Source organism: Mauremys reevesii, linkage group 23 (genome assembly GCF_016161935.1).
Source record: "Mauremys reevesii isolate NIE-2019 linkage group 23, ASM1616193v1, whole genome shotgun sequence".
NCBI lineage: Eukaryota > Metazoa > Chordata > Testudines > Geoemydidae > Mauremys > Mauremys reevesii.
Genome location: NC_052645.1, coordinates 1,277,682 through 1,347,192, shown reverse-complemented (window position 1 = coordinate 1,347,192; position 69,511 = coordinate 1,277,682). Strand labels below are relative to the sequence as shown.

Sequence of the window (69,511 nt, the reverse complement as noted above, 5' to 3'; positions counted from 1 at the left end):
CACCTGACTTAAAGCCCAGGTCAGCTGACCCAGGCTTATGGGGCTTGGGCTGCAAGACTAAAATTGCAGTGCAGACATATAGGCACTAGATTTGCCTTTTTCCAATCATCCAAGACCTCCCCCAATCGCCACGAGTTTTCAAAGATAATGATCAATGGCTCTGCAGTCACATCTGCCAACTCCCTCCGGACCCTCAAATGCATTAGATCCAGAACCAAGGACTTGGTCATGTCCAGCTTTTCTAAATAGTCCTTAATTTGTTCTTTCACCACTGAGGGCTGCTCCCCTCCTCCCCGTACTATGCTGCCCGTGTCTGTGAAGACCGAGGCAAAAAAAAGCATTGAGCAGTTCCGCTTTATCCACAGCATCTGTCACTAGGTTGCCTGCCCCATTCAATAAGGGTCCCACACTTTCCCTGACCACCTTCTTTTTGCTAACACACCTACGTAGAAATTGACTTTGAAGCTAATCAAAAGAAGTTCCATTTGAAATACAAATCATTCAAATCGATACTGGGTCAGTTTTCTCCTCTATTCTATTTCTCACACACATTCCCCCACCCCAACCTTTGGAGTGAGGTTTTACAGCCGGACATTTTAGGCCAAGGGGGGTAAATTACATCAAAGAAGCTTTTCAGGATTAGCCCCCATTTCCTACATTACTAACAAAAAGAAAAACAAGACAAGTTTTATTTCTCCAGTATAATTCAGTTGATCACACAATTAAGTCTCTTCTCCGTTAAAGAGTAACTTCATGTGTAATTTCATTTTCATTGGTAATAATAAATCCTCAACAATTAAAGAATTTTCTCATATATGGCAGTTTTCCTTTAATCCCCCTTTCCACCAGTGAACCCTTGAGTACAGTTGTGGTTAGGGATTAGATCGGGGTGGGCAAATTTTTTGGCCCGAGGGACACATCTGGGTATGGAAATTGTATGGGGCCATGAATGCTCACGAAATTGGGGGCTGGGGTATGGGAGGGGGTGAGGGCTCTGCCTGGGGCAGTGGGCTCTGGGGTGGAGCCAGAAATGAGTTCAGGGTGTGGGAGAGGGCTCCAGGCTTGGACAGGGGATTGGGGTGGGGCGAGGGATGAGAGGTTGGGGGTGGAGGAGGGTGCTCCAGGCTGGGACTGAGGGGTTAGGAGAGTGGGAGGCTGGGGCAAGGGAGAGGGTCAGTCTCCGGTTGTCGCTTACCTCAAACAGCTCCTGGAAGCAGCAGCATGTCCCCGCTCTGGCTCCTACACAGAGGCATGGCCAGGCAGCTCCCAGTGGAATGCAGTTCCCGGACAATGGGAACCATGGAGGTGGTGCTTGGGGTGGGGGCAGTGTGTGGAGCCCCCTGGCTGCCCTTATGTGTAGGAGCTGGAGGGGGGACATGCCAGTGCTCCCAGGAGCCGCACGGAGCCACAGCACATGCGGAGCGGGGCAGCCCCCGACCCGCTCCCCGGCTGGAGTGTCGGAATGTGGCAAGCCCTAGCGCCTGCTCCCCAGTGGCTGGATTAAAATGTCTGAAGGGCCAGATGCGGCCCCCTGGCCGGAGGTTGCCCACCCCTGGAGTAGAGACAGTCCTGGATCAGAATCTCTGTAAAATAACAGAGATGAGGTTCCTCTTAAAAATGCAGCCATCTCACATACGACACTGATTTCGTCCTACACACAGTTCCATCACCCACAAATGGTGAGTTCAACAAAAACACCACTTCTGTTTCCTCCGCATCTACATCATTATGGACAGTGTCATGGGGTTGATACATCCTGTCACAGGGTGTGTGGCCATGTACGGAAGAAGGCAGGGATTTGGGGCGGGCGGAGAAATCTGTCCCTGGGTCAAGACAGCTTGTCTTCAGGTGGTGACTCCATCCAGTGGTGGGCGCAGTGTGGGGAAGAGGGACCTGGGACCACCCCACTCCACCAGGTCCTGACCCAGGGCCTTGAGGATCCAATACTCCTGTGTCCAGGGTTGATCTCTCACTGCAACAGTCCCGTTCCCTGAGTCACTTCCCACCCTTACGTCCAGAGTCGGTAATGTCCCGGCATCCAGCGTCGCATCCTTGGCGGTCAACTGGGTGTCTGCAGGGGCCTCAGGGTGGCTGGATGGTGCAGCCTGGGGGTCCAGCAGCTTCTGGCAGGAGCCCACAACATAGGCTGGTTCTCCTCCTCCGTCCACCCTGGCTGAGCTGAGCTGCTCCCTTTTATACTCCGTCTCCAGTCAGCGCATGCCCAGAGAGGGGGAGGGGGTGTGGCCTCTTCAGCCCACAGGGCGCAGTTAACCCTAGCAGTGCCAGTTCAAGGCTGATACACCTCATCACAGACAGCATTTCCCAAATGTTGGGATTAGCTAGGAGATCTCTTCAGGAGTAACCTCCTGCAGGGACTGGGTCACAAATACCTTGGGAACCAAATACCTGGGCATTTTGCCTAGTTCCAAGTCACTTACTGTGGAATTCTATCCCTGGATCATCTGAGACAATATTGACTTAAACAATTGAACTACCCTGTGACCATGTGCACTTACTTCCATCAGTTGCACCATTTGGGGTCTTCTGCTGTTCACCTTTTCAGAGTGGAGATTTAAATACACAACTGTTTCTCTGATAATATGTCCAGCAGCTTGGAGTATTCTGTCCTGTTGACTGAACTGCATTTGAATTTTCTCCATGTCACCACGCAGGGATAGGGGAAAATCCCTTCCACCCCAGGGACCACCTGTTCCAAACCCCCCAGAGTGAACACACCCACCCACAGGAAAAGTACAATGGATATAACAAAGGAAGATATTTATTTACAGAGGGATGAGAGGAGAAAAACAACAAGGTGAAATATAGAGGGAGCAGTAGAACAGGGTTGCATTTAAACCCAGGCCCCACAGGCCCAGTGGGAGCACAGTCTGACAGGGCAGACACTGAGCAATGTGTCTGTGCACAGAGTTCACGAATCCTGAGCAAAGTTCCAGTCCAGTGGTGAGTCTTGGGTGCTCCTGGTCATCTTCGGTGCCAGTGAACTCTCCCCAGCAAACCCCTCCGGTGCCCTCTTCTGCCGCTCTCTGCAAAGCCCCAGAGAGCGACCCCCATCCCCACTTAACTAGCTACAGCCTCCCTCCTTGTTCCCAATGCAGAGTCACCAGCCCCAGTACTCACAGCCCCATGCAGCTCTGGGCAGCCATGATACAGGGTCCGGCTCCGGCCTGTCCTTCTTCAGCAATTCCCCCCCTGGCACAGTGCACCTCCTGGCTCCTGTCCTGGGCTGTCCCCGACTGGGCCTGTCCTTCTCAGGCTTTACGCAGGTTTTTCCCCTTCCTTTTCCAGGGCCTGAAGACTGCCTTTCTCCTCCCTCCTTCTGGGAAAAAGATTTATAGGGGCCATGCTCTCTATACCCCAAAGGGGTTACACAAATAAGATGCAAATATTCAACAGTGAGGATGATTCACCACAGGGACAAGCTACCAAGGAATGTCATTTAATGAAGACTAGCTGCCTTTCTGGAATGTGTTTGCCCCAAAAGTAGCTCTTGTGTCATACAGGAGGCATTTGATATGTAGGGGGTCAGACTAGATGCTCTAATGGTCTCTTCTGGTCATAAAGTCGACTAATTTCTGAAAAAGCTGAGTGTAGCATTGGGAGCAGCATCTGATGTTTTCCTGTCTAGCCAGATTGCCAGGGGCGGCTCTAGAAATTCCGCTGCCCCAAGCAGGGCGGCGCGCTGCACCGCTCGCGCCGCCCTTCCCCGGTCCCGCGGCCGGGGCAGAAGTGCTTGCGGACGGTCTCGTGGTCCCACGGCTCCGGTGGAGCATCGGCAGGCATGACTGCGCAAGGTCCGCCGGAGCCAAATGCCGCCCTGCCAGGACAATGCCGCCCCACACGCCTGCTTGGCGCACTGGGGTCTCAAGCCGGCCCTGCGGCTTGCTGCCTAGAACGAACGCTCCTTGAGTGGGGTGATCCACAGGGAGTAGCTCAAACCTCCAAAGTGCCTGGCCAGGGGCAGGACATTAGCACAGCAAGGGAGGGGTGTGGCAGTGACATCACAAAGGCCTTTTGCAGGACCTCAGACTATTGGTCAAAGGTGGTGGGGAGGTGGTGACCTCACAGAGAGATGCTGACATCAGCCAGGCAGGAGAGGGGCGAGGGGCCAGGGAAACCTCAGAGACCCTGTGGCTTTGCTTCAGCAAGTCTCCTTCTCCAGGTCTCTCTTTGAGGACTGAGAGAGTATTCGGGTTCACGTACATGAGCACCAGGAGGAACCTCTTTCGAGTTTTCTCCTTCCCTTTTCCTGATTTTACTAGAAAACAGCCGTCCCTGTTTAGAAGGTAAGAGCCTCCTCGAGGTTTGAAACCTGTTCAGTCTGATCCATCTGGTGACAGTTGAATTTTAGGCATGGAAAACACGAGCTTAAGGAGGCAGAATTTTATTGCGCATCTGGGATTTTGTCCCTTAGAATCACAGGGGTCATTAGGGTTTGTCCTTTTTTTTCACCTTTTCCTCCATCCATCCCTTCCTCCTTTCTCTTTGTCTCTTGCTTCTTTTGTCCTTTCTCCTGTTCCCCTCCCAACAGCATGAGCGGTGTGTGTGTGTGTGTGTGTGTGTTGCGGGGGAGTGCTCGGCAGCTCGCACTGTGGGAGGTCCACCCGAAAATGTGAGGCTGAAATAGTGCTCGGGCAGTGATCCCCACCAGTGACCTGGGCCATCCTTTGGGATCTCTGGTGAGAACCCTCAGCCTCCCGTCCTCAGTCTCTACCCTGATTGGCTGAGCAGGGGGTTATTGACAGGGAGGAGATTCAGGTCCTTGTTGTTCTCTTTTAAGCCCAAGTAAATAAGTCATAACCAGTCATATGTTTGATGAATTTTGCTACTTCTCTGCATTAATTGTCTCTGAGCAGTTCATGATTCTCTCTAACATTGCAGTTCTCCTCAAATACTTGCTGACTAATTACTGTGCACTGTTGTTGGTCTGGAGTTCATCCGAGAGCACTTTATTCAGGTCATTCAATGTCTGAAATTCAAGATCTGATGGTTAGTTTGAAAATCAGGGCTCTTGGGTCCTATTCCCAACTCTGCCACTGGCTGGCTGTGTGACCTAAGACAAGTCAATTCTCCTTTCTCAGCCTTAGCTTCTCCCTCTTTCAAGTAGGGATAATAATGATCCGCTCCTGCCTGCCTCACGGTGGGTGGAGGATGGGGATCCATTGGAGAGTGTCACTAGGAGTATCAGAGGGGCCGTGTTAGTCTGGATCTGTAAAAGCAGCAAAGAGTCCTGTGGCACCTTATAGACTAACAGACGTATTGGAGCATGAGCTACTGCACATGGCTAAGCAAAGAGCACAAACCCCAAATCCCCCCTATGCTTTGGGATCCAGGTTTGCTGTGGGAATTCTGTAGTTCAGATGACTTCACACCTGGGCATTGGGATTCTTTACCAGTTTCTCTGGCATTGGGACAGTTTTGTGCTGATGGCTGAGTGGTTAAGGTGTTGGAGTCGAAATCCAATAGGGTTCCCCTGCGCAGGGTCAAATTCTGCTCACAGCGAGGCCTGTGTTTTAGCCAGTCCCTCACCCGGGCAATACCTCTGTACAACCCCCTGAGACACTCTCAATTCTCTCCGCACCCCAAGTAAATTCTCTTCTGCTCCTTTCATAGAGATGCCTGGGACAACCCCTCACACTGTGTCCCTGAGGTGTCAGGCAAACTCTCAGTGCCTGAAGCCTCTGCCACTCACCTGGTGCCCCATACATCAGCCATAGCCCTGGTTCTGCTCCTCTCTGTAGCGTGTGAAAGGAGCCGAGTCAGCGACTCCATGGGAGCTACGGGGCTGCAGAACCAACAGAGAAAAAATAGGTGCTCAGCACCCCCGGGCAGCCACCCCCCCCCCCCCCCCCCGCCCACTACAGGCCTTGCTGACAAGCTTCTCCTCTTCCCCTTCAGCGCCTCCCACCTGCCAGTGACCAGCTGTTCAGTGGGATGCAGGAGGCACTGGGTGGGGAGGGGGAGGAGCAGGGACAGGAAGAGGTGGGGGAGGGAGAGGAATGGGGCAGGAAGGTGCAAGCCGGGAAGAGATGGGACAGGGGTGGGGGCTTGGGGGAAGGGGTGGAGTGGGGACAGGGCCTGGGGTTGAAAGGGGCGGAATTGTCCTGGGCCCTGCACCCCTCTAGGGCCGGCCCTGAAGGGAAGCACTGACTATCACAGTGACAGTACAACTGACCAGCCTTGCGGGGGAGGCTGAGGGAGATCTGCACTCACCAGGTCTCTTCTCTTCCCCACGGTGAGCCAGACACTGCTCTCTCCTGGCTCTCACTCTAGCAGCTGGATGCCAAGGAGCCATTTCCCCATAGGAAGTGCATTGAGTGCCCCTGTGGTGCTGGGGGGCTGGCGCTGCTGCTGCCTGTGGGGCTGGCAGGGGGGCTGATGTCTGCACAGACTCTCAGCTGCCAGGCCGGAGGGGGCACTTGGGACCTTACCAGACTGGCTCAGTGAAGACGGGGGGTTGACAGAGCAATACAGACACTCTCCAGAGCATGGAGCAGCAGCCGCCCATGCAGTCAGGCAATGAGCATTTCCCACAGCCTGGAGCCAAGGGGGAGGCGGCAGCTGCTGTTCCAGCTCCTCGGGGACAGGCCCTGTCAGCCAACAGCCACTTCTTACTCCCCACAGCTAAGGGCGCCGGGTTCCTCCGGTGGGGGTGTGGAGCAGCCGTTCGTTTTCCTGTTCGCACTCCTCTGCGGTGTGAAAATCGGGGAGGGGAGGCAGAAGCCCCACTTCCCTCCCGAAATGACGCCAGTGGGGGAAGCCAGGACAACAGGGTGGGGCGGCAAGTGGTGGCCAGACTCTCACCGCCAGGGTCTAGTCTAGCTCAGGGTCCAGCTCAACTTCCTCCCCGCGCCACTGGCCCCCAGTCCCCTTCCACCACCAGGTCAACCCGGGCACTAGAGCAGGAACGGGGTGAGGCAGCAAGTCAAGCTGAGCAAGGCAGGCAAAAGCGAGTCTTGTCTTCATGGGCCGCTCACAATGACGTCCTTTTTGTGTGCCACTGCTGCAAAAACCTCCCGGGCAGAGAAGCAAAAGGCCAAAAGACTCCAACACAGCTTCCAAAGTAGCTCAGTTGGGAGAGCGTTAGACTGAAGATCTAAAAGCCCCTGGTTCAATCCCAGGCTTTGACAGGTCCTTTCATCCCTCCTTGTGCAGTGCTGGCCTGTTCTCTGGGAGCACAGTGGTGTCTGCACCCAAGATGAGCAGGGCAGCCCTAGGGGGTCTAGAATAAAGCAATTTTGGGGGGCCCTTCTATTAAAAAAATGTTGCAATGTATTCTCATGGGGCCCCTGTTGGGCCTGGGGCAAATTGCCCTGCTTGTCTCCCCTCTGGGTGGCACTGAAAGCGAGTCTCTGATCTTGGGCTCTGCAGTAGGAAAACATAGAAGGGGCTTCTGCCCCTAGTTGGCCCACCTGACCTTTAACAAGGCGAGATGGGAGCTGTCTTTCCCAACATGGCAGGAAGAGAGTGAGGCAGGGTGACCCTCAGGAATGGTGCCAGAGGGCTGCTGGGCAGTGACAGGCAGGGATTGGGGATGGAAACTCCTATGTGCAGCTGAGCGAGGGCAGTACCAGAGAAGGGACATCTGTAAAAGTGGCCCTGTGGAAGGTGGCAGGGATTTGGGGGCCCAGGAGGAGATGCTTGGTGTTCAGTGCCTTGGAGCAGCTGGACTTGGACATGGTGAGTGTTCAGGAAATGCACATTCATGACTTTAGGGTAGATCAATGGGCAGAGGGTGATTGGAGGAAGGGCCTCCTGGCCAGGGAAGAATGATGGGGCTGGAGTCTTGTTCTTCACATTCACGGTGCGAGTACAGAAGGTGGTGGAGCTCCGACCACGGAGGGCATTACTGGTGGCTTTGTGCTCTGTGGCACTGGTTACTGCTATATTAGTGTGTATGGTCCACAGTTAAGGCATGAAAGGGAAGCTCAAAGGCTCCCTTCCTCTGGACTGCATGATGTTTGTTGTTTGGGGGGGATTTTAATTGTGTCAGCCGGCCTCCTGTCCCGGCCTGAGGCTGCAGTGCTTCCTGGTCCCCTTTTCCCACCCACACCGGCAGGCGACTGCTGCGGGAGAACACGAGGGAGGCTCTCGGGATGCTAGGCAGCGCTGTGTGTGTGGCTGTCAGGGGAAAGAGCCTTCTTCTCTAAAGATGGCTGGCAGAAAGGTGGTGCTCAGCTCTGTCAGCGACCTGCCCAGTAGCCTCGCTGCCAGGGGATGCAGACATTTCTGTAAGGTACAGAAAGAGGTTATTTGGCTTCCAAGTTAATATGAGAAATATGCATTTAGGAAATGGAATTTCCATTCCTTCACAGGGCCCCAGTGGCCTAATGGATAAGGCAATGGCTTTCTAAGTCAGAGATTGTGGGTTCAAATCCCATTTGGGGTAAAAAGCTCCCTCTATATTGCAAGAAAATCTTGGCCTTATTTTCACCAAGGAAGCTGGGAGATGTTTGAACACAAAATACTGGCTCTTGGGAAAAATCCCCCAGAAATGGCATCTTGACAAATGCTTTCTAAACCCCTCAGTAACAAACAGTTAATACTAATGTTTGTCTGAGACTAGCGGGAAGGGGAGTGTTTACTCTGACACCTCAGTGAGTGAAACAGATGGAAAGAGCAAGGCCGTCCTGAAAGAGAATGGATCTGTCTGGAGACAAAGCAGCCCCTGAGAATGAGCAACGGTGTGAAAAGAAGAGGTTAAAATGTGTGTTAGATGTTAGTTAGTGTTAGAGGGTTTATCCCTTCACCCTCCCATTACCGGGTCCTTCTTGCGTACACACAGAGCAGCAATACCCAAAGTGCGAAGGTGCAAATAATGAGATGTTTATTGGATTGAACTTCCAGCAAGCAATGATTCCAGTTTCCTTCCTCAGTGTCCCCATCCCAGCCCTGACACCACAGAGCCTTGCCTGTGTCCCTGTTCCCATTCTCCCCCTTAGCAAAGCATAGGACATGTGGTGACACATGTCCTGATAGGGCCAGGCCTCAAGGTGGAAGGTGTTGATATTCCATTTGTCCCACTGCCCTGTGCGTAGTGCAGTGCCCTGCACCTTCTCTCGTACGGGCTGCCACACCTGTTCCAATTAGTGTTCCAGACTTCCCACTATAGTGGGCCCAGGAAGGTTGGGTCCAGGTTGTCTAGTACAGGGGGGAGGGGCTTACTCCAAGGTTATTTCCATAGGCAACGTCACACAAGTATACTTAGCAATACACCAGCCACTGTAATAATCCACAGCAACACCGAGAGACCTGAGCACTGCAGCATGGTCCAGCATCCCGGCCACCACCGAAACACCTCCTCTCCTTCGACGGGGTCAAGCTCTTAACATGCCCAGTTGCTGGCAGCTGCAATACGCTGCCGCTGCAGGTTTTCGTGCTTTTGTCCATATCATAAGTCCATTGAATGTCCACAGAGAAATGGGTTATTGTCCAAACCAACTTAACCTCATGGTGTGGAATCAGTTTGTATGCGCTGGTTCGATTATTCACAGCAGTAAGATTCACAGATCTATCTGTGCGTCAAAGCCCAGAGAGCAGTGTGTAGTGTGGAATTTGGTTAGGGGCTGGTGTAATTGTGCCCCCGGTAATATGTACATTTCCAGCAAAACACCTCATACACAGTACACCCAATTGTCCACCCCTTGCCACGGGCCACTGGGTGTGATCCTCCACGGCCATCAGGGAGGGGCACAGTCAGACATCTTCTCTGGATTTACACCATTTTACACACCCCTCCAGCGAGCAAATCCCCTTCTCATTATTCCCATAGGGCTTGTGGGGCCCACCTTAGCTGCCGATTCACTTCCAGATACCACGGTAGCTATTACACAGGTGCTGGCCTCCTAGTTGTGCATTTTGAATTTCCATACACATCTTCCCCCAGGTCAGCCTTTTGAAGCCATCCCCACCCATGTCATGAGGTTTTCTGTTCATTGAAACACAACAATGCTAACAACAAGACAAACACCACAGACAAACACCACAAAACATAGATTCATGGTATTCTGGGTTAGTCTTTTGCTGGCACCAGCTTGCTCGTAGAGTGTCTGAAAAACAAAAGAAACAATTTCCACACACACCCCCGGTGGGGACAGATTAGTACATAATAATAATAATACCACTTCCTTTTACAAATTTCCTTGCTAATTGCAGGAAAAACAGAAGAATTACCTCCAGGCTGTCTTTATTTTGTTCTATAGTCAGATAGTGAATTACCCCACTCGCTGGTCATTTATGAAATTCATGAGGTGGTGTGCCTCAGTTTCCCCTCTTGTACAACAGACCCAGTTTGCAATAGTTTCTCTGCTGTACCAAGCTTCAAGTTCATCCTCAGGTAATAGCTGAGAGACAGCTTTAGATTTAGCTTTAGCACTGTACATACACACACACATATTCCTTAGGGTTAACTGTCACCCTTATTTTCAGGCTTGACTTGTTTTTTCACCTCCCTTTCCTGGAGGACCACAATCTGAGTCTTCCAGTAGCTTGTTTGCTGACCAGATGTATTTATTATTTGCAGCTCCTTTGTGCTGCCACTGATGGGCAGTTCTCTCCTTCCCCCATCAGCTAGGTCATTTGCATTCACACCGGCTTTCGGGCTTGGCTTTTGGATCCAAAGCCATCAGCAGCTCAGAGACTGTCTTAAAAGGGACACAATCAACTTCCACCTGAGTTCTGATTACTTTCCACTTTCATCTTCTGCTTCAAAACACACAGATCTGAAAAAGAAACCACAGCCTATTGTGGCTCCCTTTGGAGCCCTAATAGGGTTTGAATTAAGTACCATGTTTTGTTTGCATTTCTTTTACGCCTTCTCCAATATACACTGCACACGTCCTGGGAAAACGCACATTCCTTCCATAGTTTAACCTTCATGACATTATATTACAAACCATAAGTCTCAGTTTAGGTTTTTAAAACCTTACACAATTACACAAAACATTTTGTTTTGTCTAACAGCCCTTGCACTGCAATAATTTTTTTTACACAACTGTACCCCGATTACACGTCCATCTTGTACAACCAGAGACAGCCAGGGTCAGGCACGTTAAGTGCCAATAGAAACCCTGGACATTCCTTTAGTGATTTTGCTTACATTACCCAGGAGTCAAATCATTTTGATGAGATTATCTCTCCGCCTGCTGCCTGCAGCCGTCCCCTATAGACCATTTCTGTGGGCAAAGGGCCCATTTCCCCTCAGAATGGCTGTAAAGGCTTCTCGGGACAAAACATAGTGATGGTAGCAGCCACTTTACCTGACCCTCTTGTATAATTTAATTACTAAGCTTCCATCCAATGTGAGTGCACAGAGCTGCACATACAGTTACATTTATATAACTGGGTTTTATTATTAAACCAAAAACTGCCCTTCTTGTAACACCACAACTGTTGCCTTTTCCTATTTCCACAACTCACAAAAGTTTACTTTCCTCCAAACTCTGTATTATTAATTTTTGCAAAACCCTGGGCGGCTGCACTGCAGTGCTGGGGTGACTCTGCAGGGGGAGATGCTGCTGTGGAGCCATGTAGAGCAGGTGCAGGAAGGAGCCGGGGTCACTGTTCACATTGTGAACTGCACAATTTTCCAAATTTGGGAATGTCCGAGAACAATTCTAAGGGGAAGGTGAATGCAGAGCAGTGACACTGGAGGTGCCCATACCTCCAACGGGGGTGGTGTGGAAATTAATAATGGGAAGATCATTTGCAAAATTAGTCGTCACTGACAAGATTTGTCTCTTCTTATTTCCGGTTGCGGTGTTATTTAGCGGAATCAGGTCCATGGGGTCCCCTCGCTGCCCGTGGCGGCCGGGAGCTGGGGGGTCCCCTCGCTGCCCGTGGCATCCGTGGTCCGTGGGGTCCCCTCGCTGCCTGTGGTGGCCGGGGGCCATGGGGTCCCCTCGCTGCCTGTGGCGGCCGGGGGCTGTGGGGTCCCCTTGCTGCCTGTGGCGCCCGGGGTCCATGGGGTCCCCTCGCTTCCCGTGGTGGCCATGGTCCGTGGGGTCCCGATGGCAGCTGGGGGCTCTGGCATCCACCTGCAGTGGCTGGGAGCTATGGGGCCATCTGCAATGGCATTTGGCTGAGGCTTCTCCTCACCCCCCCATGGTGACTGCGCACTCCAGGCTCTGCCTGCAGTGTCTGAGAGCTGGGGGCTCCCTCGCTTGCCTGTGGCAGCTGGGAGCTCCAAGGAGCTGCAGAGTCTATTAGCAATGACGTGGGGCTGCAGGGTCCTCACGCCATCAATGCCTGCTGGGAAATCCTGTGTCTGCTCACAGCGGCTGGGAGCTCTGGGGTCTACTTGTAGGAGCTGGGAGCTGCAGGGTCCATATACAGTGGTGTGGGGCTGTGGGGGCTCCCCCGCCACCCATGGCTGCAGAGGTAGTAAATATATTGTGTGAATGGTGCTCACATAACACAGAGAAAGTTGCCTATGCAGCTCACAATAGTAAATAGGGTCAGATCAGAAGTTCTCTTCTTTCCAAGTGGGAATTGTGCAGGGAGGAACAACAGACCTAGTGCAGCTGTGTTGCCACTGTCTACTAGCACTGAAATGGTTCAGAATGCCTTGGGTCAAGTGGCACCAGTTCTAAAAGTAAGGGTGATTTAGTGCTGTGGTTCTCAAACAGGGGTATCCAATGGTCTTCCAGGGGGTACAGCAAACTCATCTAGATATTTGCCTAGTTTTACAACAGACTACATAGAAAGCACTAGCAAATTTGTAACAAATTAAAATTCATACATTGATCTGTTTATACTGTTCTCTATATACACTGAAATGTAAGTACAATACTTATATTCAAGGGATTTATTTTTATAAATATTGCATCTGATTATGTAAGCAAGTAGTTTTTAAGTGAGGTAAAAAATGGGGGTATGCAAGAGAAATCAGACTCCTGAAAGGGGTACAGGTGTCTCTAAAGGTTGAGAGCCACTGACTTAGTGCAGGTACCACCGGTAACATAGAACCCTGCAAAAACTTCTAGTGCAGATGAATTTGAGAGCAAGCCAGAGAGAAACAGCTGCGGAGCATGCTAGAAAGGGCTGACCTGTCCGGATTGTCTGTGCCTGACAAGCTGTCATGTGGTACGGAGGAGCCTGTGAGAGGTATGGCAAAGCAAGAGGGTTTGATTAGTTGCTAGGAGCTCCACATGCTAATCAGGAGGTGTGTGTCTGTAAATAGCGACATAAACATCTTCTAATGGACAGTGTTCTAAAGCTGTCTCAATTGTGCTTTAATGAAATGGGAACCTGGTTTTAGATTTTTGGTCTTTAATTCTCTGGGGGTGAAACCTGTTGTATGAAAACATTCACCGTGGGAAGAAAGCTTGCGCACATTAGCCTGGATGTGTAGCCGAGCACAGGTTTGTTAAGACTGTACTTTCAGGGATCATTTCTATAGTTTGTAACTAGAGAAGTGTGGTTGAAAGTGTATGTTCTCGCTAACCACGATGAAGAGTTAAACTGTTCTCTTCTGAGCATGAAGTGAGTAGATAGTGTTGCTTTAATGCATCTGCTATCTGCTATTGATGAGTGTTCTTGCTTTTCTTTTGGGAAGCTGAGAGGAAAAGAACACAGACTGAGTGGTTAGTCCTTATAAAACAAGTTTAAAAATAAATGTTTTGGGTTTTTTTCTGTTATCTGAATTTATTTAAAGCTTTTATGCAGTTCTGTTTAGTAGCAAGTCTTAGTTTGTTTTGGTAGAATTTAGAAGAAAAGTAAAGGTAGTTTGAAAATGGTATTTTAAAGGTTTCTAATTCAATACTTACTGAAAGATTTTTTTTAAATTTCTTTATGCTGCTCTCTCTTTTTTTCTTGTAATCTATTTAAGAATTTAGGTAGGGTCCTGTTTCTGCATGTTCTCTTCCTTTTCCACTTGCTTCTCTCTTCTTCCCTTCCCATTTTTCAGGAAGCCCCTATTTTTACTTCTCCTGCTCTGGCAGGGGGTACGCAGTTCGCTCTTGGCCCCAAGCCCATCAGACAATCCACACAGGATCTGAGAGTAGCTGTCTCTTGGCCGTATAGTGGGTAGAGGGTTCTAAAGCTGTCTCAGGGTATGTCTACACTATGGGATTATTCCGATTTTACAGAAACCAGTTTTTGGAAACAGATTATATAAAGTCAAGTGAACGTGGCCACACTAAACACATTAATTTGGCAGTGTGCGTCCATGTACCAAGGCTAGTATCAATTTCCGGAGCATTGCACTGTGGGTAGCTATCCCATAATTCCTGCAGTCTCACCCGCCCATTGGAATTCTGGGTTGAGATACCAGTGCATGATGGGGCAAAAACAGTGTCGCGGGTGATTCTGGGTAAATGTCGTCAGTCAATCCTCCCTCCGTGAAAGCAACGGCAGACAATCATTTTGTGCCCTTTTCCCTGGATTGCCCGGGCAGATGCCATAGCACAGCAATCATGGAGCCCGTTCAGCCTTTTTTCACCGTCACTGTATGTCTACTGGATGGTGCTGACAGACATGGTACTGCAGTGCTACACAGTAGCATCCCCTTGTCTTTTGCAAATTAGCAAAGATAGTTGATAGCCACATTGTTCTGTCTGTTGCTTTGCAAATTGACTGTACTATTAGCTGCTGTCATGGGTGCTCTCGGTCAGCCTCAGTGAGATCAGCTGGGGGTGCATGGCCAAAAATGGGAATGACTCCCCAGGTCATTCCCTTCTTTAAGTTTTGTCTAATGGAGAGTCAGTCCTGTCTAGACTATTAGACAAGCCAATTAAAGACCCAGACAGGCAAATGGTGGCTCCAGGTCAGAGCCCCAGACATCCAGCAGAAATGATGGGCTGCATGCCATTCTAGGGGGTGCCCCTGCAACAACCCCACTCATTGCTTCCCTCCTCCCCCACCCCTCCTGGGCTACCGTGGCAGTTATCCCCCCATTTGTGTGATGAAGTAATAAAGAATGCATGAATTTGAAACAACACTGACTTTATTGCCTCTGCAAGTAGAGCTCAAAGGGGGGAAGGGAGGGCAGTCTCCAGCTACTATGATATTCCAGGCAGGACTGAATCTCCAGGAGACAAAGATTAAAGAAGAGAATTACCTGGGAGTCATTCCCATTTTTGCCCTGGCATCCCTGGCTGACCTCACCAAGGCCAGCCAGGAGCACTCACGGGACAACGATGACAGATACCAGTCCTACTGTACCGTCTGCCATCCGGAAGGGAAGGGGATGCTGCTGCACCGCATCTGCCAGCAGCATCCAGTAGACATACGTTGACATTGAAAAAAGGCGAGAAATACTTTTTTTCCATTTGCTTTCGGGCGGGGGGGGCGACATATACCCTGAACCACCCGCGACAATATTTTTGACCCTTCAGGCTTTGGGAACTCAGCCAAGAATTCAAATGGTTTTCGGAGAGTGCAAGAACTGTGGGAGAGCTACAGACGTCAGTTGCCCCTCCCTCCGTGAGCATCCATTTCATTCTTTGGCTTTCTGGTACGCTTGTCTCAGCTCCTTAAGTTTCAGCACTGTGTTGAGTCCCTGCTGTGGCTTCTGTCTATCATGGCCTTGGAGATTTTTTCAAATGCTTTGGCATTTTGTCTTTTGTAACGGAGTTCTGATAGAACAGATTCATCTCCCCATACAGAGATCAGCTTCAGTATCTCCCGTACGGTCCATGCTGGAGCTCTTTTTTGATTCTGGGACTGCATGGTCACCTGTGCTGATCAGCGCCCCACGCTGGGCAAACAGGAAATGAAATTCAAAAGTAAATTCCAGTAAACCTGGCCAATGCATCTGAGTTCAGATTGCTGTCCAGAGCGGTCACAATGGTGCACTGTGGGATGGCGTCTGGAGGCCAATACCATTGAATTGTGGCCACTCTAACCCTAATCCGACATGGCAATACCCGATTTCAGTGCTACTCCCCTCGTCGGGGAGGAGTACAGATACCGGTATTAAGAGCCCTTTATATCGATATAAAGGGCTTCGTTGTGTGGATTGGTGCAGGGTTAATGCGATTTAACGCTGCTAAATTTGATATAAACTCATAGTGTTTACTGGGCCAGAGAGAGCAGCAGGTTTCCACTGTTATTTACCGCTCTTGTTTTCTTGACTAGTTTCTCCTCTGCACCAACTTGGTGTTGCTCTTTGTGAGCCTGGCTAGCTCAGTTGGCAGAGCATCAGACTTTTAATCTGAGGGTCCAGGGTTCAAGTCCCTGGCCAGGTGATAAACTACTCACCAAGATTGTAAACTGTCTTTCTCAGGTCCTCTTTGATGTTACTTTTTCTCTGCAGGATTTTCCCTTTCCTCAGAAGGGCCGGGGGGGCGGGGGTTTGAAGGGGCAACTTCCTGACAGCCCCTCTGTCCTTGCAGCCTGGAGGAATAAAGGCCTCTGGGCATAGAGCATGTTCCTTCCCTGCACACACACACACACACACACACACATACAAACACACAGAATATCCCTAAGGAATTAGAATCACCTGCTGCCTTCCCCTGTCCTGCTGGATCCCCAAATGAAGATGCTCTTCAGCCCAAACCCATGTCCCCTCTTTTCCCAGTGCCCCTCAGACCCAACCCTCAGTCCCTCCTATGCTCACTGTTCCTCACTCCCAACCAGAGCCTGCTCCTCTTCACCCTTCTCCTCTGTCCCAGCCCACAGCCCCCTCCTATTCCCAGTGCCCCTCAATCCCAACCCACAGGTCCTCCCTCCTCATGCTGCTCCTCAATCCCAACCCACAGCTCCCTCCTTCCCTCCAGCAGCAGGTGCTTCAGGCCCCCTCAGGAACATTTTCTTGCAAGGTTTCGTGTATGAGTCTGCATGTGGATTTTACAGTGTGTTGGAAATAGGTTGGGTTGCTTGCCAAAATGATCACTTTTGTCTGGTGTTGGATTCCCAGTCTCCATGTTACAGGAGCAGGAGAAATAAAGGGTTGTTATCCTTGTTGTGTGAATCGAGGTTGTGTGAATCTGCTACTGTGCTTGGCAGACCCCGATTGAGGGACTCACCCTCAATTCAATAGCACTTGCTAGGCAGGGGACAGGGGTTCCAAAGTCAAGTGGGCTGGGGTCTGGGGTTCAACACTAAAATTTAGCAAAAAGAACAGGAGTACTTGTGGCACCTTAAAGACTAACAAATTTATTTTAGCATAAGCTTTCGTGAGCTATAGCTCACTTCTTTGGATGCATAGAATGGAACATACAGACAGGAAATATTTATACATACGGAGAACATGAAAAGGTGGAAATATGCATACCAACAGGAAAAGTCTAATCAATTGAGATGAGCTATCATCAGCAGGAGGAAAAAAGCTTTTTGAAGTCATAATAAGATGGCCCATAGAAGGTGTGAGGAGAACTTAACATAGGGAAATAGATTCAATTAGTGTAATGACCCAACCATTCCCAGTCTCTGTTTAGGCCAGTGTTAATTGTATCTAATTTGCATATTAATTCAAGTTCAGCAGTTTCTCTTTGGAGTCTGTTTTTGAAGTTTTTTTGTTGCAAAACCGCCACCTTTAAGTCTGTCACTGAGTGGTTAGAGAGGTTGAAGTGTTCTCCCACTGGTTTTTGAATGTTATGATTCCTGATGTCAGATTTGTGTCCATTTATTCTTTTGCGTAGAGGCTGTCCGGTTTGGCCAATGTACATGGCAGAGGGGCATTGCTGGCACATGATGGCATATATCACGTTGGTAGATGTGCAGGTGTACGAGCCCCTGATGGCGTGTCTGATGTGATTAGGTCCTATGAGAAACACCCACTGAAGGTCACCAGCATGCAGGGCGGCTGCTGATGCTCTGTGGCCAACATCACAAGATGGTAGGAAAGCAGGGCCAGCCCCATGGTGGGGCCTCTGACTGGTCCCACTCACGGTGCTCACTTTTGCAGTGGGGCAGGAGATTTAACCCCAAGAGGCTTTTCCGAGCTGGCGAGAAGCAGAGAAACACCCAGGCTCCGAAGACGCTATGTAGCAAGTACCCTCCAGCACAGGGACAGGCGCACATGCTAGCCCGGGCCGCCGCCCATTTTCTTTGGCAAGTCAGGAAGGGCAAAGGTGAGACTGGAAGCACCTGGGGCTCATGCCCCAGCCTTTGTGACGCCCAACCCCCAACTCCTTCCCGGGGCTCTAGCTGAAGCCAGAGCATTGGCCTGAGCCGCCAAGAAGAGGTTCCAGCCCTGAAGGGAGCAGGATGTTCAGCACAACAGTGAAACTGCAGAAACACAACCACCAAGGGACTCGAAACCTCAGTCTTCTGATCCACACTCAGACACCTTATCCATTAGGCCACATGGTAACATGAGAAAAACCCCTCCAAGCCCTTCTTTGGAAAAGATGGACATTGTGTTTCTCAGGTCATCTGCTGAGGGGGGCCGAGACTCTCTGGGCACAAGAAGTCGAGTTCCCAGCGACACGTGAGACTTAATTCTCTGGAGCCAGGTGCAGGGTTTTGGCAGGGAGGCTCAGGCATGGGGGATTGGGGTGCAGCGGACGGACCGGCTGTCTAGGTGTGGAGATTTAGTCGCACTGAGGCACAGGAGGGAGGAGGAGGAGGAATCCTGCTGACAGGCAGTGGCTGTGCAGAAAGAGGAGGGGTTCTGGGGACTTTTTTTGCCTCTCATTTGCCGGCCTGCTCGCTCTTGTGCTGAACAGTGAAGGTGATCTCAACAAGCCCAGGGAGCTCAGTTGGTAGAGCGTCGGGCTCTTAATCTGAGGGCCCAGGGTTCAAGCCCCTGTCTGGGTGCTCAGCTTTTAAGTTGCCTTGTGTGTCAGGAGCCAAAGGATTCCTGGTGCTGCCCACCAGCCACATGCGGATTCCCAGAAGCCGTGGCCATTTCCTGGAAAGGTTCCTTTCCTCAGGAATCAGGAGAGAGGCCACATCCACAGGAGCAGGCCTAGAACACGCAGTCTCTGGCTGGCAGGAAGCGCTGTGGGGCCAGGTGCTGAGAAAGCCCAGAGGGGGAGAAGCAGAGATGAGGGGAAGAGAGACAGAGAAGCAATGAGGACAGAGCACAAGTGTACAGGGGGTTCAGGTCTGGCTATTGTGGGGAACTTGCCTGGTTTATACACGACCCTGGTGCAATTGGCCAGAGAAAGGATCTGAGTCCCCACCCCCTTACCCAGAGGCTGCCTGACCCCAAGGATGCTCTTTCTACTCTCCTGTGTGGCAGAGACCTCGTAACCCCAACAAGGCTGGGCCCAGGAATCCTGGGGGGTTTGATGACCCCCAATCTTGTCATGATCACTTGAACGGGGGCTACAGTGTCTCCACTCTGGGCACTTCCCTGACCCACTCCTCATTGCATGTGCTTCAAGCAAACACCATTTACTACCCAGCAATCAATGTAAAACACAAGGAAAGATGGGAAAGGAAAACACGTCACCCTGTACTGTGGCGCAGGGAGATCACAACCAGCGTCTCTGGAGGGTCAGGGCAGGTCACAGTCTCTCCCTCACATGTCCCAGGCCTCCTCCCCAGGCCCTGGCTGTGCTGCAGGGACACCACGGGCTGAACACTTGCTCTGGCAGTGGCCACGTGCTCTAGGTGACAGGCCCTTGTTCCCAGTGTCAGCCCCCATGTAGGGGATATGATCCCCCCACCCCCAAAAGTCTGGCCTGCAAGGTCTCTTGACGGGTGGCATCTCCTTGCACTGGGCCTTCTGCCCAGGGTCCCCCTCGCTCTCCCACGCTGCTCACTGCACCCACCTCCAGCCCCAGTGCTGCTGCGGCTCTGCCTCCAGCTCCCTGGGCTGCTCCTCTGGCTCCGCTTGCTGCAGCTCTTCTCCTAGCACAGATCTGCTCCCTGGGCAGCTTCTACGGCTCGTGCTGCTGCGGCTCGGCTCCCAGCACAGATCTGCTCTGGTTCTCCCCGGCTGGTGCAGCTGTGCTCCCCGGCTCTTCTCGGGCTCCTGCTCTCTCCTTAGCTCTGCCCCACTCTGGCCCGGGCAGTTCCAGCTCCCACGGAGGATGGGACCCCCTGGCCTGGTGACTCCCTCATTGCACTGCCTGGCTTGTCAGTGCGGCTAACGTGGAGCTTTGGCCTCTCCCCATTGCCCCTGGGGACTGTCTGTCTCAGGGGCCTGATTTCCCATTGGCCCTTCCCCCTTCTATTGCTGCTGGGAACTAGCCAACCAAAAACCCCACTAAGTTTTAGTAAGGGGCCAACAGTCTCCTACTCGAGCCAGTCCCGTGACGGTCACCGATGTGCAGAGAAAGCAGCACAAGCTGGTACCATGGTGTAACGGGCAGCACTCAGGACTCTGAATCCTGCAGTCTGAGTCCAAATCTCAGTGGGACCTTGTGGTAAAGACCTGGAGCTCCCAGTGCTCAACTTCCCTGTCTCCAGCTGTGCAAGAGCCAGTCTCCCCCCTCCTGCTGGGTGACTCCCACCTCCTAGAGCCAGGTCTCTGGCTGTGGTGGCCACAATGGGTTGGGGCTCTAGAACTTGCTACCCTGGTGGTTGGGATTCTTGCTGCTTCACCTGATGCCCACAAGTTTGGCCCTGGTGCTTCCTGCCACACTTTTCCTCTGGCCCACATGGTGCTTGAAGAAAGGAGGGTCAGGGCTGGGATTGATAGTCAGGGCTTGGCAGGAGGGAGGAAGATTCCCAGGCTGGAGCCCCACGCACCTTCCCTCCTCCTCTGGGCACCTAGAGCAGAGGCGGCCCAGCTCTGTCTGCTGGACACCTCGGCAGAGTAGGTGAGTTCATGTAAATACAGTCTGGTCCCAAAGCCTCCCCCAACCCTGGCTCGTCACTAGCTGTCAAGGGAGAGTCATTCACACCTTGCTTCCAAATCATCATTTGAAATTCTGAGGTTGGCCAACATTGCCGAAGCCAATGCACCGACATTGTCAGCAAACACAACAGCTGGGTGAGGAACCCGGCTTTGTCCAGACTTTTCAAACCTATTTTACTTTCTCAGGTACAAGTATTTTTCATAGGTTGGATCTGCTTTTAAACTGTGTGTTAACGTTGCAATTTCCATTCAAATTTGCAACCAGTGACAACACTGGCAGCGCTGCATGTAACTACCTGACCACTGGGGGTGTTGGGGAAATTCGGGGGAGGGGGTGCACAGCCCCCTGGCTGGGGGGCGTATAGGGAATACCCGGTTTCACTGAATTGAGTCTCCTACTGCAGCACCTCAGTAGGTCACATCAGAGAGGAGCTGCAGTGTCTAGGCAGTGGGATGCCTGTGCCTTTAAGAGCCCAGCCCTGGGAAGCCCATGCTGAGAGGTACTGCCTGTGGGAGGGGAAATAGAAAAGCCCCTCTGCTCCCCGCACCCTGTTTTTGCAAACACTGGAGTCTCAGCCCCCGGGGTAACTGTTACCCCTCTGCCCTGCCTGTGCCGGGGTTTAACCCTCTGGCCGCGCCTCCCCCTGGGCTGAACTCTCGCTCCGTGCCCCCTCCCGGCCTGTGCCCGTCAGCCCCTCTCCTAACTCTGCCTCCAGCTGCTTGACCCCCCGACCAGTCAAGGTCCACCCCCTGCTCGGACCCTGGCCATCCCCCTCCTCTGATTTGCCCCCCTTTGCCCCTCTTTAATCCCTGTAAAAAGTAAGGGGGGGGCTGGGTCCCATTCGGGGGGGGGGGGCTGGGCCCCTGGCCCCTGCCTGCCCAATGCTCAAAGCGCCCCCCCACGATCTTGCGGATGTTTGCCGAGTGCTGCAGGGTCACCTGCAGGGAGAGAGACACACGGTTAGGAGGTGATGCCGTCAAGGGTGCCTCACCCAACACTGAGATGCAGCCACTTCTGGGGTGGGTTGCACAAGTCAGCAAATGAATTTGGAACAGGAAACGCACTGAAAGGACCGAGGCAGTTGCAGGAGATGGAGAAAACCAGAAAAAGCAGGAGCCCTGGATCCCAGCCCTGCCCCTCCCCCACTCTACCCCCTAACCCCGACTCCCCTCCCACATTTGATGGGAGAACCCAGGAGTCCTGGTCCCCAGCCTTGCCCACCCCCATATTTCAATATGGCTCCATCCAACAGCTGCCCCCCCCCCAATTGCAGGGCAGCACCATGGGGCACACCAGGGCCTGCCTGTTTGCACAGGATGGGCGACAGCAGTGCCCCAGGGTGGGGAGAACTGATGCTAAGGGAGAAGCAGGCAGCAGACACCCCCACGACAGAGAAAGAAGTGCTAGGGGGTGCCATGCTGCAAGGAGTGATGGGGGTTGGCAGGGAATGGGAGGATCTCCCCTCACAGCGGGTGCATCTGTCTCCCCCACAATTCCTCCCCAGCCCTACCCCGGCCCAGGCTAATCCCGGCCCAGCTACCAGGGTTACATGTGGCCTGGATTCCACAGCTGCTGGGGGAGGGGCGTGGGGCTGGGGGGCATGAGCCTCTACTCCCCCTTCCCCCGACACAGCTGCATGGGCACTGACCAGAGGAGCCTGCAGCACTGCTGCCTAGAGGAAACTGAGGCACCAGCCAGTGACAGACACATCATGGCTCTCCTCAGCCTCATCCTCTTTTCCATATACAACCCGGGGTGCGGGGGAGTAAACTCAGGGCAGTTGCATAGTTAACCTGTGGAGCTCCTTGCCAGAGGATGTCGTGAAGGCCAAGAGTATAACAGGGTTCAAAAAAGAACTAGATAAATGAACAGAGGACAGGCCCATCAGTGGCTATTAGCCAGGGTGGGCAGGGATGGTGCCTGTAGCCTCTGTTTGCCAGAAGCTGGGAATGGGCGGCAGGGGGTGGATCACTGGATGATTCCCTGCTCTGTTCATTCCCCTGGGGCCCCTGGCACTGGCCGCTGGCAGGAGACAGGAGGACACTGGGCTGGATGGACTTTGCGTCTGACCCAGTCTGGCCGTTCTTATGTCTCCCTTGGCGCAGCAGCGACACCCAGTGGGCAGTCAGAGTAATGCACAGTAGGTGTTTTCCTTGGCGCAGCAGTGACACCTCGTGGTCATTCAGGGTAATGCACAGAAGGTGTTTCCCTTGGTACAGCAGTGACACCCAGTGGCCAGGTGGCGTAATGCAAAGCGTGTGTTTCCCATGGAGCAGCAGTGACACCCAGTGACCAGCAGGGGTGGCATCAGACTCTTCTCGTTTGGTGGGGGACTGAGGTGGGCTAGACAAAAAAAAATTGGGGGGCAATGCCCCCCATCACCTGGCCCCAGCCTTCACGGGGGCCATGCCTCCCATGCCTCTGCTCCTTTTCAGTTAAAGGCCAGGCTCCTCTCCTCTCCCCCCGGCCAGGGGTTAGAGCAATACAACCTTTATTAAAATAAAAAAGTAAACAGGGTTTACTTTAAATAATCTATTGCTGTCCAAATTTTAGTATTAAATGCAAAGTTCTTGAATATCCCATCAATAACCAAAACCTAAATGAAAAATTGAAACCAAAACCAATGTTTAATTTAAAACCCAAACACTAAGAAAAACTTTGTTTTTAAAAATAAAAACTAACAAATAGCATAAATTAATAATTTCAGCATTTTATCAAAAAGGTGTGCTACAGCAGGATGATAAAATAACCTAAAATAAATAAGCCTGACCACTAAAACCTCCTATAAAGGAATTGAATCCTTGAATACTGGCCAAATTTGTATAAAATATGCAGACCTATGTCAAAACTGGTGTTGCAGGTCAGCCATTCGAATCCAGAAAATGTCAATTAAAAGCTCCATTCCAACTTAAAAAAAAAACAACCCAATAAACCCAAAGAGTCACAGCCTGAAACAAACCTACACAGAAGCAAAATTAAACCTGTGCCAACATTGGAACAAATGATGTAAATTTCTAATTCTAACTTCTTGTTTCTCCCAGGAGGAAAGTGTTTTGCACCCCAGTAACCAGGCTGTCACTGCAGCTTTCCTTTCACTAAATAAGATTTTTACCAAATATAATTTGCCCTCAGTTTTCTCTATGAGAAATTGAAATTGTATCTTTGTACTAATATCCCAAGTGTGCAAGTCCATCGCCTCAGAGCAGCCCCACCCCCTGAGCCCAGGGGAGAATCCCAACTGGTTTGTGCATTTGTAACCCTGGGGCCTGAAGCTGATGAGAGAAAGGGAAGTGTGTGATCTTGGAGCTTTCCGATACCACCTGCTGGGAGCAGAGGGAATTGACTGAGTGACGTCCTGGCTAATTTTCACCTTGTTCTCTGCCAGCAGGCTCAAGAGTGACTTGACCATGGCAGCACCCTATGTACATTTTGGAGCCATTGGGGTGAAATGTGAGTACTTTTGGGGTTGGGACCCACATGAGAAGGGACGTGGACAAACTGGAGAGAGTCCAGCACAGGGCAATCAAAATGATTAGGGGGTTGGGGCACATGACTTATGAGGACCTACAGGCCATATCCTGTATGTTAAGCTAAGGCAAAGTGAGCATCTCTATAGTGTGACCTTTTACTCAGAAAGGAAAATTGACCTTTATCTTGTTACTTAAATAGAGAAGTACCCATGCCTGTCTAAGACCTTTACCTAGACCAATCGACAATGGAGAATGGCATAAGGGGTTTTTCAGTGTTGTACCCACAGAATTAACACGTACACCACAAGGGAACTTATGTGCATATGTACATGTCATCAACACGCACAAACTTACTAGCCTATGAAGTAAGCGTACCCTAATGTTTTGTGGGTAAGGAATGAAATTTGGGCATAGGAGGAAGGATTTCCGGCGATTGTGCCCTATAAAAGAGGTAACCCACCTCGCTAGAGCACATCGCTCTGTCATTCTGACTTACTTCCTCCACTCTCTATCTACTATCAGTAGGCTGTACTTGTTCTTAAACTTTAAGTTTCAAAGTAACTCGGCTAAGCTCGGTTTCCCTAAGTTTTTATTCTTTGTTTATTAGGATTTGATTTTAAGTTTAACTTAGTCAAGTAAACCCTAAGTAACATTAGCTTTTTCAAAGCACTGCATCTTTCACTCAAGAATTGAAAACCTGAACTGCAAGGCTGGTCCTGTGTCTCTTACCACCAGGTTATCAAGGAAGGGTGTGAGTATATTAACCAAAACTTTGTTGCATATAATGCCATATGTATCTTTTGAATAGCAGTAATGCAACTGTAACTTTATAACTCAATTAAATTAAATTAAATGTAAGCTAATAAATTACATTTTCATCATATTTTCCAAATTAATAAATCAGGCTACATGGGACAGAGAGTTGGAGTGCAGGGGCATGAGAGCACTGGCTAGGGGGTGCAGGCTTTGGGGTGGGGTTGGAATAAGAGGTTCAGGGTGCAGTAGAGGGCGCAACGTTAGGGCAGAGAATTGGGCTGTGAGGGCTCTGGAACAAGGCCAGGAAAAAGAGAATTAAGGCATGCAGGGCCGTCCTTAGGATTTATGGTGCCCTAGGTGAGATTATTAAACTGGTGCCCCTGTGCCTGATCTGCTCTTAGCAACAGAAATATAAGCATACAGTATTGGAAAACTTGCCACATTCACGTTATTAAAACCAGTTTAACTTAATGAAGCAAACTGTAATGCTGATGCACTAGCACTAAAGAAGTAGCACTATAGAAAAAAATTCTGATTTGACAGAATGATGCAAATAATAAATTTTTTTAATTTGTCAAAATTGTATTGGAAATTTATATGAAGAGGTATTGAAACAAAGATTTGTTTTTAATTAAAAGCAATCTTTCTGGCTTTTTTGGCTGCAAAATCAGTTTAATAAGCTGGGTTTCCAAACAGTGGGAAAATATAACCCTAGTTTTACTGCTAGGTAAAGCACAAAGTGACCAAAATGAAGTCAGCACAGAATCATCTCATCTAGATTAAGGTAGCACAGAAATGTTACAGAAGTCCTATTGTGCCTTATTTTGTTTGGAAAGACATTAGCAATAGCAGCACATTCATATGATAAAATACATGCTAAATCACTGCCTCTAAAGTTCCATCAAAAACTGACATTTTCACAGCTCTAGCATGAGCTGCTGTACAGATTCTTCACAAGGAAGTGTCCCTGGCCTTTTTAACTCATATTAACTATGTATTTACTTTATGAAAGTTGGAGAAAACATTGTGAAAACGTAAAACATTGGCTGCCCAACTTCTGGGCTGGCAAAAGCTATACTGACTCACAGGAAAAAAAAAAAGCAGGAGAATCTTAGTACTACATATGGTCAGTCTATACCAGGGGTTGGCAACCTTTCAGAAGTGGTGTGCCAAGTTCACTGTAATTTAAGGTTTCTCATGCCAGTAATACATTTTAACGTTTGTAGAAGGTCTCTCTCTCTATGTGTATATTATATAAATAAACTATTGTTATTATCTGAGGTCCTACTCAGGCCACTGCCAGGTGAGTAAATGGAACCCCAGACCGGGTGCGGGCTGAGCGGGGCTGGTGGCTGGAACCCTAGACAAGGATCCCAGGCCCTGCTCAGCCCGCTGCTGGTCTGGGGTTCTGACCACCAACTCCTGCCAGCCAGGATCCCGGCCGCCAACCCCCCTCAGCCTACTACCAGCCTGGGGTTCTGCTCACCCAGGCTGGCAGGAGGCAGACAGGGGCCGGCGGCTGGGCTCCTGACTGGCAAGGGGCCAGCAGCCGGAACCCCGGAATAGCAGTAGGCTGAGTGCTGCCGGCACCCCAGACTGGCAGCAGACTGAGCCACTCAACCCTCCACCGGCCGTGCTCAGCCCGCCACCAGCCCACTCAGCCCGCTGCCGGCTGAGTGAATGGAACCCCAGGCTGACAGCAGGTTGAGCAGTTCTGCCGGCCTGCTCAGCCCGCTGCCAGCCTGGGGTTCCTTGGGGGTCCCCAGGCCAGCAGCAGGTGCTGAGAGGGGCCGATGGCCGGTATCCCAGCTGGCAATAGGGCAGCAGCCGGAACCCCAGAGCAGTGATGGGCTGAGCCACTCAGCCTGCCGCTGCGTACCATCAAAAATCAGCTCACCTGCCACCTTTGGCATGTGTGCCATAGGTTGCCGACCCCTGCTTTATACGCTAGTAAGGAGATGAGCATATTACAGTTGTTGGAGGGCTCTTATCAGGAGTAACAGGCTATAGGAAAGTCAGTCAACATTTTTTGTTTCTCTGATGAAAACTGGCCTACTCCCTGCCTCAAACCAAACCTGTCACTAATAATTGTCAACAACTTAATTTTCTGTTTTTGGCTAAGAGATTGACTTTTTTTAAAAAATATATTGAAATTGGATTCAGGATTGTTAGCAAGAATTTTTGGCAAACAAAGTTGTTAAATGACAATCTAAATGGCAACACAGTACTGCTTTCATACTGCTGGTCCAACAGCTGCAGTAGACCCCAAAATCCACCTCTTGGGGTGCAGAGTGGCAACAGCAGCAGCAAACCCTCAGGTCCAATCACACGCCAATGGGCACCACCACCAGCCTTACGGACCATGGTGAAGTTAGCACAGCATCTGATCTCAGGGACAGGTCACCCATGGAGCCACAGCAGCTCATCCTGCCCTGTACAGCTCCCCCCGGATGAGATGGATCGCTGGCAGCTGCCAGCCCGGGAGGAGGCGCTCCCCAGCTAGGTTGACCAGATCCAGATGTCCTGATTTTATAGGGCCAGTCCCGATATTTGGGGCTTTGTCTTATATAGGCACCAATTACCCCCACCCAGAGTGACCAGACAACAAGTGTGAAAAATCAGGACAGGGGGTGGGGGTGGGGGGTAAAAGGAGCCTATATAAGAAAAAGACCCCAAAATTGGGACTGGCCCTATAAAATAGGGATATCTGCTCACCCTATCCCAACCCCCTGTCCTGAGTTTTCACACATCTGGCTAACCCCAGCCCAGCCCCATGTGACATTCCAATCCTGGCTCACTGCCCAGGAAGTGAGTTACTTTCACTTTAAGTCCTCAGCAGGCAGGGAGCCAGCCTCCTCCCCCCACCTACCCCCCCCAGCACCTCACCCAACCCATCTCCTCCCCGTTGGGAGGGAGGAGAGAGAGAGGGATGCTCCTGGGGAGGAGGGAGAAAGGAGGGGGTGCTCCATGGGGCAGGGTGGGAGAAGAATGGATGTTATGGGGACAACAGAGGATACTGGTTCCAGAGCCGCAGGGCCTGCCTCACCTCACCTCAGCCGGGGAAAGAGTCACACTCACAGGTGAGCTCCTCCCCAACCCCTCCCCTTCCCAGAGACCCCATCAGCCAATCCCCTCCTCAGACTGTGCTGCATTCGGCTCTCTAGGACCCAGCAGCCCTGCTCTTACATGCTCCACTGCTTCCCCTCTGTCCAGGCTCCCAGCAGAGCAGTGCCCCAGACCTAGTGGTGCCCTAGGCAGCTGGCTATGGGTAAGGACGGCCCTGGACACATAAGAGAGAGATCAGGCTAGAGCAGAAAATGGTTAGGGGTGGGGTGGAGAATTTGAAATGTAAGGAGAAGAAAAATCTTTCTTCTGCTCCCTCTCATCAGAGCATCTAAAACCAGGTGAGAAATACCTCTCCCCACTGCAACATCAACTCTGGTGGGCTTGGGCTGAGGAAGGAACTTCTCTCCCAGCAGCTCCAGCTCACCTGGGCTGGGCCATGGACATCTGCCCCCACAGATCTGGTACGCCTGGCCTGGGACAGGGAGGGGCTCCTCTCCTCTCCATTGGGGACATGGCGGGATGAGAGATGTGACAGGGCTTTACGGGAAATCATTATTTGCCTGATTCATGTGCCAGTCCTAGTCCTTGCTGACCAAACAAACAGTATCCTGCATGCTGATGCCAGTTTGGAGGGTCTGGGAGCACTCTCCTACCAGGAAGTGGAAGGTAAATGTAAATCTGTAGCCTTTGCCAGCTGAGGACTGTCTGATAGCGAAACTCACTATCCCATCCACCAGCTGCAGTTCTTAGCCTTGAAATGGGCCATCATTGAGAAATTTCGAGACTACTTGTCTGGTGCTCAGTTTCAGGTATGCACAGAGAACAATCCACTGACTTATGTGTTAACAAGGGCTAAGCTGGATGCCACAGGGCAGAGATGGGTGGCTACTTTTGCTAGCCATAACTTCAGCATTCAATATCAATGAGCTGGTATAATAGGGAGTGTGATTTATCAGGACCACCAACTCTTGGCTGTGGGGAGGATGTAAGCAAGGTCAGAATGAACTCTACCCTGCCATCTGTTGGTGATGTGTTGTAAAGGCCTTTGGTCGCTGATGTGCATGGTCACACCCACGCCGCATTGCATGATGGGGGTGCTTGTCCAAATGGTGATTTTGGCTGCTGTCGGATCCCCAAACACTTTCTTAATAGGGCAGGAGTAATAAAGTGTAGTAATCCTGGTCATATGAATCAAAAACAGTAGAACGGTACTTAGCAGTTCATGATTTCGGGACTCACCCGAACCTACATAAAAATCGTTAGACAAGGGACATGGGTTCCAAAGAATAGCAATTTAAGAGAGATTGAAAATATATGTGTTTAACATCATGAGATTCTGCTGAATTCTCTAAATTCACATTTTATGGTTTTCTTCTCTCCTTAGTTGAAAAAATAGAATTATTATTCCACTACAAATAATGTGTTAAAGCATACACTTAAAATCTTAGATAAGTGAAAAATTGAGTTATACTGAAGGACAAGGAACGTGATGCTATTTAAAAGCTTAAGTTCATAGGAATACAGTTTGGAATGAGAACCTGGCAGAAAAGTTTTGTTGGAAGAGTTAGCAGAGCGAGATTGTTAGTCACAGGTGAGTGGGTGGGTTTATGCAAATCCTGGACTCTTGGACAGGAGCAGGGACGGGGGGGATCAACACGACTTCTGTGGCACATGCACCACCTCTGCAACTAACGTTTGCTACCTCACTCCCTAACAACACACCTTTTACCTCTCAGGACCAAAATACACCGTGAAAGAGATCTAACGGCATAAGCTTAGGGTGAGCAACTGCAGCACTCACAACAATTTGAAGAGATTCAAAACCATCTCTGCCTCTGTCTTTCCACACCAGGGACAGCAGAAAGGACACCAGCAGCACCTGCAAGACACCAACAAACATCCATTGCTACCTCCCTCCACACGCTGCCGTTAGGAACCCCTACCCCTTAATGGTGAGTACTTTTCAGGCGAGGGTGACGCTCTCAGGCCTCAAATGCCAGGTACAGTTACTCTGTCCTTGATCCAAAACCAACAGGAAAATACACTGGATTACTCCTGCCCCAATAACAAAGACACTGGGGATCCCGCAGCAGCTGAAATGACCGTTTGGACAAGCACTCCCATCATGCAATCCGGGGTGGGTGTAACCATGCAAATGACATCAGCCCCAAAAGGCCTTGACGACAGATCACCAACAGATGGCAGGGTAGACTTCATACTGACCCTGCTTCAACTAGATTGTGGCAAAGATTCCAAAACACCGAACGTTAAAACTCACCTAACGCGGTCAATCCATCCTCATCGCCGTAACCGCTCGTTATACTCCACACCCGAACGTAGCCCTCATATGGACAACATGCCCTCCTAACTCAGTGTCTGTACGTTAACCTTTACCCCGTCAGGGCTATTGCAGATTATGTATTCCTTACGCCACCCCATTTTAAACCGAACTTTGCACCCCTTGGGTAAGCTGTACGTTGTTCCCTGAGCACCAGAAACTTCTACGCCAAAACTCTGTACCGTACACTTTTTTTTTCTTTGAACCTCATCTTAATAAAATGCTGACTTTTGTTCGAGATCCCGGCTCCTCTTCCTTTGCAAGGCGTGTGCGTTCGCTCCGCGTTTTAGTCTGCTAATACGGCGGGGGGCGATTGAGCCAGAGGTGCTTGCCTGCTGCAGACACGGATCCAAGGCTGACCCTCGTCCCCCACAAGTGTAACTGAAAACAGTTTAAGAAGTGCTCCCGTCTCTGGCACTCAGCTACCCAGCTCCCAATGGGGTCCAAACCCCAAATAGATCCTTTTTACCCTGTAGAAGCTAGCTGTAAAATCCTGTGACCAGGGCAGCTGCCTAGCAGCCAGCGCATCTGCCTGCCAGAGCGAGGGCATGTAAGGCACTAATCCGGATAGTGGCAGCTAGGTGACAGGGGGAGAGTGTGAAGAAGCAGCAGAGTGGCGCAGCGGGAGCGTGCTGGGCCCATAACCCAGAGGTCGATGGATCGAAACCATCCTCTGCTACGGCGCTAGTTTCTGTTCCCTCTGGGCCTTCAAGCGAGCCGGTGACCAGCAGAGCCCCAAGAGCCTAGGCCATGAGGCAAGAGGTGGCTGAGGCAAAGTGGCGGCCTGCCAGGGAGCTCCCTGGCACCTCTGGCTGCCTGGGCTGAAGGCAAGAGGCAGGCCTAGGCGTGGCGAGGGCCTCCTGTCCCGGAATGAGGCTGCAGTGCTTCCTGGTCCCCTTTTCCCACCCACACCGGCAGGCGGCTGCTGCGGGAGAACACGAGGGAGGCTCTGAGGGCGCTAGGCAGCGCTGTGTGTGTGGCTGTCAGGGGAAAGAGCCGAGGCACCCGACTCGACCTGCCATTGACTCGCGTGGCTCTGCGCGCCGTCAGCCGGGGCGGGGTGGGCCAGGCCGCGGACGTGACTCAGGCTTGGGCCGCATGGCCGTGCTTTCCTGACGAGGCATGAGGCAGGCCAAGAGCTTTGCACAGCGTACAGGGAAGTGGGAGGGAGGCGTCTTTGAGCCGGCCTGTCTCCTCCGCTTCTCCCTTGCCGCTTGGGCGGAGGCGGGAAGGGAGCAAAATGTTCCCGGCTGAAAGTTTTTGTGCTCGGCTTTGAGGATTAAGCCTGAGCCTCCGGCACGGCAGCTGGCAGATGGGTTTCTGAATGGCATCCAGCCTGCTCTTTGGACCACCAGCTGAAAGCACTGAGGCCAAGAGGCAGCAAAATGGGACCTTTGAGGCTCCCCATACAGGCCTCGGGAAAGCAAGGCAGTAGCACGGGCTTAGCGCCGTCCCTGGGTGGGCTCGAACCACCATCCTTTCGGTTAACAGCCGAACGCGCTGACCCATTGTGCCACAGAGACACGGAGGGGCAAGGCTGTATTGAGCACAAAAGCCGGGAATTAGCTCAGGGTACGGTATAGCACATGCATACAGTGGATAGACAAGCAAAAGCAAGGAACTGGATTGCTATGGAAGGAAAGTTCTGTGGGAAGGAACCGAAAAGAGCACCGGGGATGTGGTACAGCACTCGCATACACTTTCTTTGGTCTGTTTGCTGGAAGAGTTAGCAGAGCGAGATTGTTAGTCACAGGTGAGTGGGTGGGTTTATGCAAATCCTGGACTCTTGGACAGGAGCAGGGATGGGGGGGATCAACACGACTTCTGTGGCACATGCACCACCTCTGCAACTAACGTTTGCTACCTCACTCCCTAACAACACACCTTTTACCTCTCAGGACCAAAATACACCATGAAAGAGATCTAACGGCATAAGCTTAGGGTGAGCAACTGCAGCACTCACAACAATTTGAAGAGATTCAAAACCACCTCTGCCTCTGTCTTTCCACACCAGGGACAGCAGAAAGGACACCAGCAGCACCTGCAAGACACCAACAAACATCCATTGCTACCTCCCTCCACACGCTGCCGTTAGGAACCCCTACCCCTTAATGGTGAGTACTTTTCAGGCGAGGGTGACGCTCTCAGGCCTCAAATGCCAGGTACAGTTACTCTGTCCTTGATCCAAAACCAACAGGAAAATACACTGGATTACTCCTGCCCCAATAACAAAGACACTGGGGATCCCGCAGCAGCTGAAATGACCGTTTGGACAAGCACTCCCATCATGCAATCTGGGGTGGGTGTAACCATGCAAATGACATCAGCCCCAAAAGGCCTTGACGACAGATCACCAACAGATGGCAGGGTAGACTTCATACTGACCCTGCTTCAACTAGATTGTGGCAAAGATTCCAAAACACCGAACGTTAAAACTCACCTAACGCGGGTCAATCCATCCTCATCGTCGTAACCGCTCGTTATACTCCACACCCGAACGTAGCCCTCATATGGACAACATGCCCTCCTAACTCAGTGTCTGTACGTTAACCTTTTACCCCCCGTCAGGGCTATTGCAGATTATGTATTCCTTACGCCACCCCATTTTAAACCGAACTTTGCACCCCTTGGGTAAGCTGTACGTTGTTCCCTGAGCACCAGAAACTTCTACGCCAAAACTCTGTACCGTACACTTTTTTTTTCTTTGAACCTCATCTTAATAAAATGCTGACTTTTGTTCGAGATCCCGGCTCCTCTTCCTTTGCAAGGCGTGTGCGTTCGCTCCTCTTTTTAGTCTGCTAATACGGCGGGGGCGATTGAGCCAGAGGTGCTTGCCTGCTGCAGACACGGATCCAAGGCTGACCCTCGTCCCCACAAGTGTAACTGAAAACAGTTTAAGAAGTGCTCCCGTCTCTGGCACTCAGCTACCCAGCTCCCAATGGGGTCCAAACCCCAAATAGATCCTTTTTACCCTGTAGAAGCTAGCTGTAAAATCCTGTGACCAGGGCAGCTGCCTAGCAGCCAGCGCATCTGCCTGCCAGAGCGAGGGCATGTAAGGCACTAATCCGGATAGTGGCAGCTAGGTGACAGGGGGAGAGTGTGAAGAAGCAGCAGAGTGGCGCAGCGGAGCGTGCTGGGCCCATAACCCAGAGGTCGATGGATCGAAACCATCCTCTGCTACGCGTGCGCTTGTTTCTTTTCCCTCTGGGCCTTCAAGCGAGCCGGTGACCAGCAGAGCCCCAAGAGCCTAGGCCATGAGGCAAGAGGTGGCTGAGGCAAAGTGGCGGCCTGCCAGGGAGCTCCCTGGCACCTCTGGCTGCCTGGGCTGAAGGCAAGAGGCAGGCCTAGGCGTGGCGAGGGCCTCCTGTCCCGGAATGAGGCTGCAGTGCTTCCTGGTCCCCTTTTCCCACCCACACCGGCAGGCGGCTGCTGCGGGAGAACACGAGGGAGGCTCTGAGGGCGCTAGGCAGCGCTGTGTGTGTGGCTGTCAGGGGAAAGAGCCGAGGCACCCGACTCGACCTGCCATTGACTCGCGTGGCTCTGCGCGCCGTCAGCCGGGGCGGGGTGGGCCAGGCCGCGGACGTGACTCAGGCTTGGGCCGCATGGCCGTGCTTTCCTGACGAGGCATGAGGCAGGCCAAGAGCTTTGCACAGCGTACAGGGAAGTGGGAGGGAGGCGTCTTTGAGCCGGCCTGTCTCCTCCGCTTCTCCCTTGCCGCTTGGGCGGAGGCGGGAAGGGAGCAAAATGTTCCCGGCTGAAAGTTTTGTGCTCGGCTTTGAGGATTAAGCCTGAGCCTCCGCACGGCAGCTGGCAGATGGGTTTCTGAATGGCATCCAGCCTGCTCTTTGGACCACCAGCTGAAAGCACTGAGGCCAAGAGGCAGCAAAATGGGACCTTTGAGGCTCCCCATACAGGCCTCGGGAAAGCAAGGCAGTAGCACGGGCTTAGCGCCGTCCCTGGGTGGGCTCGAACCACCATCCTTTCGGTTAACAGCCGAACGCGCTGACCCATTGTGCCACAGAGACACGGAGGGGCAAGGCTGTATTGAGCACAAAAGCCGGGAATTAGCTCAGGGTACGGTATAGCACATGCATACAGTGGATAGACAAGCAAAAGCAAGGAACTGGATTGCTATGGAAGGAAAGTTCTGTGGGAAGGAACCGAAAAGAGCACCGGGGATGTGGTACAGCACTCGCATACACTTTCTTTGGTCTGTTTGCTGGAAGAGTTAGCAGAGCGAGATTGTTAGTCACAGGTGAGTGGGTGGGTTTATGCAAATCCTGGACTCTTGGACAGGAGCAGGGATGGGGGGGATCAACACGACTTCTGTGGCACATGCACCACCTCTGCAACTAACGTTTGCTACCTCACTCCCTAACAACACACCTTTTACCTCTCAGGACCAAAATACACCATGAAAGAGATCTAACGGCATAAGCTTAGGGTGAGCAACTGCAGCACTCACAACAATTTGAAGAGATTCAAAACCACCTCTGCCTCTGTCTTTCCACACCAGGGACAGCAGAAAGGACACCAGCAGCACCTGCAAGACACCAACAAACATCCATTGCTACCTCCCTCCACACGCTGCCGTTAGGACCCCCTACCCTTAATGGTGAGTACTTTTCAGGCGAGGGTGACGCTCTCAGGCCTCAAATGCCAGGTACAGTTACTCTGTCCTTGATCCAAAACCAACAGGAAAATACACTGGATTACTCCTGCCCCAATAACAAAGACACTGGGGATCCCGCAGCAGCTGAAATGACCGTTTGGACAAGCACTCCCATCATGCAATCTGGGGTGGGTGTAACCATGCAAATGACATCAGCCCCAAAAGGCCTTGACGACAGATCACCAACAGATGGCAGGGTAGACTTCATACTGACCCTGCTTCAACTAGATTGTGGCAAAGATTCCAAAACACCGAACGTTAAAACTCACCTAACGCGGGTCAATCCATCCTCATCGTCGTAACCGCTCGTTATACTCCACACCCGAACGTAGCCCTCATATGGACAACATGCCCTCCTAACTCAGTGTCTGTACGTTAACCTTTACCCCGTCAGGCTATTGCAGATTATGTATTCCTTACGCCACCCCATTTTAAACCGAACTTTGCACCCCTTGGGTAAGCTGTACGTTGTTCCCTGAGCACCAGAAACTTCTACGCCAAAACTCTGTACCGTACACTTTTTTTTTCTTTGAACCTCATCTTAATAAAATGCTGACTTTTGTTCGAGATCCCGGCTCCTCTTCCTTTGCAAGGCGTGTGCGTTCGCTCCGCGTTTTAGTCTGCTAATACGGCGGGGGGCGATTGAGCCAGAGGTGCTTGCCTGCTGCAGACACGGATCCAAGGCTGACCCTCGTCCCCCACAAGTGTAACTGAAAACAGTTTAAGAAGTGCTCCCGTCTCTGGCACTCAGCTACCCAGCTCCCAATGGGGTCCCAAATAGATCCTTTTTACCCTGTAGAAGCTAGCTGTAAAATCCTGTGACCAGGGCAGCTGCCTAGCAGCCAGCGCATCTGCCTGCCAGAGCGAGGGCATGTAAGGCACTAATCCGGATAGTGGCAGCTAGGTGACAGGGGGAGAGTGTGAAGAAGCAGCAGAGTGGCGCAGCGGGAGCGTGCTGGGCCCATAACCCAGAGGTCGATGGATCGAAACCATCCTCTGCTACGCGCGGCGCTTGTTTCTTTCCTCTGGGCCTTCAAGCGAGCCGGTGACCAGCAGAGCCCCAAGAGCCTAGGCCATGAGGCAAGAGGTGGCTGAGGCAAAGTGGCGGCCTGCCAGGAGCTCCTGGCACCTCTGGCTGCCTGGGCTGAAGGCAAGAGGCAGGCCTAGGCGTGGCGAGGGCCTCCTGTCCCGGAATGAGGCTGCAGTGCTTCCTGGTCCCCTTTTCCCACCCACACCGGCAGGCGGCTGCTGCGGGAGAACACGAGGGAGGCTCTGAGGGCGCTAGGCAGCGCTGTGTGTGTGGCTGTCAGGGGAAAGAGCCGAGGCACCCGACTCGACCTGCCATTGACTCGCGTGGCTCTGCGCGCCGTCAGCCGGGGCGGGGTGGGCCAGGCCGCGGACGTGACTCAGGCTTGGGCCGCATGGCCGTGCTTTCCTGACGAGGCATGAGGCAGGCCAAGAGCTTTGCACAGCGTACAGGGAAGTGGGAGGGAGGCGTCTTTGAGCCGGCCTGTCTCCTCCGCTTCTCCCTTGCCGCTTGGGCGGAGGCGGGAAGGGAGCAAAATGTTCCCGGCTGAAAGTTTTTGTGCTCGGCTTTGAGGATTAAGCCTGAGCCTCCGGCACGGCAGCTGGCAGATGGGTTTCTGAATGGCATCCAGCCTGCTCTTTGGACCACCAGCTGAAAGCACTGAGGCCAAGAGGCAGCAAAATGGGACCTTTGAGGCTCCCCATACAGGCCTCGGGAAAGCAAGGCAGTAGCACGGGCTTAGCGCCGTCCCTGGGTGGGCTCGAACCACCATCCTTTCGGTTAACAGCCGAACGCGCTGACCCATTGTGCCACAGAGACACGGAGGGGCAAGGCTGTATTGAGCACAAAAGCCGGGAATTAGCTCAGGGTACGGTATAGCACATGCATACAGTGGATAGACAAGCAAAAGCAAGGAACTGGATTGCTATGGAAGGAAAGTTCTGTGGGAAGGAACCGAAAAGAGCACCGGGGATGTGGTACAGCGCTCGCATACACTTTCTTTGGTCTGTTTGCTGGAAGAGTTAGCAGAGCGAGATTGTTAGTCACAGGTGAGTGGGTGGGTTTATGCAAATCCTGGACTCTTGGACAGGAGCAGGGATGGGGGGGATCAACACGACTTCTGTGGCACATGCACCACCTCTGCAACTAACGTTTGCTACCTCACTCCCTAACAACACACCTTTTACCTCTCAGGACCAAAATACACCATGAAAGAGATCTAACGGCATAAGCTTAGGGTGAGCAACTGCAGCACTCACAACAATTTGAAGAGATTCAAAACCACCTCTGCCTCTGTCTTTCCACACCAGGGACAGCAGAAAGGACACCAGCAGCACCTGCAAGACACCAACAAACATCCATTGCTACCTCCTCCACACGCTGCCGTTAGGAACCCCTACCCTTAATGGTGAGTACTTGTCAGGCGAGGGTGACGCTCTCAGGCCGCACATGCCAGGTACAGTTACTCTGTCCTTGCTCCAAAACCAACAGGAAAATACACTGGATTACTCCTGCCCCAATCACAAAGACACTGGGGATCCCGCAGCAGCTGAAATGACCGTTTGGACAAGCACTCCCATCATGCAATCTGGGGTGGGTGTAACCATGCAAATGACATCAGCCCCAAAAGGCCTTGACGACAGATCACCAACAGATGGCAGGGTAGACTTCATACTGACCCTGCTTCAACTAGATTGTGGCAAAGATTCCAAAACACCGAACGTTAAAACTCACCTAACGCGGGTCAATCCATCCTCATCGTCGTAACGCTCGTTATACTCCACACCCGAACGTAGCCCTCATATGGACAACATGCCCTCCTAACTCAGTGTCTGTACGTTAACCTTTACCCCCATCAGGGCTATTGCAGATTATGTATTCCTTACGCCACCCCATTTTAAACCGAACTTTGCACCCCTTGGGTAAGCTGTACGTTGTTCCCTGAGCACCAGAAACTTCTACGCCAAAACTCTGTACCGTACACTTTTTTTCTTTGAACCTCATCTTAATAAAATGCTGACTTTTGTTCGAGATCCGGCTCCTCTTCCTTTGCAAGGCGTGTGCGTTCGCTCCGCGTTTTAGTCTGCTAATACGGCGGGGCGATTGAGCCAGAGGTGCTTGCCTGCTGCAGACACGGATCCAAGGCTGACCCTCGTCCCCCACAAGTGTAACTGAAAACAGTTTAAGAAGTGCTCCCGTCTCTGGCACTCAGCTACCCAGCTCCCAATGGGGTCCCAAATAGATCCTTTTTACCCTGTAGAAGCTAGCTGTAAAATCCTGTGACCAGGGCAGCTGCCTAGCAGCCAGCGCATCTGCCTGCCAGAGCGAGGGCATGTAAGGCACTAATCCGGATAGTGGCAGCTAGGTGACAGGGGAAGAGTGTGAAGAAGCAGCAGAGTGGCGCAGCGGGAGCGTGCTGGGCCCATAACCCAGAGGTCGATGGATCGAAACCATCCTCTGCTACGCGTGCGCTTGTTTCTTTTCCCTCTGGGCCTTCAAGCGAGCCGGTGACCAGCAGAGCCCCAAGAGCCTAGGCCATGAGGCAAGAGGTGGCTGAGGCAAAGTGGCGGCCTGCCAGGGAGCTCCCTGGCACCTCTGGCTGCCTGGGCTGAAGGCAAGAGGCAGGCCTAGGCGTGGCGAGGGCCTCCTGTCCCGGAATGAGGCTGCAGTGCTTCCTGGTCCCCTTTTCCCACCCACACCGGCAGGCGGCTGCTGCGGGAGAACACGAGGGAGGCTCTGAGGGCGCTAGGCAGCGCTGTGTGTGTGGCTGTCAGGGGAAAGAGCCGAGGCACCCGACTCGACCTGCCATTGACTCGCGTGGCTCTGCGCGCCGTCAGCCGGGGCGGGGTGGGCCAGGCCGCGGACGTGACTCAGGCTTGGGCCGCATGGCCGTGCTTTCCTGACGAGGCATGAGGCAGGCCAAGAGCTTTGCACAGCGTACAGGGAAGTGGGAGGGAGGCGTCTTTGAGCCGGCCTGTCTCCTCCGCTTCTCCCTTGCCGCTTGGGCGGAGGCGGGAAGGGAGCAAAATGTTCCCGGCTGAAAGTTTTTGTGCTCGGCTTTGAGGATTAAGCCTGAGCCTCCGGCACGGCAGCTGGCAGATGGGTTTCTGAATGGCATCCAGCCTGCTCTTTGGACCACCAGCTGAAAGCACTGAGGCCAAGAGGCAGCAAAATGGGACCTTTGAGGCTCCCCATACAGGCCTCGGGAAAGCAAGGCAGTAGCACGGGCTTAGCGCCGTCCCTGGGTGGGCTCGAACCACCATCCTTTCGGTTAACAGCCGAACGCGCTGACCCATTGTGCCACAGAGACACGGAGGGGCAAGGCTGTATTGAGCACAAAAGCCGGGAATTAGCTCAGGGTACGGTATAGCACATGCATACAGTGGATAGACAAGCAAAAGCAAGGAACTGGATTGCTATGGAAGGAAAGTTCTGTGGGAAGGAACCGAAAAGAGCACCGGGGATGTGGTACAGCGCTCGCATACACTTTCTTTGGTCTGTTTGCTGGAAGAGTTAGCAGAGCGAGATTGTTAGTCACAGGTGAGTGGGTGGGTTTATGCAAATCCTGGACTCTTGGACAGGAGCAGGGATGGGGGGGATCAACACGACTTCTGTGGCACATGCACCACCTCTGCAACTAACGTTTGCTACCTCACTCCCTAACAACACACCTTTTACCTCTCAGGACCAAAATACACCATGAAAGAGATCTAACGGCATAAGCTTAGGGTGAGCAACTGCAGCACTCACAACAATTTGAAGAGATTCAAAACCACCTCTGCCTCTGTCTTTCCACACCAGGGACAGCAGAAAGGACACCAGCAGCACCTGCAAGACACCAACAAACATCCATTGCTACCTCCCTCCACACGCTGCCGTTAGGAACCCCTACCCCTTAATGGTGAGTACTTTTCAGGCGAGGGTGACGCTCTCAGGCCTCAAATGCCAGGTACAGTTACTCTGTCCTTGATCCAAAACCAACAGGAAAATACACTGGATTACTCCTGCCCCAATAACAAAGACACTGGGGATCCCGCAGCAGCTGAAATGACCGTTTGGACAAGCACTCCCATCATGCAATCTGGGGTGGGTGTAACCATGCAAATGACATCAGCCCCAAAAGGCCTTGACGACAGATCACCAACAGATGGCAGGGTAGACTTCATACTGACCCTGCTTCAACTAGATTGTGGCAAAGATTCCAAAACACCGAACGTTAAAACTCACCTAACGCGGGTCAATCCATCCTCATCGTCGTAACCGCTCGTTATACTCCACACCCGAACGTAGCCCTCATATGGACAACATGCCCTCCTAACTCAGTGTCTGTACGTTAACCTTTTACCCCCCGTCAGGGCTATTGCAGATTATGTATTCCTTACGCCACCCCATTTTAAACCGAACTTTGCACCCCTTGGGTAAGCTGTACGTTGTTCCCTGAGCACCAGAAACTTCTACGCCCAAACTCTGTACCGTACACTTTTTTTTTCTTTGAACCTCATCTTAATAAAATGCTGACTTTTGTTCGAGATCCCGGCTCCTCTTCCTTTGCAAGGCGTGTGCGTTCGCTCCGCGTTTTAGTCTGCTAATACGGCGGGGGGCGATTGAGCCAGAGGTGCTTGCCTGCTGCAGACACGGATCCAAGGCTGACCCTCGTCCCCCACAAGTGTAACTGAAAACAGTTTAAGAAGTGCTCCCGTCTCTGGCACTCAGCTACCCAGCTCCCAATGGGGTCCAAACCCCAAATAGATCCTTTTTACCCTGTAGAAGCTAGCTGTAAAATCCTGTGACCAGGGCAGCTGCCTAGCAGCCAGCGCATCTGCCTGCCAGAGCGAGGGCATGTAAGGCACTAATCCGGATAGTGGCAGCTAGGTAACAGGGGGAGAGCGTGAAGAAGCAGCAGAGTGGCGCAGCGGGAGCGTGCTGGGCCCATAACCCAGAGGTCGATGGATCGAAACCATCCTCCGCTACGCGTGCGCTTGTTTCTTTTCCCTCTGGGCCTTCAAGCGAGCCGGTGACCAGCAGAGCCCCAAGAGCCTAGGCCATGAGGCAAGAGGTGGCTGAGGCAAAGTGGCGGCCTGCCAGGGAGCTCCCTGGCACCTCTGGCTGCCTGGGCTGAAGGCAAGAGGCAGGCCTAGGCGTGGCGAGGGCCTCCTGTCCCGGAATGAGGCTGCAGTGCTTCCTGGTCCCCTTTTCCCACCCACACCGGCAGGCGGCTGCTGCGGGAGAACACGAGGGAGGCTCTGAGGGCGCTAGGCAGCGCTGTGTGTGTGGCTGTCAGGGGAAAGAGCCGAGGCACCCGACTCGACCTGCCATTGACTCGCGTGGCTCTGCGCGCCGTCAGCCAGGGCGGGGTGGGCCAGGCCGCGGACGTGACTCAGGCTTGGGCCGCATGGCCGTGCTTTCCTCACGAGGCATGAGGCAGGCCAAGAGCTTTGCACAGCGTACAGGGAAGTGGGAGGGAGGCGTCTTTGAGCCGGCCTGTCTCCTCCGCTTCTCCCTTGCCGCTTGGGCGGAGGCGGGAAGGGAGCGAAATGTTCCCGGCTGAAAGTTTTTGTGCTCGGCTTTGAGGATTAAGCCTGAGCCTCCGGCACGGCAGCTGGCAGATGGGTTTCTGAATGGCATCCAGCCTGCTCTTTGGACCACCAGCTGAAAGCACTGAGGCCAAGAGGCAGCAAAATGGGACCTTTGAGGCTCCCCATACAGGCCTCGGGAAAGCAAGGCAGTAGCACGGGCTTAGCGCCGTCCCTGGGTGGGCTCGAACCACCATCCTTTCGGTTAACAGCCGAACGCGCTGACCCATTGCGCCACAGAGACACGGAGGGGCAAGGCTGTATTGAGCACAAAAGCCGGGAATTAGCTCAGGGTACAGTATAGCACATGCATACAGTGGATAGACAAGCAAAAGCAAGGAACTGGACTGCTATGGAAGGAAAGTTCTGTGGGAAGGAACCGAAAAGAGCACCGGGGATGTGGTACAGCGCTCGCATACACTTTCTTTGGTCTGTTTGCTGGAAGAGTTAGCAGAGCGAGATTGTTAGTCACAGGTGAGTGGGTGGGTTTATGCAAATCCTGGACTCTTGGACAGGAGCAGGGACGGGGGGATCAACACGACTTCTGTGGCACATGCACCACCTCTGCAACTAACGTTTGCTACCTCACTCCCTAACAACACACCTTTTACCTCTCAGGACCAAAATACACCGTGAAAGAGATCTAACGGCATAAGCTTAGGGTGAGCAACTGCAGCACTCACAACAATTTGAAGAGATTCAAAACCACCTCTGCCTCTGTCTTTCCACACCAGGAACAGCAGAAAGGACACCAGCAGCACCTGCAAGACACCAACAAACATCCATTGCTACCTCCCTCCACACGCTGCCGTTAGGAACCCCTACCCCTTAATGGTGAGTACTTTTCAGGCGAGGGTGACGCTCTCAGGCCTCAAATGCCAGGTACAGTTACTCTGTCCTTGATCCAAAACCAACAGGAAAATACACTGGATTACTCCTGCCCCAATAACAAAGACACTGGGGATCCCGCAGCAGCTGAAATGACCGTTTGGACAAGCACTCCCATCATGCAATCTGGGGTGGGTGTAACCATGCAAATGACATCAGCCCCAAAAGGCCTTGACGACAGATCACCAACAGATGGCAGGGTAGACTTCATACTGACCCTGCTTCAACTAGATTGTGGCAAAGATTCCAAAACACCGAACGTTAAAACTCACCTAACGCGGGTCAATCCATCCTCATCGTCGTAACCGCTCGTTACACTCCACACCCGAACGTAGCCCTCATATGGACAACATGCCCTCCTAACTCAGTGTCTGTACGTTAACCTTTACCCCGTCAGGGCTATTGCAGATTATGTATTCCTTACGCCACCCCATTTTAAACGGAACTTTGCACCCCTTGGGTAAGCTGTACGTTGTTCCCTGAGCACCAGAAACTTCTACGCCAAAACTCTGTACCGTACACTTTTTTTTTCTTTGAACCTCATCTTAATAAAATGCTGACTTTTGTTCGAGATCCCGGCTCCTCTTCCTTTGCAAGGCGTGTGCGTTCGCTCCGCGTTTTAGTCTGCTAATACGGCGGGGGGCGATTGAGCCAGAGGTGCTTGCCTGCTGCAGACACGGATCCAAGGCTGACCCTCGTCCCCCACAAGTGTAACTGAAAACAGTTTAAGAAGTGCTTCCGTCTCTGGCACTCAGCTACCCAGCTCCCAATGGGGTCCAAACCCCAAATAGATCCTTTTTACCCTGTAGAAGCTAGCTGTAAAATCCTGTGACCAGGGCAGCTGCCTAGCAGCCAGCGCATCTGCCTGCCAGAGCGAGGGCATGTAAGGCACTAATCCGGATAGTGGCAGCTAGGTGACAGGGGGAGAGTGTGAAGAAGCAGCAGAGTGGCGCAGCGGGAGCGTGCTGGGCCCATAACCCAGAGGTCGATGGATCGAAACCATCCTCTGCTACGCGTGCGCTTGTTTCTTTTCCCTCTGGGCCTTCAAGCGAGCCGGTGACCAGCAGAGCCCCAAGAGCCTAAGCCATGAGGCAAGAGGTGGCTGAGGCAAAGCGGCGGCCTGCCAGGGAGCTCCCTGGCACCTCTGGCTGCCTGGGCTGAAGGCAAGAGGCAGGCCTGGCGTGGCGAGGGCCTCCTGTCCCGGAATGAGGCTGCAGTGCTTCCTGGTCCCCTTTTCCCACCCACACCGGCAGGCGGCTGCTGCGGGAGAACACGAGGGAGGCTCTGAGGGCGCTAGGCAGCGCTGTGTGTGTGGCTGTCAGGGGAAAGAGCCGAGGCACCCGACTCGACCTGCCATTGACTCGCGTGGCTCTGCGCGCCGTCAGCCGGGGCGGGGTGGGCCAGGCCGCGGACGTGACTCAGGCTTGGGCCGCATGGCCGTGCTTTCCTCACGAGGCATGAGGCAGGCCAAGAGCTTTGCACAGCGTACAGGGAAGTGGGAGGGAGGTGTCTTTGAGCCGGCCTGTCTCCTCCGCTTCTCCCTTGCCGCTTGGGCGGAGGCGGGAAGGGAGCGAAATGTTCCCGGCTGAAAGTTTTTGTGCTCGGCTTTGAGGATTAAGCCTGAGCCTCCGGCACGGCTGCTGGCAGATGGGTTTCTGAATGGCATCCAGCCTGCTCTTTGGACCACCAGCTGAAAGCACTGAGGCCAAGAGGCAGCAAAATGGGACCTTTGAGGCTCCCCATACAGGCCTCGGGAAAGCAAGGCAGTAGCACGGGCTTTGCACCGTCCCTGGGTGGGCTCGAACCACCATCCTTTCGGTTAACAGCCGAACGCGCTGACCCATTGCGCCACAGAGACACGGAAGGGCAAGGCTGTATTGAGCACAATACAGGAATCAGCTCAGGGTACGGTATAGCACATGCATGCAGTGGTTAGCCAAGCAACAGCAAGGAACTGGACTGCTATGGAAGGAAAGTTCTGTGGGAATGAACCGAAAAGAGCACCGGGGCTGTGGTACAGCGCTCGCATACACTTTCTTTGGTCTGTTTGCTGGAAGAGTTAGCAGAGCGAGATTGTTAGTCACAGGTGAGTGGGTGGGTTTATGCAAATCCTGGACTCTTGGACAGGAGCAGGGACGGGGGGCATCAACAGGACTTCTGTGGTACATGCACCACCTCTGCAACTAACGTTTGCTACCTCACTCCCTAACAACACACCTTTTACCTCTCAGGACCAAAATACACCGTGAAAGAGATCTAACGGCATAAGCTTAGGGTGAGCAACTGCAGCACTCACAACAATTTGAAGAGATTCAAAACCACCTCTGCCTCTGTCTTTCCACACCAGGGACAGCAGAAAGGACATCAACAGCACCTGCAAGACACCAACAAACATCCATTGCTACCTCCCTCCACGCGCTGCCGTTAGGAACCCCTACCCCTTAATGGTGAGTACTTTTCAGGCGAGGGTGATGCTCTCAGGCCTCAAATGCCAGGTACAGTTACTCTGCCCTTGATCCAAAACCAACAGGAAAATACACTGGATTACTCCTGCCCGAATAACAAAGACACTGGGGATCCCGCAGCAGCTGAAATGACCGTTTGGACAAGCACTCCCATCATGCAATCTGGGGTGGGTGTAACCATGCAAATGACATCAGCCCCAAAAGGCCTTGACGACAGATCACCAACAGATGGCAGGGTAGACTTCATACTGACCCTGCTTCAACTAGATTGTGGCAAAGATTCCAAAACACCGAACGTTAAAACTCACCTAACGCGGGTCAATCCATCCTCATCGTTGTAACCGCTCGTTACACTCCACACCCGAACGTAGCCCTCATATGGACAACATGCCCTCCTAACTCAGTGTCTGTACGTTAACCTTTTACCCGCCGTCAGGGCTATTGCAGATTATGTATTCCTTACGCCACCCCATTTTAAACTTAACTTTGCACCTCTTGGGTAAGCTGTACGTTGTTCCCTGAGCACCAGAAACTTCTACGCCAAAACTCTGTACCGTACACTTTTTTTTTCTTTGAACCTCATCTTAATAAAATGCTGACTTTTGTTCGAGATCCCGGCTCCTCTTCCTTTGCAAGGCGTGTGCGTTCGCTCCGTGTTTTAGTCTGCTAATACGGCGGGGGGCGATTGAGCCAGAGGTGCTTGCCTGCTGCAGACACGGATCCAAGGCTGACCCTCGTCCCCCACAAGTGTAACTGAAAACAGTTTAAGAAGTGCTCCCGTCTCTGGCACTCAGCTACCCAGCTCCCAATGGGGTCCAAACCCCAAATAGATCCTTTTTACCCTGTAGAAGCTAGCTGTAAAATCCTGTGACCAGGGCAGCTGCCTAGCAGCCAGCGCAACTGCCTGCCAGAGCGAGGGCATGTAAGGCACTAATCCGGATAGTGGCAGCTAGGTGACAGGGGGAGAGTGTGAAGAAGCAGCAGAGTGGTGCAGCGGGAGCGTGCTGGGCCCATAATCCAGAGGTCGATGGATCGAAACCATCCTCTGCTACGCGTGCTCTTGTTTCTTTTCCCTCTGGGCCTTCAAGCGAGCTGGTGACCAGCAGAGCCCCAAGAGCCTAGGCCATGAGGCAAGAGGTGGCTGAGGCAAAGCGGCGGCCTGCCAGGGAGCTCCCTGGCACCTCTGGCTGCCTGGGCTGAAGGCAAGAGGCAGGCCTAGGCGTGGCGAGGGCCTCCTGTCCCGGAATGAGGCTGCAGTGCTTCCTGGTCCCCTTTTCCCACCACCCCGGCAGGCGGCTGCTGCGGGAGAACACGAGGGAGGCTCTGGGGGTGCTAGGCAGCGCTGTGTGTGTGGCTGTCAGTGGAAAGAGCCGAGGCTCCCGACTCGACCTGCCATTGACTCGCGTGGCTCTGCGCGGCCGTCAGCCGGGGCGGGGTGGGCCAGGCTGCGGACGTGACTCAGGCTTGGGCCGCATGGCCGTGCTTTCCTGACGAGGCATGAGGCAGGCCAAGAGCTTTGCACAGCGTACAGGGAAGTGGGAGGGAGGTGTCTTTGAGCCGGCCTGTCTCCTCCGCTTCTCCCTTGCTCCTTGGGCGGAGGCGGGAAGGGAGCGAAATGTTCCCGGCTGAAAGTTTCTGTGCTCGGCCTTGAGGATTAAGCCTGAGCCTCCGGCACAGCTGCTGGCAGATGGGTTTCTGAATGGCATCCAGCCTGCTCTTTGGACCACCAGCTGAAAGCACTGAGGCCAAGAGGCAGCAAAATGGGACCTTTGAGGCTCCCCCACAGGCCTCAGGGAAGCAAGGAAGCAGCACAGGCTTAGCGTCGTTCGTGGGTGGGCTCGAACCACCATCCTTTCGGTTAACAGCCGAACGCGCTGACCCATTGCGCCACAGAGGGGCAAGGCTGTATTGAGCACAAAAGCCGGGCATCAGCTCAGGGTACGGTATAGCACATGCATGCAGTGGATAGACAAGCAACAGCAACGAACTGGACTTGTATGGAGGGTTTTTTGCCCCACTTGCCCCCCCCGGGTGTCCCTGCCTAAAAGTGGCGGCCACCAGAGCCCAAGCAGTAGCCCCACCCCTTCCACTTGAGGCCACGCCCCTGCACCACCCCCTCCCCAAGGCCCCGCTCCTACACTGCCTCATACCCCAAGATCAGGGGCGGCTCTAGACACCAGCGCGCCAAGCAGGCGCTTGGGGCGGCCGTTTCCCGGGGGGGCGGCATTTGACTCCGGTGGAGCTCCCGCCGGCATGCCTGCGGCAGGTCCACCGGAGCCCGGGACGAGCGGACCTGCCGCAGGCATGACTGCGGCGGGTCCCGTCTTCCCGCGGCTCCGGTTGAGCTCCCGCAGGCATGACTGCGGCAGGTCCGCTCGTCCCGGGCTCCGGTGGACCTGCCGCAGGCATGCCGGCAGGAGCTCAACCGGAGCTGCGGGAAGAGGGGACCCGCCGCGGGACCGGGGAAGGGCGGCGCAGCGCTCCGTGCTGCTTGGGGCAGCCCGATTTCTAGAGCCGCCCCTGCCCAAGATCCTTCCTCCCGCTCACTGCTCTCCGTCCCCTCCCCACCCTCACTCACCCTTACGGTCTTTACAAAGTGGCAAGGCAGAGCCCTCCCATTTTTAAAAGTCCTGGGGTGTTGTTCCCCCCTGTTCAGGCCCCCCTGGGGCCCTGCACTTCACACAGCTCTCCCTGATTTCAGCTGTTAGTGAGGGAACCTCACTGCTAGCGCAGACTGGGCAGTTCCTTGCATGAGAGACACTGTCCCAAAGCAGGACTAATGCGTAGAGCTGGTTATCATTGACTTCAGATCTGTTGGTCTGCAGCAAGACTCTCCATTGAGTCTTAATCAGCTCTGTTATTACACAGGGAAGAACAAAAGGGTCAAATGGGGCCTGGAACCCTTAAGAAGAATCCACCCCACCGAGTACAACACTTGTCGCCACCTGCTCTCAGCCCCACTGACAATGTTTTGGGGGTCACTCCTTGCCTGTATCAACCTAGGGGTTTTAGAGAGTTGCAGCAGGTGCTCCAGTGGCGCAATTGGTTAGCGCACAGTACTTATAGGGCAGTGCTGAGAGGAGTTATGCTGAGGTTGTGAGTTCAAACCTCACCTGGAGCACTGGTTTTCATTAACCAAGTGGCATCACCCCCTCATTTTCCCCTGCATAATGTAGACTTCCAGCCCTGGGGACACTGAGGAGGGGAGCTGTCAAAAATTCCCCCTTCATTTATTACCTCCTCTCCAGGGTGCAGATGAGAATCTACCATCCTTTCTCCCCCACCAGCCCCTGTGCCAGGATCCCTCAAGCAGAGCCTGGAGTCCTGCCCATCCTTGACCCCTGAGCCTGGAGGGAGAGGAGCAAGGAGCCATTGTTACAGGCCTTTCCCTTCCCCTGCCCACTTCCCTGGCTCTTGTCACGCAGGCAGCAAGCAGCAAAAGACCAGAAGTCGGAAGCGCAGACAAAGGGATGTTTACTGGGGTTAGTTTCCAAGCAGGCAGATTCCGAAGCCCTTCACACCAGTCGGGCTTATCTCTATAGACCGACAGTCTGTTCCCCAGTGTCCCCTTTCCCAGCTCTGACACCACAGAGCGTTTACCCCACATCCCTACAGACAATTCTTTCCTGGGTGTCTGGCTGCTGAGTCCTGCCCACATGCTAAGGGTTTAGCTGATCGCCATACTTGGGGTCGGGAAGGAATTTTCCTCCAGGGCAGGTTGGCAGAGACCCTGAGGGGTTTCACCTTCCTCTGCAGCATGGGGCACGGGTCACTTGCTGGAGGATTCTCTGACCTTGAAGTTTTTAAACAACGAGTTGAGGACTTCGCTAGCTCAGACATAGGCCAGGGGTTTGTTACAGGAGTGGGTGGGTGAGAGTCTGTGGCCTGCATTGTGCAGGAGGTCAGACTAGACGATCACAATGGTGCCTTCTGACCTTAAAGTCGATGAGTCTATGAGCTCTGACACTGCAGAGTGTTTACCCCACATCCCCCTTCCCAGCTGTGACACCGCAGAGCCTTGTCTGTGTCCCTGTTCCCTATTCCCATCCCCCCGTTAGCATGATTCCAATTTCCTCTTCCACTTCCTGTCTGACCCCAGTTTATACAGTAATATTCTCAGCTAGACCTTAACCAGTCATTGTAACTAACCAATTCTAACCTATTGTAACAGAATTCTCTAACCAATTACATCCCACTCCCCTAATTAACTTACACCCAGCAAAATTAATTCTGCAGCAGACAGAAACAATTAGCGAACCAGACAGATTGACAATAGAAAAGTGGGGGCCAGAAAGCTAAACCCTACAGAAATGAGGGTTTCACAACCACAACCATTGAGAAGGGATTTCTTGCCAGACCGGATGCTCCCTTAAGATCTGTTTCGTTATCTGGTGGTGATGGGCACTATCGGGACAGGATCGTCTTCCTAACAGCCCAACCCCACCTTAGTTCAGTGTGACGGGTTTGGGAGGTGAGGATGGGACCGTTCGCTTCCCAGCTTATGGCTGCCCCTGCTGCTTAGCCAAAGGCCTTCGCCTACAAACAAGGCTCAGACTCTCCGAGGAAGAGAAGGCCCAGACACAGGCAGACTGGGATTTTGGGTCTTTCTTTTATAGCCCTGTCACTAGCTAAGTGATAAAAATACACCTGAGTTCTTAAAGTCTAGGCCTGTACAGGCAGCCTGAATATCTCTAGTCTAACAGCCATTGGTCCCTGTGGAAAAATGATCTATTCAGGGTTGTCCCTAGACATTTTGGTGCCCTACACAGCACCCCCGTCCCTCAGCCCGAGCTGGCAGAGCGGAGCAGGCTGGGGCCAGGTCACTCCACTTCCCGCTGCCCGGTAATTGCAGGGCAGGCCCGACCCCACACTCACGGGGCGGCGGGAAGTGGAGTGATCCGGCCCCAGCCTGCTGCACTCTGCTCCCAGCCTTGGAACTTGGTGGAGTGGGGGAAATGCCCCCCCAGCACTCACCAGTGGTGCGGCTGGGAGAGAGTGGAGCAGAGCAGGCTGGGGCCAGGTCGTTCCACTTCCCACTGCCCGGTGAGTGCCGGGTGCACCTGATCCCTCCTGCCGTCCACCGGGATGTAGCTCAGGGGAAGGGGCGGAGTGGGGGGGGATGGGGTGGAGCAGGGGTGGGAAGAGGGGGGTGGGGGCAGACCAGGTGTGGGGGCTGTGGGGAAGAGGTGGAGCAGGGGCAGGGGCAGCTTTCCTGGCCGGCTCAGCCAGCCGGGGGATCGGGTTCCCCGCTGGAGCAGTACGCAGCTGCGCAGGGCACCGGGAAATTTGGGGCAATTTGGTGCCTCCACATCCCTTAACCAGGCAGCGTCCCTGTGGTGTGGGCTGTCTGCATAGGCCCTTTCTCAATCTTTCTCACCCTCTTGTCTCCAGTCTCCTGTGTCTCTGCTTTCTAAGCACAGACTCACTCTGGCTGTTCAGAGGAGGGGAGGACCATGCCTATGCGTGGCCAGCAGACAGCGACAAAGACCCCCCAGCAAGCCTGCTCCCTGCCACGCCAAACACCCACTGAAGGCCACCCACAGACCAGCATGCGGGGCGGCTGCTGATGCTCTGTGGCCAACACCAGAAGACGGTAGGAAAGCAGGGCCAGCCCCCCCGGTGGGGCCTCTTACCGTTCCCACTCCAGGTGCTCACTTTGGCAGTGGGGCAGGAGATTTTACCCCGAGAGGCTTTTCCCCAGCTGGCGAGAAGCAGAGAAACACCCAGGCTCCCAAGGGGCTATGTAGCAACCCCCCTCCAGCACAGGGACAGGTGCACACTTGGAAGAGGGAAACTGCTCCACACTGTAGCCCGGGCAGCCGCCCAGTTTCTTTGGCAAGTCAGGAATGGCAAAGGCGAGACTGGAAGTACCTGGGGCTCATGCCCCAGCCTTTCTGACGCCCACCCCCCAACTCCTTCCCGGGGCTCTAGCTGAAGCCAGAGCATTGGCCTGAGTGACCAAAAAGAGGTTCTAGCCCTGAAGGGTGCAGGACGTTCAGCCCAAAGGTAAAACTGCACAAGCACAAAGGGACTTGAACTCTCAACTGCCTGATTTAAAATCAGACACCTTATCCATTAGGCCACGTGGTCACACTAGGAAATGCTCTCCAAGTACTTCTTTAGAGAAGACGGACACTGTGTTTCTCAGACAGGTCATCTACTGAGGGGGGTTGAGACTCTCTGGGCACAGAAGTCAAGTTCCCTGCGAGATGTGAGACTTAATTCTATGGAGCCAGGTGCAGGGCTTTGGCAGGGAGGCTCAGGCATGGGGGACTGGGGTGCAGCGGATGGACCGGCTGTCTAGGTGCGGAGATTTAGTTGCACTGAGGCACAGGAGGGAGGAGGAATCCCGCTGATGGTCAGTGGCTGTGCAGAAAAAAGGGTGTTGATTCCCCCATCCTAAATGGACTGGTTGGCTTGACTCTTCTCTCTGCTGCAGAGCATGGTGGGGACTGCAGCTCACCCCTCGTGGGGCAGGAGAGCACAGATGCAAGGTGCTGGGCTCAAATGCACCTGGAGGGCAGCTCCGGTGGGGTGGGGCAGGGCCTGTGGTTTACGTTCTGCGTTGCCTGGTGCTGGGCCATTGCACAATCCCCAGCCACGCCGCACAGCGCACCCCGAGAGGGGGCAGGGGGCCAAGCAGATGATCCAGCATGAGGGGGAGAGGATGTGTGGTTGGGGGAAAAAAGGCCTGTGGCTGCACTGGGGGAGTGCAGAGCAGGGGTGACACCCCAGAAACCTGCAGCAAAGGGATGGACAGGTGGGGTGGGTGGATAGAAATGGCAGTGAGCCTAAAAGGGGAGTGGGGGTCAGTGGTCAGAACAGGGAGGGGGCTGGGTGCTAGGACCTCTGGATTCTATTCCTGGCTCTGGGAGCAGAGGTGGGTCTAGAGGTGGGAGCAGGGGGACTGGGAGCATCTTCCTAATTCACAGGGTAGTTCTCGTCCCAGCTCGTGCGAGGGCGGGAAGCGCCACCAGCCCCATTTCCTGGACGGGAGAAGAGAGGCTGAGTGATGTGCCCAAGGACACTCGGGAAGTCTGTGGCAGAGCACAGCATGTTTCTCCCCCTCCCCCGCCGGGGTCTGGCCTGTTAGTGGGTGGTGCAGGGGCGGGGTCTCAGGAGAAGGAGCAGTGGGAGGGCGGGGTCTCAGGGCAATGTGAGGGCGGGGTCTCGGGTGAATGGGTGGTGCAGGGGCGGGGTCATAGGGGCAGTGTGGGGGCAGGGACTCAGGGGGAAATGGGCAGTGTGGCACTGGGGACTTGGGGGAAGAGGCGCTGTGAGGGCAGGGTCTCGGGGCAAAGGGGAAGCATGTGGGTGGGGTCTCGGGGCAAGGGGCAATGCAGGGGCAGGGATTAGAGGGAACAGGTGCTGCAGGGGTGGGGTCTAGCGGGAATGTGAGGGCAGGGTCCCAGGTGAATGGGCGGTGCAGGCGCAGGGTCCCAGGGGGAAGGGGCAGGGTCCCAGGGGGAAGGGGCTGTGCAGGGCGGGGTCCCAGGGGAAGGGGCGGTGCAGGGGTCTCAGGGGAAGGGTGGTGCAGGCATGTGGTTCCAGGGGAAGGGGCGGTGCAGGGCGGGGTCTCGAGGAGACAGGGAAGCTCAAGGGTGGGAACTCGGGGGAAGGGGCCATGTGGGGGTGGGTCCTTGGGGAAAGGGTGCAGGGGAGGGGTGTATTGGGGGGGCAATGTGGGAGTGGGGAGTCGGGGGAAGGGGCAGAGTGAGGGTGGGGTGCTGGGGAAAAGGGGCAATGCGAGGGTGGTGCCTTGGAGGAAGGGACGGGGCGGGCAGGACTTCAGGGAAAGGGGCAGGGATTAGGGGAACAGGCGATGTGAGGGGGACCTCGGGGTTAGGGGCAGCGTGAGGGCAGGACCTCGGGGGTGGGGGCAGGTCTTTGGGGAAAGGGCAGAGTGAGGGGGCAGGAGCAGGGCTTTGGGGGCGGGGTGGGGGCAGGACCTCAGGGGAAGGGGGGGCAGGGGCAGGGCTTTGGGGAAAGGGGTTTGGCAGGGGCAGGGCTTTGGGGAAGGGCACAGCAGGGGGGCAGGGCTTTGGGGAAGGGTGGAGCGAGGGGGCGGGGCAGGGCTTTGGGCTTTGACCTGCTCTCCAGCTGAGCCACCACTGAAAATTGAAAAACAAAACAGTAGAACCATACAAGGCTTCAAAGCCCACCAGGCCCAACCCCCCTTCTAATACAGCAGAAAAGCCGCACTTCTCCTGACTAGGTAGGGACGTCCTATGGCCCCACAGGAAGTGGAAGGCCATCGTGTTCGGTCTCAGCAGCATTCGTGGAGCAGGGGGAAACACATGGCTGAGGAAATTCCCCACAGATGGGTCTTGAGCATCACAACCTTGTAGGTAATGACAAGGTCCACTTACGCCACCGGCTGAGCCATTCCTCACAGGCCAGCAACCATTTCTCCCAGTTCGCGTTCCCCACCTCAACCCCAACCGAATGCTAGAAGGCCCAGCCATCAACCTGCCCACTCTTGCAGCCCTCCCCTTCCGCCCTGACTGATAGGGGGAGTATTGAGCCTCCCTCCCTTAGGCCCTTCAGCATCCCTGGGGAAAGACAACACCGCCCAAGTGACTTTGGGCCAGTAGGTGAACCAACAGGGCTGCCTGCTAGGCCAGGCTGCAGCCCAGCTTCAGGACTCACAGGAAATGGAGCTTGCATCCCTACCTACAGGACTCCAGGCATGGCCAGGCTTCTGGATCAAACATCCCCTCTTGTGCTCAAGTCACAACAGCTAGCGGGTGAAAGACAGGCTTTCATGGCATTGGAGAGAGCAAGATAGAGCCTTGGAAGACCCAGCAGGGTTTGTGGCACAGGAATTGTCCTCAGATCCCACCAAGACTTCAGCTCAGATTGCAGGATTCAAAGTCCCGAGTGCTGCCCTTACACCATGGGACCAATAGGGAACCCCCAGACCTCTGCTGAGCTCTGGTGTGTATGACCCTGTGCGGGCAGCCCTGCCTTTGCTCACCAGGTTGTCATGCAGCAGTTTGCTGCACCTCCCAGAGGCCTTTCTTAATCCAGACTGTGAAAGGCCAGTGGGCATGTGAGGAAGTTTTCCCTTCAGTCCCAGGCAGTACATGGCCCTTCCTAGTGAAAGGTGAATTCCTGGGGGAAAAAAGTGATTCAAATAACATCCTGGAGAGATGCCTTCATCAGTTCTGGGGGAAATATCCAACAGGGAGAGGTTACTTTTCACCTGACCAGGGAGTTGAACCCTGGACCCTCAGATTAAAAGTCTGATGCGCTACCAACTGAGCTAGTCAGGCTCATGTTTCAAAGAAGCAAATTCCATGCAGAAGAGAAACTAATCAAGAAAATGAGAGCAGGAAATAGTACAGAAAACCTGCTACTCTGGCTCTCTTAGCAGTCCTAGCCCCAGCCTGCTCCTCCATCCAGTGCCCTGAGGCCTTATTCTTTTTTTAGTTAAATAACAAATCCAGGAGAAAACACAGTTATACAAAGCAAAACAAAATCACAAACAGAAATGTCATTGGAAATACAAAAATAAAAAAGGAAAATGCAAACCACATCACTTTATCATGTCTGGGCCATTCCTGTATCGAGAGCACCCGCTAAGGTCCCTGTGTGCTTACGAGAAACCTGGAGGAACTCATACCACAGCCTGAACATGAAACTCAACTGCTCCCAAGTGCCGCAGTAAAACCCTTTCCCTGCTGTGACGTTGCACTCCATAGGATTTTATGAATATATGCTAATGAGTGTGAATATGATGTAACTGGAACATGCTTCATGCAAAAGGTCTCTTGTGCAGTATCATTACAAAGCTTATTATCTACTGTGTGTGTTCATCCTATTTGTATGACTCGATCATTCTTGTATCTGAAACTAGAAATATGAACTATAACTCTGAGGTCCTGTTGTAATGATGCAAAGTGTGGGCCATTAATAGTGGTTTGGACTCTTGATGGCTCCCATTAACCAGGACAATTGACTGGAGATGGCTCTGTCCTGCACCATCTGTGAGTCAGGCCAGGAAGAATGAAGGCTTGGGGGTCTCACAGGACATGTGACCATGTTACCTGGTACAGGAATCCATCTTAAACCTGGGGCTTTTCCCCAGGAGAGAGACAAAAGATTCCTGCCTTGTACCAAAGCTGTATAAGGGGGTGGAACTGAACAAAGGTGGCTGCAGTCATGAGACATCCCCTAGCTACCACCTGAGCTTGAACAAGGGCTATACCAGGTGAAAAGGTTGGTCCCAGACAAGTGTAACCCTTCTGCCCCTCTGAGCTGGCAGCAACAAGGGCCGGGTTCAGTATCCAGGGGTTCCGTTTCAATAACACAATGCAAAACTGGCTCAAGCCCCCACCCAGTGACCTGGGACAATTACCCCCCCCCCCCCCCCGGGCGCCTCTAGGAGGCAATACTTCCCCACTCGCAAGCACAGAGTCCGAGTGTAGCAAAATCCTTTTAATAAAGGAGGGAAACAATGCGGCATCACATTGGAGAGCTACCACCTGAGCTGGAACAAGGGCTATACCAGGTGAAAAGGTTGGTCCCAGACAAGTGTAACCCTTCTGCCCCTCTGAGCTGGCAGCAACAAGGGCCGGGTTCAGTATCCAGGGGTTCCGTTTCAATAACACAATGCAAAACTGGCTCAAGCCCCCACCCAGTGACCTGGGACAATTACCCCCCCCCCGGGTGCCTCTAGGAGGCAATACTTCCCCACTCGCAAGCACAGAGTCCGAGTGTAGCAAAATCCTTTTAAAAAAGGAGGGAAACAATGCGGCATCACATTGGAGAGACACCACAACCAGGACTATACACAAACCATAAGCAAAAAAACCCACCTCCAAGTACATTTGGCACTGTCCTTTCCCCCTTAGAGTCTTAAGTCCAATCACCCCAAAGTCCAACAACCCAAGAGTCTCTGTCTCTGGTCAGTGCCACCCCAGAGTTCAAAAGTTTATCTGCAGAGTTTTAACCCCCCCCCCCCCAGCCTGGGTGGAAATGGGGGGGGGTGCACACACAGGGTGTTAAAGGACACCTTACGTGGGCCAGGACCGACTGCCCCACTTCTCCGTGGAGTTCTGCTGCAGCCTTCACCACGACTGGCTCCACTCCACCAGCTGTGCTGCTCCTCCAGCCAACCCGTGAACCGCATCAGCCGTCCCCGCGAACCGCTCCACACTGCTCACTGTTCCACGGGCTGCGCCAATGTGCTGCAGACTGCTCCGCTCTGCCAGCTGCTTAGCGATCAATCTTCAGGCTCCCCTACTCAGTTATCTCAGCTCAGTAAGCTTAGCTCTTTTAGTGATTTCAGCTCTTAGTGGTTTCAACTTGTAGTAGAGGAGCACCAGTGCCACCTTGGCCCAACGTGAATTCAGGTCAGCAGCCTCCAGATGGACTCCTAAAGGATTCAAAATTAGCTCTGCTCTTTAACAGTGGAGAAAGGAGAATGTGCAATTGGTGTTCCAGGCCCTTAAAAGGGGCCCATACCATTAGGCACACACACCAGTTCCCAGCCTCTCTCCCTTCACTGGGTTTTGTAACCCATATCCCTTGTCTAGCAAGTACTATTTAATGTAGGTTGAGTCATTTCTGTCATAAAGCAGTCTCATAGTTCCTCATTCACATAATTAAGGTAACAGCACTTTTTTTTCCTTCCTGCCCCAATAACAAAGAAATTGGGGATTCCACAGTGTGAAAATAACCATCCCATGCTGCTGTGTGTTATGCTAAGTGGAGTGGGTTTACCAATGCAAATGCACATTCCTAAAATTCCTTTGCCCACTCCTCATAATGTACCACCAGATGTCAGGGTAGATCTCATCCTGACTCTGCTTACACAAGAAATAAGTCTAGTCTGCAAAAGAAGCTTATTGGAAGATCTCTGAGGGTGAGATTTGATCTGTATTGAGTTTTGTACTGTATTAGGCTTAGACTTGCATGTTTTTGGTTTATTTTGCTCTATGGAGAATACAAACTGCACAGAGAAGGAAAAGTTAATGCCTTGGAAAAGCCTCTGTGTGTTAGATGGGTGGGAGGGTGTCTAAAAACCACTTTCCTCTACTTTCTTTTCTCTGAATTCCTTTAGAAAATCCAAAGCAGGAAACAGAACTATTTCTTTCTCTGAGGCTTGAGCTTTGAGACTTTCAAATTATGAGACTGACATGCTGCCAGCTGTGCTAAGAAGGCCCAGTGAAATGTTTAGGCTCAGTGCATATAGGATCCTCCTACAGCAGTGACTGGGGCAGGGAAGGAGCCAGGGGTGTGCTGGAAAAAGCAGGGAGCTCTGCTGCCCACAGACCTGTCCTGGCGGCTTTCACAGGAGCAAAGAAATCAATTCTCCCTGCCAGTGAATAATGTACTGGAGCTAATGGCAGCACAGGGGGGATGTTTCCAAGTTGTACACCCACTGCCACATGTTAAAACTCAATCTCCTTTCCCTATGCATTAGGCAAAGCAAGCTGGGGAAACTACATGGATAATGAACACCAGCGCTTCAGACAAGGCTTGAACTCATAACCCCAGCAGTAGCCCCCTTTATACCAACCAATTGCACCACTGCAGGTGCTTTTTAGAGCACCCTGGGAAGCAGGCAGTTATCAGTCTCTGGGGTTCACACCTTTGCCTGGTAATTGAAAGGCTGATGCATCAAACCTAACTCAAGATGCGGCTTTTCAGTGATGAGACTCCAGGACATTTTAACAGGAAGAAAATCTCCTCGATTCTGATTTAGTCCCATTTGACTCCTGCCCCTCTTCTCCCCCCGCCTCCCCGCCCTGCCCCACCCGTTTTCTTTCCTTCCCCACTGGGGCTGTGCAGAGAGGAGCCCCAGTCAGTCTCTGTCACAGAGAGTCTGTATCCCATCAAGGGAGGGAGGGGTCGCTCCAAAACACTGATAATGGGGAGGGGAGGGGTGTCTGTGATTAGGAGGAGAAAGGATGGAGAACTAACAGTGGGGCCCAGAGAGATTCCCCCAGATTGGAGAGATCCCCTGCTGCCCCCTATCAGCCAGCTGTGGGAAGAACAACTTGGGATTGCTTGGGGAAGCCACCTTTAAAAACACAAGTGTAACATGCTAGTTACATTTTAATAAGACCAAAGCCTCCTCAAACCCACGGTCACAATCACTGCAATGATTTTGGCTTGATATTTTACCGGCCACAGACACAAAGTGAGTCAAATTACAGTTTCCGTTCGGAGTCAGTGCACACACAAGAATCCGGAGGCTTTTAATTCCTTAGGTTCTGCTGCCATTTCATTTCTGTCCTGTTCCAAGATTTATTGTTGTGCAAAGCAACGTTAGGCCCTTGGGAGTGTCCCCCCTGGTCCTGCCTGCTGTCCCGGTCAAGTTAAAAGAGCCGGAGGACCCCTGCCACCACCACCACCAGCACAAGAGGGCTAAGGTGGTTTCCTGCCCACCCTCGCTCCATGTGGCACGCCACTCCCGGAAGCGGCTGGCACATCCCTGCGGCCCCTGGGGTGGGGGGTGGGGTCTCCATGTGCTGCCCCCACCCCGAGAGCCAACTCTGCCAACTGTGGCAATGGGAGCTTCAGGGGTGGAGTCTGCGGGCAGCCATGCTCAGAGACGCCCCCTGCCCTCCCACTTAGGGGCTGCTGCCAGAGGGGGGTGCGGGTTGCTTTTGGGAGATGCCCGAGGTAAAGGTTGCACCCCTCACCCTCTCCTGCACACCCAACCCAGACCCCACACCTGCACCCAAACTCTCTCCAAGACCCTGCCCCCCACGCACCCTGCTGCAGCACAATCCCCTGACTGAGATCAGACCCTGCACCCAAACTCTCTCCTAGAGCCCAATCCCTCTCCCTCCCTCTCCCAAACTCCCCCCCAGAGCCTTACACAGCTGTGGGGTGGGACAGGACTTAGTCCCATTCTGGGAACGACCAAAAATTATACAAACCTGCCTCCCGTGTCCAGCCCAACCTTCTGCTGACGCACCTCAGCCCACACCCGTGCGGGGTTTGAAGCTTCCATTGCTTAAATTCCAGGACACTGAGGGATTTCAGCTCCCCTTTGCCCACAGGGAACCTTCACCCCACTCCCAGCCAGGTTCTTGTCCATGGGATCACTGTAGGGGGGCTGGGTCCCACTGGGTCTTTTCTCTCTCTGTGACAGGCCAGGGTGCAGTAACTGGGGCATCTGAGCACCCAGGACCTTCTGTGGGGCTGCCATTCCCCTTCCCCTTCTGTGGTCTCATCAGTCATTGACTCCAGCCTTTTTTCTATCCATCGTCAGCACCATCCCAAGCCAGCTGCACTCGCCTCAAAAAGACAAAGAGTCCTGTGGCACCTTACAGAGTAACAGACATATTGGAGCATAAGCTTTCTTGGGTGAATCCCCACTTTGTCAGATGAATGTCATGGAAATTTGCAGGGGCAGGTATCAATATGCAGGTAAGAATCAGTCTAGAGATAAGGAGGTTAGTTCAATCAGGGAGGATGAGGCCCTCTTCTAGCAGCTGAGGTGCGAACACCAAGGGAGGAGAAATTGCTTTTGTAGTTGGCTAGCCAGGCACAGAATTCCCACTGCATTCATCTGACGAAGTGGGGATTCACCCATGAAAGCTTATGCTCCTGTACGTCTGTTAGTCTATAAGGTGCCACAGGACTCTGTCGCTTTTTACAGATCCAGAATAACACAGCTACCCCTGTGATACTCAAAAAGACAGTGTCCCCTGGTGGGTGTAAATCACTGACCTCTCTCCTCTCTGAGCACTGACTGCCCCTGTGTTTCCTTGCCTCTCAGTCTGTGCAGATGGGACCTTTCCCTCCAGTGCTGGAGGATTCGCCCTTCTCATCTACCCTTGTCCCAAGCAGCACAGCGGGTGGGAATCTTACATGCACTGAGGTGACTTAGGAGCAGAAACTGCCCCAGACCTTCCATGCAATTGACACTTGCCCCTCACTGAGCAGGACTGAAACTCCTGCAGGAGACTGCTGGGCCACATCCCCTCCGGGCATGAGCAAAGTAGCAGGGTGAAAAGAAGAACCTGGAGATGCTGGGGATTGAACTCTAGACCTCACACATGCAAAGAATGTGCTCTACTGCTGAGCTACATCCCCAGCTGGGCTGGAGGTTACACTCAGAGCTGTCCTATTCCCAGAGCATCCAGTGGCCTAAGAGCAGCCTGGGGGACACATTCCCTGCTCTGAGGGCCAAACCTGCTGTCCTGGAGGCTGCTGGTTCTTAGGGTCACTGAGAACTGATAGAACTCCACTCATCTGGGATTTAACAAATTGTCTTTCATGGAGCAGGGCCAGATCCAGTGTTTTTGGCACCCCAAGTGGAAAAAAAAAATAAAAAAGCTGCAATCAACTGCAGCTCTACCTCTGCGGCTTTTGGCCTCAAGCCCTTCCCTCTGAGAGGGACCAATTGCTGCTGAAGCCTCCCCTTTCCATTGACCACCCCAGAGATCTGCTTGCTGTGCTGGTGCCTGGAGCCCGCCCTGCCATGGAGACACTGGGAAGATGGGGGGAATCAGGAAAATACCAGGGATTTGTTTATGTTGTAAGTGAAGAGTAATTGAAGCAGTTTTGGTTTAAAGTCACTTTTCCCTGGCTGGGAATTGAACCCAGGCCATAGCAGCGAAAGTGCCAAATCCTAGCCACTAGACCACCAGGGAGGGGCTGCTTTTCTTCTCACTTATGTGACACTTTCTTAGGCTACTTTCTATCCAATTTCTGAAGCGGCTCCATTGTCCATTCCCTGAGGGGCTAAGAGCAGAAAGTGCAGGAATCCCTGTACCCATGGTCACAACCTGAGACCAACCCAAGCCACTGAAACAAACTCAAATGATGCTTCCTCCAGCAGGATCACAGAGCAACACAAAGAAACCCCATCAGGAACAATCCTCCTCTGCCTTCATTTACCCCATTGCAACCCTCTCAGCAGCCGACTCTTGTGGGAAGGACAGTGAGCCGATAGGAGCTGGGATTTAACAAATTATCTTCCATGGAGCAGGGCCAGTTCCAGTGTTTTTGCCACCCCAAGTGGGAAAAAAAAATAAAAAAGCTGCAATCAAGGGCAGCTCTACCTCTGCTGCTTTTGGCGGCAAGTTGCTTCCCTCCTAGAGGGACTGAGAGGGCTGAATTGCCGCTGAAGCCTCCCCTTTCCATTGGCCGCCCCAGGGACCTGCTTGCTATGCTGGTGCCAGCCCTGCCACAGAGACACTAGGAAGATGGGGGAATTAGGAAAATACCATTCATTTGTTTATATTGCAAGTGAAGAATAACTGAAGTATTTTTGGTTTAAAGTCACTTTTGCCTGACTGGGAATTGAACCCAGGCTTTGGCAGTGAAAATGCCAAATCCCAACCACTAGACCACCAGGTAGCTAATGATGTTGTTTTTCCTCTCACTTATGCTACACTTTCTTAGGCTACTTTCTATCCAACTTCTGAAGCTGCTCCATTGTCCACTCCCTGAGAGGCTAAGAGCAGAGAGTGCAGGAACCCCTGTGCTCAGGGTCACAACCTCAGCCCAACCCAAGGCACTGAAACAAACTCAAATGATGCTTCCTCCAGCAGGATCACAGAGCAACACAAAGAAAATCCATGAGGAACAATCGTCCTGTGCCTTCATTTACCCCATCACAACCCTCTCAGCAGCCGACTCTTGTGGGAAGGACAGTGAGCCGATAGGAGCTCTGGCACAGAGACCAAGGGAGGGGTGTTGCACCCCCTCAGTGTGAGCTGATCACATTCTGACTCCGGAGGAGGAGGGAAAAGCGATGTTCACATGATGGGGCCAGTATGTACCACAACATGGTTCTTTTATGTGGGATGACTCTGAACATTGACTGATCTCCACTCCCTTGGATTTGAAGAGATGTTTAGTTGTGCACCTAGGAGGCTGAAGCAATTTTATGGATGGTGACACTAGGATTGAAGGGTTATTTAATGTTGTAGAAATTGTTAAAAACACTTAGTTTAAACTGGAACTGCCTGTTATTAAAGGCTGGTTTCCCCACGTCAGTTCCATAAGCTCTGCTAGAAACACCCTGGCTTCTCTCCTGCCTCGGTGGGAACTGGAGGGAATCGTCCCCTGCTGCCCTTGGCTCCAGGCTGGTTTTCCTGGGGAGGGGACGTGGAATTGATTTGTTTGCTGTTGAGAAGGGAGCCGGGCCAGTTCTCAGGGAACGAGAACTCCCAGCATCTTCCCAGCCCAGCCCAGGCTGCTGCCTTGTCCCAGCCTCTGTTCCCCTGGTGGCCCCACGCGTTTGACTCTAGAGGAGGCCGGGAGCAGCAGCTGAGGCAGAGGACAGCCTGGGCCGGGCAGATAAGAAGGAGTTTAGCAAGCAAAAAAGGTAAAATGGCAGTGGAGTATCACCTTGGACTCGACGGCATTTCTCCATTGGTCTGTCTGCTTTGGGGCAGGGACAATAACACGTCCTGCTGCATTCGTTATTTCAAAGGGCAGCTTAGGATTTTCATTCTCACACACGGTGCACAAAGCAGGACTCAACCTTTGCCGTAAACTAAATGAGCTGCCCACAGATTCTGGCAGCCACAATGAGCATTTGGGTGAGAGCTCAGACCTGCCCCTGTCCCAGGGGGAGACGGGTCATCAGTGTGGGGACGGTACCACTGACCTATCAGTTCTTAACTCCCAAACGTTCAGTAACTCTATTATCAGTGCCTGTGAGTGTTATTTAAACCATAAGGAAAACCACACTGGGCCAGACCAAAGGCCCATCTAGCTCTGAACCTTGTCTTCTGACAGTAGCCAATAGCAGGTGTCCCAACAACCAGTCAACAAGGCACCACTGGGAGTTGAACCCAGGATCTCCTGTTTACAAAACAGATGCTTTAGCCAGCTAAGCCATGGTGCCTGTGGGTGCCTAAAACACAGTGTCTGCCCACACCTGACTCCCTGCCATCGCCACCAGGGCCTGACAAGCTTTGTTTGTCTTTGGATTCTGCAAAGCAGAGGAGCAGGTGACGTTTTCCTTGCAAGCTGTGTGTGTGTGTGTGTGTGTGTGTGTGTCTGTGTGTGAGTGAATCTTTGGCCAGGTCTGCACTACAAAGTTGTTTCAGCAGAATTATATTGCTCAGGTGTGTGAAAAACACACAACGCTCTCTCGGTCGGTAGCTTGTGGCTGGTGCACACACTGCAATGCCACGTCTGGCGACAAAACTGCCCTGTTTTGCTGACAAAATAAAACGACTTCGAGGAGAGGTCTAGAGCTTTTTGCAGCAAATGTAAAGTAACAGAGTAAATGCTGTAAATGCCTTCCCCAGTATCCCACAATGCCCGCTGTGAACTCACCTGCCCTGCATTCCTGCTACAGAGCCATGGGCCCCTCCCCTTTCATCGCTCTGGGAAGTTCTGACAGCTGAGCCTGCTGCTCTGCTCCGGCAGCCAGGAGCAAATCACTGCCTTGGATGCTGCTCTCTCCCACCCTGTGAACACAGAGCAGGGTGGTGGGAACTTCCTTACAAAGCGGGGAGGGGCACCGGCATCTGAAAGTGACACCCCCATGACACCCCTTCCCTCAAGGAGGCTCTTACCGTCTAAATAGGGACGTCTGTTTTCTAGTAAAATCACTAAAAGGGAAGGAGAAAACTCAAAAGAGGTTCCTCCTGGTGCTCACGTCTGTGAACCCGAATACTCTCTCAGTCCTCAGAGAGAGACCTGGAGAAGGAGACTTGCTGAAGCAAAGCCACAGGGTCTCTGAGGTTTCCCTGGCCCCTCCCCCCTGTCCTGCCTGGCTGATGTCAGCATCTCTCTGTGAGGTCACCACCTCCTCACCACCTTTGACCAATAGTCGGAGGTCCTGCAAAAGGCCTTTGTGATGTCACTGCCACACCCCTCCCTTGCTGGGCTAATGTCCTGCCCCTGGCCAGGCACTGTGGAGGTTTGAGCTACTCCCTGAGGATCACCCCACTCAAGGAGCGTTCGTTCTAGGCAGCAAGCTGGCTAGACAGGAAAACATCAGACGCTGCTCCCAATACTACACTCAGTTTTTTCAGAAATTAGTCGACTTTATGGCCAGAAGAGACCATTAGAGCATCTAATCTGACCCCCTGCATATCACACGCCTCCTGTATGACACAAGAGCTACTTTTGGGGCAAACACATCCCAGAAAGGCATCTAGTCTTCATTAAATGATATCAAGAGATGGTGAATCCACCTCTTTCCTTGGTAGCTTGTTCCTATGGTGAAACATCCTCGCTGTTGAATTTTTGTGTCTTAGTTGTAATATGAATTTTTCTCTTTTCTCTTTTCACCAGCCATTGGGTCTTGTTATGCCTTTCTCTGCTAGATTAAAGAGCCCTTTCATATCCAATATTTTCTCTCCATTAAGGCCCTTCAACACTTCAATGAAATCACCTTTCAATCTTCTTTTGATAAGCGAAACAGGTTGAGCTCGTTCAATAGCTCACTAGAAGGCATTTTTCTCCAGCCCTCAGAACATTTGTTGGCTCTTTGGTCATCAGACTCCTGAACTGCAGCTGGATGTGGTTCTTGTTCTTCTGCACAGCACAGCCCCTGGAGAAGAGGGATCTGCAAATGTACATTCATATGATCCCTTTGTTTAATTGATGAAAACATAAACTAGACACTTAGAGGATTGGACTGATTTCAGCTGATGGACAACTTTGCTAGGTTTTTATGCATTTGGACAGCAAAATGTTGAGTGTTTAAATTCATATTAAGCATCCACATATAGTGGAGCTCCTGAACATAATGGAGAATGGAAATGAAAATGTTTTCCTTTTTTTAAAAGAAAGTTATAAGAGAGCACTGTGGTTTGAACCAAGTACCACTTGATCAATAGTAAAGTACACTACCACTGAGCTATACCCCCATCACATCAGTAAAGTGGAATTGTGATCTCCAGGACTTTGAAGGACAAACCCTGATTCATCGAGCTCCTTTGCCATTCCCAGAACACAGGTGGTTTTAAAAATGGGGTTTGATTAAACTTCTTAAATGTGGTAAACACCACAGCTTGCACACCCACCGATATAGCTTCTCCCACTGACATAGCTGCCACCTCTTGGGAAGTGGATTAACTGCACCCCCAGGAAAACTCTCTCCCATCAGCCTAGAGCAGTGGTTCTCAAACTGTGAGTCAGGACCCCAAAGTGGGTCATAACCCTGTTTTAATGGGGTCGCCAGGGCTGGCATTAGACTTGTTGGTGCCTGGGGCTGAAGCCAATAGTCTGAGCCCCACCACCCAGGGCTGAATCCCTCAAGCTCTGGTTTTGCCCTCCCCTAACTAGGGCAGGGCTCAGGCTTTGTCTCCTCTGCCTGTGCTCAGTGTGGAGGGCCTGGTCAGTCCCTCTTTCCAGGGCCATGTAGTAAGTATTTTTTTGGCAGAAGGGGGTTGCGGTGAAAGAAAGTTTGAGAAACCCTGGCACAGAGCCTCTGAATATGTCTAGACTTGGCTCCCTGTGGCAGATCAGACACTGAAAGTGCAGCCATGGAGACACCACACACCAGCCTTGCCTAACAGGCAAGAATCAAACCTCCACAGAAAGACACCCAGTTGCTTTTCCTAAGCACTCAGCCACCACCACTTAACCAAAAGGCTTTTCTACACTATGGTTCTGTTCTAACTGAAGGGTCATTTCCAATTGTTTGCTCAGACCAGCATTAGGGGAAATGGTGCCCTGGGCAAAGCTTGTACTTTGGCACTTCCCCATTGCCCCTGGAGTATCTCCCTCCCCCTTTACCGCTAGCTCCTGCACTCCCAACCCTTACACCTCCTTCACCCCTAACTCCTGCCCCCTCCTGTGCCCCCTCCGCCCTTAACTCCCTGGGCCACCAGCCATTGCCCCTCTCCTGCAGCCCCTTCACATGGCTCCAGTGCTGGGGGCCCCACACTTGTTCTCCCTTTCCCTGGGCTTTGGCATCACTAGCCCCTGATTAACGAGTAGGGTTCAGTGGTCCCCAAAATGTGGGGCATGACTCTTAGGGGGACACAGAGGAACATTCATGGAGTCAATGAAATCAATTGAGCTTCTTCAGTCTCTCGCTGCAGATATTTCCCTTGTTTTTAAAGGCAAAAATCCTGATCTTTCCAACGGGAGCTGCTGCTTCAATGTTTAGTTTGGGGAAGGATCTGGCTGCACTCAGAGATCTGACCCTCACTGTGCAGCAGGAGGCAGAGGGAAGCTGATTGTCAGGGCTCAGGGCAGCTCCCTGCCATGCTGAGCCGGTGTCTGTGCTAAGCTCGGCATCAATCAGGTGATTCTGGGAAGTTCGGGGTCCCCGGGCTCCCAAAGGAGGGTGAAGCAGGTCACCCCTGGAGCAGGTTAAAGCTGCAGGGTGACAGTGGGGTTGCTGCCCCTGTGAACAGCTGCTGTAGCACCGCCTGGGCAGGACAGGGAGAGCCAGTTATACCCCCCCAAGCCTGTATCGGGGGATGGGAGCGCTCACACCCTGGGGACCCACCCACCAGAGATCTACGGGGGGGGAGAGTGGCACCCACACACCCAGGATCTTGTAGGGGGGAAAAGGGCATCCACACTCCGGGATCCTCTGCAGAGGGACGGACACCCACACACCCAGGATTCTGTATGGGGGGCAGAGGTACCCGGACACCTGGGCGGGGGCACGAAACATCCGGGATCTTACCTGGGAGGACAGCGGCGCCTGCAGCTCAACATGAGACGGGGGCGGGGGGAGCAGGAGCATTTCCCAGTTCCAGGCTGTCCCCGTCTGGCCAAGGCACAGAGCTCACAAGCAGAGTTTAAAGCTCCAGCTGCCAAACTGCAAAACATGCTGGGCCCCGTGGCTGGTGCCTGTGATCCCAGCTCCTGGGGAGGCTGAGGCCGGCGGATCGCTTGAGCTTAGGAGTTCTGGGCTGCAGGGGGCTGTGCCGATTGGGTGTCCGCACTAAGTTCAGCATCAATATGGTGATCCTGGGGGAGCTTGGGGTCCCCAGGTTGCCTAAGGAGGGGTGAACCAGCCCAGGTTGGAAACAGAGCAGGTCAAAACTCCTGTGCTGATCAGTAGTGGGATTGCACCTGTGAATAGCCCCTGCAGCGTAGCCTGGGCAAGACAGTGAGACACGGTCTCTTTTTAGACACCCCTACTCCACAGAGCCTGGAGGGGGGGATGGGAGCACCCACACGCTGGGGAATCTGACTTGGGGGGAGGGACGCACCCAAGCAACACGGATCTTGAAAAGAGGAACAGCGACACCCACACACCACAGAGCCTGGATGGGGGCAGGGGAACCACACACGGGAGCTAGTTCATGGGGTGGGGGACACACCCATATGCTCCGTTGCACCATTCTTAATGAGAAGAACAGGGGAATCCACACAACACGGATCCTTAATGGGCGTGGGGACACCCACACACTCCACTATTAACCAGGAGGGACAGGGGCACCAGACACCCCCAGTAGCATGGAGACACCCACATCCACCGGATCCCTCATGGGAGGTAAGACAGAGGGGATTATAATGGGGCTCAGCGCACCCACGCACCAGGGATTGTTAAGGGTTGAAGGGACAGGGACACCCACACACACTGAGATCACGTCCTTGGAGGAACGCAAACCCTCCACAGAAGGACCTGGTCTGTTCCATGGTGGCAGCCCAGCCTGGGTGAGTCAAAGTCTCTTTTTATACAGGCACGCCCCAGAGGTCCTGACTAGGGCGAGAGAGACACCCACCCACTAGAGATCCTTAATGGTCTAGGGTGCACCCACACAGCAGGGATTCTTATGGGTGGGAGGAATGGACACAGCCAGACACACTGAGATCACTTCCTCCCAGGAGCCTGGGCCAGACAGGGAGACACAGTCCCCCTTTACAGATCTGCCAGACAACCTTCCTCCCACTCCCTCCACACAATGTTCTTATCTGGAGGTGAAGCCAGGGAAATCCCATGGAGGATTCATATCTGGGGAACTGGGGGGACCCATTTACCACCAGAGATTCTTAAGGGCAGGAGGAACAGGGACTCCCACCTCTGTGGCATGGGGGTGGGTCGCCTGCTGGGATCATCTGGGCATATTTCACCTCGTCAGCTCCCTGCCATTGCCTTGGGGGCCCCTTGTTCGCTGCCTCTGGTACCCAGTTTAGCCTCCTTCCTGAGGCAGAAACGCTTTGATCTGTCTAAGGTCTGTGGGATCAATACGTGTCATGGTGTAATTCTGTGTTATTCGGGGTCAGACTAGCTGAGCTAATGGCCCCTTCTGTCCTTAAACGCCATGAAAACATTTCCCTGGTTTCTCCTTGTGCCTGACAGACACCACGGTGAAGGGCCCAATAGAAGATCCTGGACACAGCGCTCTGGCTCTTACGTTACTTGGGGACGTCAGCGCTTTCCTAGCAAAGCTGCTGCTAAAGCGCTGGATTTGGGGAACGGTTCGGCTCCGATTCAGAGATCTGCCTGCAGGGTGTGAACCTGCCACGAGGAGCGGGAAACGCAACCAGCAATGGGAGGCGTTGGCTGAGCTCCAGGCTGCCCCCGTGTGGCCAAAGCTTAGAACTGAGCAGCGGAGTTTAAAGCTGGCACTGGGAGCGACCTGAACACGCGGGGCACGAAGGCTCCTGCGTGTGACGCTTGTTGGGTGGGCAGCTGAATGTAGCTGATTGCTGGAGTTCAGGGCTGCACCCCGGGGTGCTGAGCAGGTGTCTGTGCTCAGGTTGGCCTCACTATGATGGTTTCTGAGAAATTTGGGGTTGCCAGTTCCCCATAGGGAGAGAGGAGCCCGCCCAGGAAAGGAGGCTTTCAAAACTCTAGTACCAATAGACAGTGGGACTGCCCCTGTGAAGAGCCGCTGCAGCCCCGCCAGGGAGAGCCGGTCTCTCTTTATGCAGCCCCCCCCCCCATTCCTCAGGATGAGGGTTGTGCTCAAAGGTCTGTGCCCCGTGTTTTTACCTCTGTGTGAAGCGCACAGTGCAAATAACCCTCAGCCCATCAGCTCAGCTCCAGGCTCCACTTCCACCCGCTCAGAGCACAGAGCTCCCAGGCTGAGCCTGAAGTTGGAAGTAGGAGACCCAGTAACCAGCCGGGCCCTGTGGCTGCTGCCTGTGAACCCAGCTCCTGGGGAGGCTGAAGCTGTCAGATCGCTTGAGCTCAGGAGTTCTGGGCTGCAGGGGGCTGTGCCGATCGGGTGTCTACACTAAGTTTGGCATCAATATGGTGATCCCGGGGAAGCTTGGGGTCTCCAGGTTGCCTAAGGAGGGGTGAACCGGCCCAGGTCGGAAACAGAGCAGGTCAAAACTCCCATGCTGATGAGTTGTGGGATCGCGCCTGTGAATAGCCCCTGCAGCATAGCCTGGGCAAGACAGTGAGACACAGACACCCCCTGCAGAGCCTGGAGCGGAGGATGGGAGCACCCACTTGCTGGGGATTCTGACTTGGTGGGAGGGACGCACCCAAGCAACACGGATCTTGAAAAGGGGAACAGAGACACCCACAGATCCCTGATGGGGGCAGGCAGGGGAAACCACACACTGGAGCTAGATCATGGGGTGGGGGACAGACACACCCACCAAAGGTCCTGCATGGGAGCACCCATATGAGGGGGATCTTGAACTGGGAGGAGGGAAGCAGCATGTAGCAGAGGTTCTGA

At 53.1% G+C, this 69,511-nt stretch overlaps 16 non-coding genes across 16 annotated transcripts; 8 read left to right on the top strand and 8 right to left on the bottom strand.

Moving 5' to 3' along the window:
- The first annotated feature begins 8,334 nt into the window (after positions 1–8,334).
- Positions 8,335–8,407, top strand: TRNAR-UCU. The gene has a single exon. It is a non-coding gene; the product is annotated as a tRNA-Arg (tRNA).
- A 4,979-nt stretch (positions 8,408–13,386) lies between these two features.
- On the top strand, positions 13,387–13,603 carry LOC120389510. Its single transcript, XR_005590982.1, has one exon. It is a non-coding gene; the product is annotated as a small nucleolar RNA U3 (small nucleolar RNA).
- A 2,529-nt stretch (positions 13,604–16,132) lies between these two features.
- TRNAK-UUU lies at positions 16,133–16,205 on the top strand. The gene has a single exon. It is a non-coding gene; the product is annotated as a tRNA-Lys (tRNA).
- Positions 16,206–30,954: 14,749 nt separating this feature from the next.
- TRNAM-CAU lies at positions 30,955–31,026 on the top strand. Its single transcript has one exon. It is a non-coding gene; the product is annotated as a tRNA-Met (tRNA).
- Positions 31,027–31,796: 770 nt separating this feature from the next.
- Positions 31,797–31,870, bottom strand: TRNAN-GUU. The gene has a single exon. It is a non-coding gene; the product is annotated as a tRNA-Asn (tRNA).
- A 2,428-nt stretch (positions 31,871–34,298) lies between these two features.
- TRNAN-GUU lies at positions 34,299–34,372 on the bottom strand. Its single transcript has one exon. It is a non-coding gene; the product is annotated as a tRNA-Asn (tRNA).
- Positions 34,373–35,949: 1,577 nt separating this feature from the next.
- On the top strand, positions 35,950–36,021 carry TRNAM-CAU. Its single transcript has one exon. It is a non-coding gene; the product is annotated as a tRNA-Met (tRNA).
- A 770-nt stretch (positions 36,022–36,791) lies between these two features.
- TRNAN-GUU lies at positions 36,792–36,865 on the bottom strand. Its single transcript has one exon. It is a non-coding gene; the product is annotated as a tRNA-Asn (tRNA).
- Positions 36,866–38,437: 1,572 nt separating this feature from the next.
- On the top strand, positions 38,438–38,509 carry TRNAM-CAU. The gene has a single exon. It is a non-coding gene; the product is annotated as a tRNA-Met (tRNA).
- A 773-nt stretch (positions 38,510–39,282) lies between these two features.
- On the bottom strand, positions 39,283–39,356 carry TRNAN-GUU. The gene has a single exon. It is a non-coding gene; the product is annotated as a tRNA-Asn (tRNA).
- A 2,433-nt stretch (positions 39,357–41,789) lies between these two features.
- TRNAN-GUU lies at positions 41,790–41,863 on the bottom strand. Its single transcript has one exon. It is a non-coding gene; the product is annotated as a tRNA-Asn (tRNA).
- A 1,584-nt stretch (positions 41,864–43,447) lies between these two features.
- On the top strand, positions 43,448–43,519 carry TRNAM-CAU. Its single transcript has one exon. It is a non-coding gene; the product is annotated as a tRNA-Met (tRNA).
- A 772-nt stretch (positions 43,520–44,291) lies between these two features.
- Positions 44,292–44,365, bottom strand: TRNAN-GUU. Its single transcript has one exon. It is a non-coding gene; the product is annotated as a tRNA-Asn (tRNA).
- A 3,634-nt stretch (positions 44,366–47,999) lies between these two features.
- On the top strand, positions 48,000–48,093 carry TRNAI-UAU. Its single transcript has 2 exons — positions 48,000–48,037; positions 48,058–48,093. It is a non-coding gene; the product is annotated as a tRNA-Ile (tRNA).
- A 12,424-nt stretch (positions 48,094–60,517) lies between these two features.
- Positions 60,518–60,589, bottom strand: TRNAE-UUC. The gene has a single exon. It is a non-coding gene; the product is annotated as a tRNA-Glu (tRNA).
- A 2,133-nt stretch (positions 60,590–62,722) lies between these two features.
- On the bottom strand, positions 62,723–62,796 carry TRNAT-UGU. Its single transcript has one exon. It is a non-coding gene; the product is annotated as a tRNA-Thr (tRNA).
- Between the last annotated feature and the right edge of the window lie 6,715 nt (positions 62,797–69,511).